General features: G+C 44.2%; 1 long non-coding RNA gene across 2 annotated transcripts; it reads right to left on the bottom strand.

Annotated features, from left to right (window-relative positions):
• Positions 1 to 22,032: 22,032 nt before the first annotated feature.
• LOC308485463 lies at positions 22,033 to 63,029 on the bottom strand. Of its 2 annotated transcripts, none has more exons than XR_013990530.1 (3): positions 62,891 to 63,029; positions 24,716 to 24,879; positions 22,033 to 24,551 (listed from the first exon to the last, which is right to left on the bottom strand). It is a non-coding gene; the product is annotated as an uncharacterized lncRNA (long non-coding RNA). The 2 variants fall into 2 exon arrangements; XR_013990531.1 differs by lacking the exon at positions 62,891 to 63,029 and adding an exon at positions 31,933 to 31,957.
• Positions 63,030 to 72,089: the final 9,060 nt, after the last annotated feature.

Raw genomic sequence — 72,089 nt, 5'->3', positions numbered from 1 at the left:
AAAACAATGCTCTGGGTGGCTTCCAACAAAGTATTAAAATACAGTGGTCTGTTAAACATTAAAAGCTTCCCTAAACAGGGCTGCCTTCAGATGTCTTCTCAAAATCTGGTAGTTGTTCTTCTCTTTGACATTTGGTGGGAGGGTGTTCCACAGGGCGGGCGCCAGTACTGAGAAGACCCTCTGCCTGGTTCCCTGTAACTTGACTTCTTGCAGCGAGGGAACCGCCAGAAGGCCCTCGGAGCTGGACCTCAGTGTCTGGTCAGAACGATGGGGGTGGAGACGCTCCTTCAGGTATACTGGACCGAGGCCAGTATAACAAGAAACAATAAATAAACCACATAAGAAAAAAAAATACACAACCAAATGGAAAGCAATTTTCACATAAATGAAAATCTATAACTAAGAATACAGCATTAATATCACAGTTTAAAATGACATAGGTAAAAAAAATAGCAGCAATTTAAACAAAAAACAAAAAACAAAATGGACCCCTTTCTGCCCAACAGCAGCAGTCCTTTATAAAGCCCATCAGGCCCTGCGCTAGGCCAGGTGGTGAGTGGCAGGACTGGGGCCCTCAGGCGCTGAGCAGGGGAGAGAGTGGTGGCATAAAGAGAGAAGGGGGAAAAGGGTGCCACTCTCACTTTTTTCTCTGGCCACACCTCCGCTGGCTGCAGTCCACCCAGCCGCCAAAGGCAGCACCCCACACATTATCCCCAATTGAATGCCTATGAATGATTCACCACTTCCAATTTAGGGTTTATCTTAGGACTGCTGCTATCTGCCACTTATATGTGGGTGGTTCCATTTTGGCTGTGTTTTTGAACAGGCCTGTAAAGATTTGATTTTGAAGTAGAAGAGATTTGATTTAACAGGTATCCACCATCTGTACTTTCTGGAAACAAATGAAGACACGCTTTTCCCAACAAGTTATTCCAGCTGGTATCTGACATGGATGCCTCCCTTTATTTCATCAATCTGCTGTTACTTTGTGTGCTTTTATTTTTTTTTAAAAAAGTATTTTATTGGGTTTTGTATAATATAAATGGTGCAATAAGGAGTAACCATAACAGTGAAGGAAATACAGGTCTCTCGTGATCGGTTCCATAAACTAATCCATCCAGAGCAAAGACAGAAAGAATGGAAATAAAACAAAGAGATATATTGTGTTTAAACAGAGTTTTATCTGTTTTTAGTATATTGTGCACATTGCCTTGAGACACAAATGTGGAAGGCAAAATAATAATAATAATAATAATAATAATAATAATAATAATAATATGCACTTTTGCATTGCAAAACCTGGTAAAGTGGGTAATCCGACTGGGAGTTCCGCTCTGAGCTGCAAGCAAATTCAGGAATGTCACCTCGCCTAATGACATAAATGGTCTGTGCACTTGAATTTTCAAATATGGTCAGATGGGGAGCTCACCGACTGGCCACTGTTTTTGTAATGATCATTTAAGTCTTCACTGAGATGCATTAGATAAGCCTTCACTATACTGACAAATCAGCCCCAGGGGATAGTGATTATGGGGCAATATCCCACTTCACAAGGTGGGCCTTTTCTAGCCCTTTTGAGGACACATCCTGATGTAGTGGAGAATAAATAGATGTATAACTTAAATGAAATGACAGGAGCGCCCATGAAAACATGCTATGAAGCTTAAGATGAAAGCAGTGATATAGGACTAACATCTGTAGCAAAGCAGCCCAACCTGGCTATATATGGAAAAATCTAATTTCCTGGCCCCTTTGGTCTGGCAGAAAAACAACCGTCCAGGTTAGATATCGAAAAGTGCAACTTTGGAAGCGTCTTTCTTTTTTTGGTACATGTAAATGTCAAGAAATATCAAGCTGCAAATTGAAATGAAAGCATTTCTCTCTCTTTCTCATCACATGTCTTATCAGTAATGAACAATATTCCCTTTGTTATCTGTTTAATTACACTCACAGGCATCTGCAGGATATTATGGAGAAGTTGGTGGTGGGGAGATGAGCACCACTGGTTGAGGGAGGGGTAGTAATAATGGTTCTTTACAAATTATGATGAATAAAACAGAAGATGAATATTTACAGATAGTGTATCAGCGTAATGGACTGCTCTCCAACAGCCATTTTTTTACCCGTGTTCAGTGCTCCATCTCACATGAAATTAAATTGCAAACTTGGGAAGGCAAACTCTTTTGCATAAGAATCATAGAATCATAGAGTTGGAAGAGACCACAAGGGCCATCGAGTCCAACCCCCTGCCAAGCAGGAAACACCATCAGAGCACTCCTGACATATGGTTGTCAAGCCTCTGCTTAAAGACCTCCAAAGAAGGAGACTCCACCACACTCCTTGGCAGCAAATTCCACTGTCGAACAGCTCTTACTGTCAGGAAGTTCTTCCTAATGTTGAGGTGGAATCTTCTTTCTTGTAGTTTGGATCCATTGCTCCGTGTCCGCTTCTCTGGAGCAGCAGAAAACAACCTTTCTCCCTCCTCTATGTGACATCCTTTTATATATTTGAACATGGCTATCATATCACCCCTTAACCTCCTCTTCTCCAGGCTAAACATGCCCAGCTCTCTTAGCCGTTCCTCATAAGGCATCGTTTCCAGGCCTTTAACCATTTTGGTTGCCCTCCTCTGGACACGTTCCAGTTTGTCAGTGTCCTTCTTGAACTGTGGTGCCCAGAACTGGACACAGTACTCCAGGTGAGGTCTGACCAGAGCAGAATACAGTGGCACTATTACTTCCCTTGATCTAGATGCTATACTCCTATTTATGCAGCCCAGAATTGCATTGGCTTTTTTAGCTGCCGCATCACACTGTTGGCTCATGTCAAGTTTGTGGTCAACCAAGACTCCTAGATCCTTTTCACATGTACTGCTCTCAAGCCAGGTGTCCCCCATCTTGTATTTGTGCCTCTCATTTTTTTTGCCCAAGTGCAATACTTTACATTTCTCCCTGTTAAAATTCATCTTGTTTGTTTTGGCCCAGTTCTCTAATCTGTCAAGGTCGTTTTGAAGTGTGATCCTGTCCTCTGGGGTGTTAGCCACCCCTCCCAATTTGGTGTCATCTGCAAATTTGATCAGGATGCCCTTGAGTCCATCATCCAAGTCGTTGATAAAGATGTTGAATAAGACCGGGCCCAAGACAGAACCCTGTGGCACCCCACTAGTCACTCTTCTCCAGGATGAAGAGGAACCATTGATGAGCACCCTTTGGGTTCGGTCAGTCAGCCAGTTACAAATCCACTGAGTGGTAGCATAGTCAAGACCACATTTTACCAGCTTCTTTACAAGAATATTATGAGGCACCTTGTCAAATGCCTTGCTGAAATCAAGGTAGGCTACATCCACTGCGTTCCCTTCATCTAGCAGGCTTGTAATTCTGTCAAAAAACGAGATCAGGTTAGTCTGACATGACTTATTTTTCAGAAATCCATGCTGACTATTGGTGATCACAGCATTCCTTTCTAGGTGCTCACAGACTGTTTGCTTAATGATCTGCTCCAGAATCTTCCCTGGTATTGATGTCAGACTGACTGGGCGGTAATTATTTGGGTCCTCTCTTTTCCCCTTTTTGAAAATAGGGACAATATTTGCCCTCCTCCAGTCTGCCGGGACTTTGCCTGTTCTCCAGGAATTCTCAAAGATGACTGCCAGTGGTTCTGAGATCACATCTGCCAGTTCTTTTAATACTCTTGGATGCAGTTCATCTGGCCCTGGAGACTTGAATACATCTAAACTAGCCAAGTATTCTTGTACTATCTCCTTAGTTATTCTGGGCTGTGTTTCCTTTGCTGAATCATTTGCTCCAAATTCTTCAGGTCGGACATTGTTTTCTTTATCAGAGAAGACTGAGGCAAAGAAGGCATTGAGGAGTTCAGCCCTTTCTGTGTCCCCTGTTTGCATTTCACCATCATCTCCTCTGAGTGACCCCACTGTTTCTTTGTTCTTCCTTTTGCTACGAACATACCCATAAAAGCCTTTTTTGTTGCTTTTAACCTCTCTAGCAAGCCTGAGTTCATTCTGTGCTTTAGCTTTTCTGACTTTGTGTCTACACGTGCTGGCTATTTGTTTGAATTCCTCTTTGGTGGTTTCCCCCCTTTTCCATTTTTTGTACACATCCTTTTTTAATCTTAACTCAGTTAAAAGTTCTTTAGATAGCCACCCTGGCTTCTTTAGGCACCTTCCATGTTTCCTTCTCATTTGTATTGCCTGACGTTGTGCTTTTAGTATCTCCCTCTTAACAAACTCCCAGCCATCATGAACTCCCTTTCCTTTTAGTATTACTGTCCATGGGATCTCACCCAGCACTTCCCTAAGTTTTATGAAGTCAGCTTTCTTAAAGTCAAGAAATTGAGTCCTAGTATGCTTGGCTGCTCCTTTCCGCTGTATAGTAAACTTCAGAAGAGCATGATCACTTGCGCCTAATGATCCTTCCACTTCTACCCCACTAACCAGGTCATCAACATTGGTTAGGACCAGATCTAAAATGGCTGTTCCTCTTGTTGCTTCTCCCACTTTCTGTTTTTTTTTTTTTAATATCATATTTATTAAAGTTTCCAGAAATATAGAAATACAAAGAAAAAGAAAAAGAAAAAAAAGATACTTGAAACCTTACTTTCATTACCTACTTTCTGGGACTCCCCCCCTCCCCCTCCCAATTGTATTCCCTTTTCATTAATTTGGTTCTACAAGCTCTCACTCCCAATTTGAAGCTTAATTTGTTTAACCCACTATCCAAATTGAATTGTACAAATCTTACCACCGTCCCACATCATTAACAAGAAAAGAAAAAAGATTTTCCCCAAGATCCACCCCAGTTCCTTCCACGAATTCCCTTTTTTAAACACGTCCAATCAAAATAAAATGACATACGTAAGTTATATAAAGAAATAGAAAATAAAAGATATAAAAAGATTCAAAAGATGATTACACAGCCTTTGGATTCCAAATCCCCCCCCCTTCCCCGGTTTGAATTCCCCATGTCCATCAGTCTATATGTTATCAGCCTGTAGGTCTCAAGTCATGGCCAAATTTCTCACCAATTCCATCTTGCCGGTTTTCTTTTAATTTATTAATTTTAATAATATTTAACTTCAAACGTCCAATCTAACAGAGGCCTTTAATTTCCTTGATCTTTACCACTCCTCCCATTGTTCTTTCCGTGTCGTAGTCAGTCCTTTGTTCTTCTTATTCCTCACTTTCTCAGGTTTCTTGTCCTGTGCAGCTGCTAAAACGTTCTAATTCAGAAATCTGGTATCTCTACAGAGGTTTGTTATTCAGGAACAAAAACTTACGTCCAGTCCCTTCCTTTCTTCAATAGAAAATTCTATTGTCTCCTTTAATGTAAATACCTCTGTAGACAAAATACTATTTCAGTTTTGCAGCTTTCCCAGCCTGTGCGAATCCCGGAGTATTTTTCCACTTACGACCGTTCTTGTAATGTCCCGAAACCCCTCTAGGGGGATTGTAATAACTTTGTATCCTCTAATCCAAAAGTCAAATTGTTGTTCCTTATTTTCCGACAGTTTATATCCATATTGCAGCAAATTGTAACAAAATTAACCAGCAAAGTCTTCATAACAAAGTCCTCTTTATATTCTCCAGCTTTGACAGCTACTTTGACAGCTGTCAAAGTCTCCGTCTCTCTTCACCAGGCTCTGTGAATCGCCCCGGTTCCCGGGGGGGGGTTGCATTTTCCTTCTCCCCCTCCACTCTTCTCCTCCAGCACAGTTCTTATAATTTCCCATCGTGGAATTAATGATTTTTATCAAGAGTATACTTCCCTTTCGACCTTGGTTACCCAGTCCTTGTTTTGGAATGTTTACAATAGGGGGGGGGATTGACTTCCTTTTTAGATCGCCCCCGCTCGTGCCTAATCCGAAAAAAAATTCCTTTTTTTTCTCCTTTTGAACCCGGTTTCCCAATTACTCACGGGTTGTTGTTAATAGTCCAAATTTCCAATGGAAGAAGTCAGCGCTCTCCGTCGAATGGCATGCGGCTGCGCTCGGCAGGGAAAGCAGAGGACACAAAGCACCACGCCGCTCCCCGGCACCCGATCCGAAGCCTTTAAAAAGGCTCCTTCACGAGTCGGGAGGGCGCTAATGGTGCCAGCCGAGTCACCCATGTCCACGGGCTCCGTGCCCGTGGTTTTTAAGGGTCCCCGCGTCGCCGGTGCGGTAGGACCCAGCCCCTGCCGAGCAGACTCCCTCCGGAGCTCGGAGGGAGTCCACCATTCGGCGATGGCGCCAACCCGGAAGTCCTTGCTTCTCCCACTTTCTGGACAATGAAGTTGTCTGCAAGGCCAGTGAGGAATCTGTTTGACCTGATGCTCTTGGCTGAGTTTGACATCCAACAAATATCCGGGTAATTGAAGTCCCCCATTACTACTATCTCCCTTCCTTTTGCATGCTTGGCCATCTGTTCCAGGAAGGCATCATCTATGTCCTCCGTTTGGCTTGGGGATCTATAGTAAACTCCCACAATGAGGTCCCTGTTATTCTTCTCTCCCTTAATTTTGACCCAAATGCTCTCACTTTGGCTTTGAGGTTCTAAATCTTGGATCTCTTCACAGGTATACACATCCCTGACATATAACGCCACTCCTCCTCCTTTCTTGTCTGGTCTGTTTCTCTGAAATAGATTGTATCCCCCCATTATTACATTCCAATCGTGGGACTTATCCCACCAGGTTTCAGTGATGCCTATTATGTCATATTTAGTTTGCTGTACCAAGAGCTCAAGCTCATCTTGTTTATTTCCCATGCTTTGCGCATTAGTGTACAGACACTGAAGTCCATTAATCATTTCCCCGTGACTCTTATTTAAGGATTTTTTCCTCCCACCACTAGGTCTGTGTGCTGTTTGCTCCATTTGGTCTATGACATTTGGATGATCATCTTCATCAATTGATAGACTCCTACCTTCAGGAGCACTGTCTCCCTCCCCCACATTAGTCAGTTTAAAGCCCTCCTGATGAGGTTTCTGAGATTTTTGGCAAAAACATTTCTCCCAACCGTTGTGAGGTGCAGCCCATCGCTTGCCAGAAGTCCATCTTCAAGAAACTGCAGTCTGTGATCTAAGAATCCAAACCGTTCCTGTTTACACCATTTGCGAAGCCAGTTGTTCACTTCCACTATTTTCCCCTCTCTCCCTGGGCCACGTCATTCAACTGGGAGGACAGATGAGATGACAATTTGTGCATTTAATTGCTTCAATTTCCTGCCCAGAGCCTCGTAGTCTCTTTTGATCTTCTGGAGGCTATTGCTTGCAGTGTCATTGGTTCCCACATGAACCAAGAGGAAGGGGTATTTGTCAGTGGGTTTTATGATTCCTTGCAGTCGTTCAGTTACATCTTGGATCTTAGCCCCGGGGAGACAGCACACTTCCCGAGACATCTTGTCAGGCCCACAGATCACTGCTTCTGTTCCCCTCAGTAGGGAATCCCCTATCACCACTACACACCTCCTCTTAGGTTTGGTCGGGGTTCTTCCATGAGCTGTCCGCTCCAAGGTCGCCTGCACATTCCCTGAGGACTGACTTTGCTGCTCGTCTTCATATACCTGATCGACTGTAATGAGGGAGAGATCCTCAAATGGAGTCTGCTCTTCGTCTTCCATGCTAGGGGAGAGGACCTCAAAGCGATTGTGTATTTCTAAACAATCAGAGCGAACCCTGGGCCTCCTACTTCTTTGAGTCACGTTTCTCCATATATCTGGCTCCTGTGTTGGTGTACTAGCGTCCTTCTCAGGGGAGTCCCCTGTCTCCTCCTTGGTGGAGACGGTGTGCTCTGTTGCTTCCAAGAAGAGCTCCAGCTCTCTAATTCTTTGGAGCGTAGCTACACGTTCCTCCAGTTGCTGGACTTTGTCTTTTAAGAGGGCAATCAACATGCAATTGCTGCAGGTAAAGCTGCCTGCAACCTTTGGCAAGATGGCAAACATTGCGCAGGAACCGCAGGCGACTGCAGCTGTTCCCTCCCCCTCCATCTTGAGAACGTGTCGTTGGGGGTGGCTACAGCGGTCCTCCATCATAAAAAGCGTGAAGACAGGAAAAATAACTCCCCCCACACAAAAAAACCTAGGTCTCCCCCAACAAACGTTTGAGACTAGCTCCCCTAAATCTAAAAGATGGATCAAACTGCGTGCGCCTCCGTCTTCAGCTGCTGCCCTGCAAGCTCTGATAAGCTCTTCCCACAGCTAATCACCTGCCCCAACAGAAACCCTGCCCCCTCTGACCTTTGCACAGGGAGAGCAGCCAATCAGCCACAAAGAAACACACACACACACACACAAGAAAACCCTTTTTGCTCCTTCTTCAACTGCTGCCCTGCAACCTCAATCTGGTTTAGGTTGTCAGGGTGTCTTACAAGCACCCACAAGCCTTAGCTTGCTTGGCTATTGGAGCTGTTGCTTCTGCCTCCCACAGATTAAATGCCATAGCTCAGCGGCTTTGCATGCAACACCCCCCCCCCAGAAAAAAACCACATTCAATCATCTCCAAGTACAGCTCAGAAATACTTCTGCACAAAATCCTGGAGAGACGCTGCCAGTCTGTGTTGATAATACCAAGCTCAATGGACCAATTGGCCTGACTCAGTATAAGGCAGCTTCCTTTGCTCCCAGGAGTGCAGAATGATGCATGCTATTACAATGTTGTTTCATGTAGAGATAGATGGAGCCTGAAATTGGTATGACCAGCCAGGAAAAAAACTAAGTTTGGGTCCCGGTTGATGGCTCACTGAAAGCAAGCAAAAGGAACGATATCATTCCTGGGAGTGTTTAGGAAAGGGTTAAGAAAACAAATTAAATGATAATGCCCTTTATGTCAGGCTTCATCCACTTGGAAGGAATGCCCAAAATTTGCATCCCATTCTGGCAGGGTTTTTTTAGACTGTTCTGTTTTATTCTGTTCTTTTAAAATATAATTTAAAGGTTCACTGTGTGGATCCTTTACCTGCAAATTTAACCATTCATGAAAAAGTGGAGGGAAGTTATAGTCATTTTTATACCCCCCCCCCCATTGTAGTCAATGAGGAGGAGAACAGAGTTAGAATTTAAGAGATTGGAGTTGGATGCAAATTGGAGTGACAAACCAAACTGGAGTGATTGGAACTGGACCCAAATTGGAGTGGGCAGTTTCCAAATGCTACATATACAGTGGTACTTCGGGTTAAGTACTTAATTCATTCCGGAGGTCCATTCTTAACGGACCTCCCACAATCAGGATCCAAGTAAGACTTGGGTGACTAGACAGATTCACGGATTAGACAGATTCATGGAGGACAAGGCTATCAATGACTACTAATCATGGCGGATATGTTCTGCCTCCACTGTCGGAGGCAGTATGCCTCTGAATACCAGCTCCTGGGAATGACAGGTTGGGAGAGGGCTGTTGTGCTGATGTTCTACTCATTGAGCTCCTGTAGCCTTCTGGTTGGCCACCATGAAAATGGAAGCCTGATGAGGAACAGTTGAAGGAGCTGGATATGTTTAGCTGGGAAAAGAGGATACTGAGAGGATATATAATAGCCACCTTCATATACAGTGGTACCTAGGGTTAAGAACTTAATTCGTTCTGGAGGTCTGTTCATAACCTGAAACTGTTCTTAACCTGAAGCACCACTTTAGCTAATGGGGCCTCCTGCTGCTGCTGCGCTGCCGCCACACGATTTCTGTTCTCATCCTGAAGCAAAGTTCTTACCCCGAGGTACTATTTCTGGGTTAGTGGAGTCTGTAACCTGAGGCGTATGTAACCTGAAGCGTATGTAACCCAAGGTACCACTGTACAAAGTGAATCTTGTGGTCTCTGCACACCCATAACACTTAATGGAATGAAATGGTCTTGATTGGCTGCATCAAGTCTTTCAGGACCCTGGACAGATCCCTGTAGCAGGTGGTTAACTGGAACTCATTATATCCTCAGCTGCATGCAGAAGAAGCCAGATGAAAGTGAGCTTGTCTGGCCTTTCTGCAAACTCTCCTAAAAGACTGTTCCTGTCACAGGGGTTGCCCTCTTAGGAATAAAAGGATGAATTAAAGTATTGGGTTGGTACACCTGCCAGTCACCGAAGCCGTTCCTTTGTATTTTACACTGAACCTTGCAATCTCCAAACTTGGATAAATAAAAGGATTAATGGTGGGAGCAGGGAGCAAACAGTTTGCAATCCCTTTACCCCCTTCCTTATGTTATTGATCAGTGGAAGCTTAACCTACAAGTACAGCAGAAGCCATTTCTAATGGGCTTATTTTGCGGAGGCTCGATGGTTCCAATATAAGCCTCAGCGGTTCACATTTCAAGAACTTCCGCTAAGGATATTCGGTGATGGTTAAGGCTGAACTGCCTGTGATGAGATGCATGGGGCTGCCGTGCAAAAGAGCATCCCTGTGCTGAACCTCTCGACATTCTGTAATCAAGACATTTTATTGCTTCAGATAAAGGACAGGCTGGTGCTTTCTCTCCTTTCCACATAGCCAACTGGAAGTGGGGCTGTCTATTGCATTTGTTCCAGGAATGGCAATTGGTGCAGAATGCTCCAGCACAATGACTGACAGGAATGAGATTGTGGATGCATCCCATGGTGGGGAATATTGTGTTAGTTTTCCTGGTTATGTGTGGCAGCACCTGCACTTTGGAACTCCCTGCCTCTTGATATCAAGGAAGTGCCTTCACTGTACTATTTTCAGTGCCTGCAGAAAGCATTCTTTATAATAATAATAATAATAATAATAATTAATAATAATAATAATAATAATAATAATAATAATAATAATAATTTATTTGTATCCTGCCCATCTGGCTGGGTTTCCCTAGCCACTCTGGGCAGCTTCCAATGAAGATTAAAAATACATTAAAATGTCACACATTAAAAACTTCCCTAAACAGGGCTGCCTTCAGATGTCTTCTAAATGTCAGGTAGTTGCTCTTCTCTTTGACATTTGGCGGGAGGGCGTTCCACAGGACGGGTGCCACTACCGAGAAGGCCCTCTGCCTGGTTGCCTGTAGCTTTGCTTCTCGCAGTGAGGGAACCGTCAGAAGGCCCTCAGCACTGGACCTCAGTGTCCGGGCAGAACGATGGGGGTGGAGACACTCCTTCAGGTATGTTTTAAAGACAAGCCTACCCATATACTTAGAAAGTTGAAATAATTTTAATCTGTTTCAGTATTTTAACTTGTATATTTTAAAATATGGTTGTAATTTTGTCTTGATTTTATTGTTTTATCTTTTTGTAAACTGCTTGGAGGGCTTTTTGGAAAATAAAGCAGGGTTGTTTTGTATTTTGATTTTATTCTGTGAACTGCCCTGAGACCTCCAGGTATATGGCAGTACATAAAACAAAATATTGAAATATAAATGAAATAAATAAATTATAATGCTAGTGCTTCTTCCATGTTTTCTAGCATTCCTTTCACACTGTAGTACCTGTTGCATTGTGGAACTGTGACTTTTTGACCGATATACCAGCATGTCATGCTAAATTCCATTAACATCAGATGTCGTTGGACAATGTCGCACAATGTCCACCACCCTTTCCACACATGCATGCTTCTCTTCCCCCATGATAACAGCAAGAAATAACTGTACTCTGGTATACCACCCCAAATTCCATCATTTTACTCCCACAATTTTCCAGCTTACCAGGGCTGCAAATGAGCGCTAAATATTAGTTTCCTGGAATTTGTTTTTCTTCACGTGAAAGCTCAGATATAATGCAGAAATTAAGAGTTATGAAAATGTTGAGGAAACTGAATAAACTGCTGTGTGAATGCATCCCATATGCATTCCAACATATAATGGTTCCCCCACTGGGTTTATAGGAGATCACTTGAATGCCATCGCAGTGGATGCTCACAGAGAGCAGGAACAGGATTCTGTGTGTTCCAGCGAAAGATGAGGCTGATATTCTTATTTCATGCTCCTCCCCAGTCAGGGCTGTGAGAGAAGTTGTTCACAAAGTATTTGCTTCCACTGGTGTGTGTGTGCGTTTAATCTGATAATATTGGGATAGCACAGAGGCGAATAAATTGAAGAGGCATTAGCTTCTGTAAAGGTAATAAAACCTTGTCTTCTGAAACCATCTCCTGCCATTAATAAGTTCTCAGGTGTTCATTCGGAGGAGATTACTTTCTTAAGGTCATCTAGAAACTGTGTGCGGGTAACCTGAAAGCAAAACTTGTCTGATTTTATCCTGCTACAGCCGAGCATTTCGTAGCCAATATTTGAATACAGGCCACAGTCTTCTGTCAGTTTCTAATACTGCATGCTGCGGGGTGCTTCAGTTAAGGAGGACGAACCAACGTACGGCCCACCAAGCTGGGTGTTGATTAACCAGCCACACAGGATGGTTTATGAAGGCTCAGTACATCTCCCTGTTATACTGCTATTGCTGCTTAAGGTTTGCCAGTCATCTTCCTCATAGAATTCGGAAGATTTGTATAGCACTTTCAAGTGAGGCAAGTCACCCCCCACATGCAATGCATTTAGTGTGTGACAGTTCTCACCACTTTGATTAACCATCTTCTCCTCTCTCTTTTTGTTTGCTGCCCATGACAACCATTTTGCGCTGGCAGCCACACCACTTCAATCAAGAAATGTGTACTGGCACCTCACTTTTTGCCAAAAAGAAAAAAACACTGCCCACTTCACAGAAGGGGGAAGGGGACTGAAACTGAGACACTGATTTTGTTTAGACCAGGCATGGCCAAACTTGGCCCTCCAGATGTTTTAGAACTACAACTCCCATCATCTCTAGCTAACAGGACCAGTGGCCAGGGATGATGGGAATTGTAGTCCCAAAACATCTGGAGGGCCAAGTTTGGCCATGCCTGGTTTAGACCAATTAGTCGGTTCAGGACAGAGGTGAGATTTGCACCAGAGGCATCCTGATTGCCAGCTCTGTCTCATTAGCCACCATGCTATACTCTCCCTCTCCCTCTTTTAACATGTGTTTTTGTGTGTGCAGTTGCTGACTTGTATGCATCCTCTTTCAAGAGTGCATGTACCTGTCTGGGTGTGCAAATGTGTCTGTATGCCTGCCTGCCTGCCTGCCTGCCTGCCTGCCTGCCTGCCTGCCTGCCTTTAAATCTCCTCCCACCTGCCTGCCTTCTTACTTACAACTGGTTCAGGGGAACTTCTGGAGGAAGGACATTGGTGGACTGAAGGTCTTTTATTGGCAATAGCTACATGGCTGTCCTAGCTCCTAGTTGCTGAAGAACAAATAATTGAGAAAGGATTCTTTTCAAAGACATTAATGTTTAGATTACAGCAGTACATATGCAAATCGCTGATTTAGGACACTTCAGGCAATATGTGTGGTTAATTCTGAATACTGCTACAAACGTGGCAGATGCTCTAACTGTCAAAGCTTTAGACATTGATTCAACACTGCCACACCCCTTTGCTATCCTATATATAGGAATCAGGTGGGCTCATCTTAGGGCACAAACCATTTCTGCAGTCTCTGACTACACCCAGTAGGAGCAACCCTCTGTTCCCTTCTTTTTGGACTCTTCTGGACCTAAATGACGGAGGAGAAATCTCTGAAACCTGAGAGGTGGCCAGGACTGGTGAAACATTCCCTTCTGGGTGAACAGAGCTACTCCCAGTAACTGACAGTGCAGGGCTAGGCAGTACAACAAGCATGGTGGAAGTGCCAGAGAGAGGCTCTGACAACCCTGGAGATGGAGGGAGTGATGGAGATGGCTCTCCTCACAGGGATGGAGGGAGCTCTCACCCCCAATGCCAGGATCTTCAGTAGCAGAATTCTCCACTCCTGACAGAGGCCCCCACATCCCACTGGAGCCCTCCCCTAGGTCCTCGGCCAATCCTCCATCTGCACTGTGCTGAACTCAGCCAACCCATGACATCAGCAAAATCTCCCAAATTGCAAAATGGTGTTGTTGTTGCTGTTGTTTTAAGGAAGTGTGGTCTATACATATTAAAATAATAAATAAATAATATTTTTTAAATTTAATCTTAAGGGGGGGGGGGAGTTTTCCATAATTGCATTCCAGCATCTACATCCATCAAGTAGCATTGCAACTTCATTGGCTGACAAGTGCTTTGCCAAGTGACTGTTCTGCCTTCCACCAACTGCAGATTGAAAGCCTGGCTGCTTGTTCACCCCTTGCTTCCAGATGGGAACTGAAAAGAGCACTGCCGGATTGCGGCTGCCAGCACAAGGCACTCCAACCCAGAAATACATTTTTTATGTTCAAAGCAAATATGGCACCCTTCCATCCCTCCCTGTAATGCCTGATGCACCATCTATTGGGGACCAATTTGCTGCTCCGTATGCAAGACAATGAAGATGTAGAGCAGCATCAGAGAATGGCAATTCTGTGAGTCAACCACTGCATTCTAGGGATATAAACTCTTGGCATGCTGGGAACAATGCAGCCAACACATGATACCCTGTTTACAAAGATTGACATGTGGGTTGAGAATGTTAAATATCCTGGATCTCACAGTACTCCTGGAAGAAAGAAGCAGGGCAGGGGGAGTGACAAAGGTGGGGAGATTGTTCCTTAGAATTCACTGGCGGCTAGAAAGACCTGAATGCAGTTCTTCTGTATCACAGATTCTGTAATGCATTTTCTTCCTGCTTGCTTCAGCCACCCACTCTGCTGAGGTGAGTATGAAGCCATCCCCAACCCCCCCCCCCCCATTTCCAAACACATTTTTTAAAGTATGTAATTCCACTATGAATCACTTGCCATAAAATATCTCCAAGCAATTCCATGGTAAAGCCATCAATAAACAACAATTAGAAACAGTTCCAAATATAAATACAATCCAAAATGATTCCAAACATAAATACAATTCCATATGCAAAAACCATCTCAGATCCAAGACAGATGCTTCCTTCGATAAAGATCTCCACTTAAACAGCTTGTTGGAAAAGGAAGGTCTTCAACAAACACTGAAAAAAACAGCGTGGGCAGAACCTGTCTGATATGCAGTGAGAGGACGTTTCACATGGCTATACGATAAAGATGGTAGACCCACCTCTGTGGAGATGGAGTTCCACAATTTAGGGCTACCATAGAGAAAGCCCTCTCCCAGGCCATGATTCGCTTCACTTCTGAGGGTGGTGGGACTACCAAGATAACCTGCCCTCCCAGTCATAGGATCATAGAATCTTAAGAGTTGAAAGAGACCCCAAAGGTCATCTAGTTCAACTCCCTGCAATGCAGGAATTTCAGCTATAGCATCCATGACAGATGGCCACCCAACCTCTGCTTTAAAACTTCCAATGAATGAGAGTCCACAACCTCCCAAGGGAGACTTTTCCACTGTCAAACAGTTCTTACTGTCAGAATGTTTTTCCGTATGCCTAATCAGAATCTCTTTTCCTATAACTTGAAGCCATTGATTTGGGTCCTACTTTCCAGAGCAGGAGGAAAAAAGATTGCTCCATCCTCCATGTGACAGCCCTTCAGATACAGTGGTACCTCGGGTTACAGATGCTTCAGGTTACAGACTCCGCTAACCCAGAAATAGTACCTCGGGGTAAGAACTTTGCTTCAGGATGAGAACAGAAATTGCGCAGCAGCAGCGCAGCAGCAGTGAGAGGCCCCATTAGCTAAAGTGGTGCTTCAGGTTAAGAACAGTTTCAGGTTATGAACAGACCTCCAGAATGAATTAAATTCTTAACCCTAGGTACCACTGTATATGAAGGTGGCTATTATATCTCCTCTCAGTATCCTCTTTTCCCAGCTAAACATACCCAGCTCCTTCAACTGTTCCTCATCAGGTTTCCATTTTCATGGTGGCCAACCAGAAGGCTACAGGAGCTCAATGAGTAGAACATCAGCACAACAGTCCTCTCCCAACCTGTCATTCCCAGGAGCTGGTATTCAGAGGCATACTGCCTCCGACAGTGGAGGCAGAACATATCCGCCATGATTAGTAGCCATTGATAGCCTTGTCCTCCATGAATCTGTCTAATCCATGAATCTGTCTAGTCACCCAAGTCTTACTTGGATCCTGATTGTGGGGTTTCCCGCAGGCATCAGGTTGACTACTGTGATAACAAGATGTTGGACTAGCTGGGCCATTTACCTGATCCAAGAGGTTCTTCTTATACTGTTCTGTGATGTTCAAGTTGGACACAAGGCAGGGTAGGACAAGGTTCAGGCTGCATACAAGGCTCTGGGAAACACACAGCTCAAAGGTTGCTCCAGGAGTGAACTAGCTGAAACTGAGCCCTTTTATAGAAGTGTCACCAGGTGCAGCCTAATTATTAACAGATGCTGCTCTACTTACAGAGGTCCAGCCTTCTCTAGGAGCAGAGGATGTTCAGGGCTGCCCAGGCAGTCCTCAGAGTCAGAGGATGGTTGTGCCACATTCTTGGGCTGGAGAGGCACTGGCTACACAGGTTTATCTGGTAGCAGCACCTCTGGGAGTTTTATGCCTTGCCCCTTCAATTTTGCAGTGCTCACCTCCTTTACCTGATGAACAAAAATCTGACTCTTGTTCCCAGATTCAAGTACTTGCTGGAAATTTAGTTGTACACAATGAAAAATTAATTGAAGAGCTCTGTCACCCTAGCAACAAACTCAGTTTTTTTAAAAAAATAAAGATATAGATGGTTTTTTATAGTTATGAATTTGATGAGAAAAGGGTATTGAAAAGCGTTGATGAATGAGAAGGCTTGTATGCACCCGGCAAGCAAATCAGGATAAATAGTAATGGTTGTATAACTGCCCCATAAACACATCAGAATGAATGCTCAATAAAGGCCAGGCATCATAAGTTTTGTACAAGTGAGTCACAAGGAATGCTTGGAGAACAGGTCATCTGGAGGAACTCTCAGAGCAGAACCAAGCAGATGTCCAACAGTGAAGCAGAAGATGGACCAGCCTCTGATCCCTCACGTCAAATTAATTTCACCCACATCATGCAAATAGTTTGATGAAGGCATTGAAATGTTAGCCAGCTTCTTGCACCTTCCAACCCCAGTCTTTATGGCATATTAATTTCTTTTCACCAGCATGGGTTGCCAAGGAAAGCTGGACCAACAATATTGCCCTAAGTATTGTGTGGACATCTGTAGGCTGGGTTAGGAACGTGTGAATGATGCTCTAGGAATATCATTGATATGGAATTGTCACTAAACCCCACATGCAGTTGAAACTTACCTTGCAGTTCATAAGGATATGCAGAATTAAACAGTACAGCCCACCACAGAGATTTCACGATGGTATTTCAAAATGGCTCGCTTGAGTTGTTGCCTTTTATGTTTGAGCAAAGCCTTGTAATTATTATTAATTTGGAGACGTTTGATCTGCAGCTCTATATTTGATCTAATTAAGGGAAAGCTTTTACAGCATTTAATTTTAAATTTGTAAATGGCATGAAAACACGATTTAGCTGCCCTCATGGGTATGATGATAAATTATAAAATCAAATGACTTTATCATGAAAATGATGATAAGAATGATAATTGTAATAATCTAATTGATGAAGATGAGCAAGCCATTTATCCAGCAGCAAAGCTTCTTGAATATCTATTCCATCATTTTTCTAAAATTTCTTTTGCAAAGTTCACAATAAGATAAAGACAATTTCTGTATAAGAATAATAATAAATAGCATTGATAATTGATATTCTGCTTATCTTAATAAAGCAAATACTCTAAATGTTTGAACATTGAGTGCAGAGAGAAGAAATGTCATGGTGCATCTGCAGCAGCACAACTGGACACCTTCATCTGCTCCAGCTGCAACAAAACATGTCTCTCCATGTCTTTATAGCCACAGAAGGGTGCTGCAACCATCCAACAGCTGGACCTCACTTCCAAAAGCTCTCTACTCCATTGTCTCCTGAGACAGACAGATGCCAATAATCTCCTGACATTCGTCACTTCAGAACATTGCAAAAAGTGAGCATCTTTTTCATATTCAGGTATTTGATATGTTTTGTGATATGCCAACTTTACTGTGGCACATGTTTTCTCAAACTATTCATAAGAACATAAGAAGAACTTTCTGGATCAAGCCCATCAAATCCAGAACTTGTTCTCACAATGCCAGGCCAGATGCCTATGGGGACGTGCAAACAGGACCACAGCACAAAAACACTCTCTCCTCCTGTGCCTTCCACACAGCTGGAATTCAGAAGTGTTATTGACTCCAACCTAGAGGGTCGTGGTGTCTGCTGGAGCAAAAGCACCATTCCCTTTCCAACCCCTAGCAAGACCCATTATTGAACTTGTTCATACATTTGCTATTATTTCTAGACCTCCACCTAATGCTACATGTTTGTGGTAGAATACAAGCAATATTTTTGGTGCTAAATATAATATATAACCAGTGGTGGCTGGGGGCCACCAAGACTGGTGGGACAGGAGGCAGAGAATCCACGCAGTAGGAGACAGGATTAACATTAGTTAATAAAGTGAAATATTTAGGGGTTCATATGACTGCTAAAAATGTGAATTTGTTTAAAGATAGTTATGAAAAATGTTGGTTAGAAGTAAAGAAGGATTTGGAAATATGGTCAAAATTGAAGCTATCATTGTTGGGCCGAATTGCTGCGATAAAGATGAATGTATTGCCTAGGATGTTGTTTCTGTTTCAAACATTACAGATTCTGGACAAAATGGACTGTTTCAAGAAATGGCAGAGAGATATTTCGAGATTTGTATGGCAGGGCAAAAAGCCAAGAATAAAATTTAAGATTTTAACTGATGCTAAAGAAAGAGGTGGATTTGCCCTGCCAGACCTTAAACTTTATTATGAATCAGCCGCATTTTGCTGGCTGAAAGATTGGCTGCTTCTTGAAAACACGGACATTTTGGACTTAGAAGGTTTTGATAATGTTTTTGGATGGCATGCATACTTATGGTATGACAAGGTTAAAGCGCATAAGGCCTTCAAGAACCATATTGTCAGGAAAGCACTGTTTAATGTTTGGGTGAGATATAAGGATTTGTTGGAAAGCAAAACACCAAGGTGGCTGTCACCAATGGAGGCTAAGGCTTTGAAAAAAACTAATATGGAGACAAACTGGCCAAAATACTGTGAAATTTTAGAACAAGTTGGAGATAAACTAAAGTTGCAGAGTTTCGACAAACTAAAAACTAAAGTTCGAGACTGGCTTCATTATTATCAAATAAGGGAGGCTTTTAACTCAGATAAAAAGATTGGTTTCCAGGAGGAAAAATCCAAATTGGAAACTGAATTGTTAGATCCTAAAACTAAGAATTTGTCAAGAATGTATAATTTGTTGCTGAAATGGAATACACAGGATGAAACGGTTAAATCTGTTATGATTAAATGGGCACAAGATTTTGGACATAATATTATCTTTGCTGACTGGGAACGGTTATGGACCACAGGTTTGAAATTTACGGCTTGTAATGCCTTAAGAGAAAATAGAATGAAAATGATCTACAGGTGGTACTTAACTCCAGTCAAGCTAGCAAAAATCTATCATTTGCCCGATAATAAATGTTGGAAATGTAAAGAAAATGAAGATACATTTTTTCACCTTTGGTGGACGTGCCCAAAGATCAAGGCCTTCTGGGAAATGATATATAATGAATTTAAAAAGGTATTGAAATATACTTTTCTGAAGAAACCAGAGGCCTTCCTCTTGGGCATGGTCGGCCAATTGGTGCGAAGGGAAGATAGAACTTTTTTCATGTATGCGACAGCAGCAGCAAGAATACTCATTGGGAAGTACTGGAAGACACAAGAATTGCCTACCCGAGAAGAATGGCAGATGAAAGTGATGGACTATATGGAATTGGCTGAGATGACCGGCAGAATTCGAGACCAGGGAGAAGGGTCGATGGAAGAAGACTGGAAAATTTTTTAAATATATCTTCAAAAATATTGCAACATAAAAGAATGTTAGAAAGAGGTTGGAAAAAGAATATTAGGTCGTTTTGGCAGATATGATATAATGGATTAAGTAAAAATGAAGTATAGAAATTGATGAAATAGAGGAGGATTAATTATGTTATTGAACGTTAAAATAAGTAAATGAAAAGAAGGTTAGAAGGATCTGCTGGAAATACGATTTGAACTAGAATACAAAGCTGGGAGGTGAGAGGAGGTCACGGAAATAAGTAAAGGGAAAAAAAGGTTAGGTAAAGGTTTAATTTGTTTTTTGCTTTATCTTAATGTAATGCATCTTTATATTTTTTGTTAAGTTTTTCTTATTGTCTGTTTTTTTGTTATATGCTTATTTTTTCTTTTGTATGGTTTTCTTTTTCTTTTTTGTAATCTTAAACTTGGAATAAATATCATTTAAAAAAAAAAAAAAGAGAGAGAATCCACGCAGTAGGCGGGGTGGGAGCCAATAACACAGAGAGCTGGTTTGGTCCACATCCTCTTCTCTGCAGAGGTCTACAAGGACAACTGTGATGGCCTGGGAGTCTGATTCAGAAGCTGAACCTGAGGAGTCCCAGCCTGCACACGAGTTCCCGCCTCCAGGGCCGGCTGAGCCGGGGCAGGGGCTTGAATCTGAAGGGCCTGCACCTGTGCCGGATCCTCAGGAGCAGACACCAGATGTATCCACTCTGGCTCCGGAGGTGATTGAGGACCCATTGCCTGCCGGTCCACCTCTCCCAGCCCTGTCAGGGGAAGGTGAAGCTGCTCCTGGGTCCAGGAGCCTCTCCTGAGCTGCAGAGGCTCAGGGCAGAGAGGCGGAGGGAACTGGTTTCTCCCAGGAGGAGTGCTTGCCTTAAGGCCAGGAGAGGCGGGTCACCTGTGGGCCAGGACAGCCCCTGGCCTCAGAGGAGATAAAGGCCAGTCAGCCCAGTCCCAGGTTGCGGGAGCAACGTCGTTGGAAACCTGTTTCTGCGAGCACCCAAACCTGTTCTTCCGGAGTTCCCGACCAAGCCCGGCTTCTCGCTTCGGACGCCGCTTCGTCCTTTGTGGACAGTCTCCAGACCCTTGACCCAGGACCGGACTCTGACCACGCCTCACGGTAACCTCCCCCCGGGACCAGCACAACAACACCGAGACTAAGGAGGAAACTGACGGGAAGAGCCACCCCTGGAACACTTATAAGGAAGGAGAAAGGAAGAGAGGGGCTGAGTGAGTTCAGTGGGGCAGTGCCCCATTCAACTTAGTGGATCAGCCTCCAATGCATTTACGATCTTTTTTTTTTTGTAAGGTGGGGTGTTGCTTCCTCCACATCTAACTTTTTGCATGTAACCCAAAACATTAGTCATTCCTTTTCAGTGAAAAGTGTTTTCTCTTGAAACTCTACCTTGTATAATTATCTGACTTAGTAAGCGCAGAGAAAGCCATGGGTGGTGGGGATGGAAGATTCACAATTTATTCTACCATTCCTCCTTTCCCTGGTTTTGTAGAGTTCTTTGCCTTGATCCAGAATTACACTCCAGGCTAAAAAGCCAGCCAGATTCTGCTCATTAGCACCATTCATCTCTTTAGGTGGCAGGCATGGGGAGAGAAAGGCTAGGCTAAGACCCCTCCTGATTCCATTATCAAGGATTGGTGCTATTGAGGAAACTCTCTCTGGGGCTGTGAATTGAAGGCTAATGTCCCCCAGAAAGGCCCAAATCAACCTAAATAAAGATATAAATTTGTGTACCAAATCACTTCGTTTCTCCAGCCATGTTGTAAAGGGGGGTTTCAACATGAACAATATATCCCTACTGTGCAATTTGTTATTATTACTTTTATTCAATACCTGCCCTTCACCAGCGGGTCCCAGGGCAATTGACAACATCAAAAGCCATTTAAAACAACTTACAATCACAAAGATAGAGTGGTTCCTAAAAAATAAACATCTCACGTGTCAAAGGCCAGGGTAAAAAGGTGGATCTTCCACATTCACTATACCCAAAAAGGTATAGTGAAGTTGCGAAATGTAACCCTGAGAGGAGGGGTTACAACTTATGAGCTGCCACAGAGAACCAGATATCCTCTAGATTAGAATATCTAGTTGGCCACTGTGATAACAAGTTGCTGGATTTAATGGGCCTTTGCTCTTGTTCAGCACCAAGGAGAGCTCCAAGTGAGCAACTTGCTCCAACTAGGGGTGGATGAGAACTGAAGCCTTTTAAAGCCTCTGCATTCAGTCTATGTCTCCTATGCCCCACATCCTACTGGAGAACTAAAACATCTTAAAAAGCCAACCCTCTGGCCTGAAGACAGCACTTCTACTGCCCTCCATGGCTTCCTACCCAGTACACTCTTTCCCCTGTTGAACTGGCAAGGAACTGAGGGAGGCATTCAGTTCCTAAGGCCAGAGGAAGGCACCCAGAAGCATCTTGGCTCCAGTTCCAATACCCTGGTGTTGTGAGATCTGGTTCAGTGGAATCCTGCCTGCCAGTCTCATCTTCACTAGTTCTGTGATCATCCTCATCAGGATCAGAGCCAGGAACCCAGTTTGGCTTCTCAGCTGGTGGCATTTCACTGTCCAGTTATGGGCATTGCTGTACTCTAGGATCATGACATCAGTGATTGTCTTTGCAAATCTGCAAATCTGCAAACATTAGTCTCTAATACCCCCTTTGGGGTACAGCACTTGAGAGGATAGGTGCTCAATGCAGAGACGAGCTTTTTCACCAGCTCTGTGGAACACCCTCTCTTCTGCAATATGAGAGTTTACATCAGTATTGGGATACCGCTGACTCCTGAACATGCACATGTTTAGGTAAGCATTCCCCTGTATTTGAACTTCTGATTTTGTTGTTCTGTTTGTTTTTAACAATTTTAATTGTCATGCTTTTTAGCTGGCTTTGTATTGAATATTTTACTTAAGAATGTTTTGATGTCCTAATCAGATTGTTAATTGTGTATTTAAATTATGTCCGCATTTTATAATTGATTTTTTAATACCTTTAAGCTGCTTGGAAGCCAGCTTGGTGTATAAGCGGTATATAAATTAAATAGCAATACAAGTGAAGAGTTTATTATGCTGCCTGGCAGGTACAAAACATGCTCATCCAGATTCACAGCAAGCTGCTCTGAAGTCTCAAGACATGAATCTTGCAGGAGACTATCTGAAGAAATCTCTGCAAACAAGGAGCCTAGGGATAAAGGCTGAAATGAAACTAATTAAGAAAAAGCAGAGAGTGATTTCAGTTAAAGGATTCCTTCAGGGCTTGGTGTAGAACTGGCTAGCAGTGGACACAGACAATTGGTCTACAGCAGCTTTTTATGTAAGAAAGCATCAGTCAAGAGCATTGGCTTGTTCTGTTCTTTTGTCTGCATTCACCATAATTTATATGGCTGTCATGGCAAGGAAAAACAGGAAAATAGGAAGCTGCTTTCTATCAAGACAGACCACTGGTCACTCTCAGCTCAGTACTACCTGCACCAACAGGACGTGGTTTTCCCATATTTGAGGCTGGGGATTGAGCATGGGACCTTCTGCCTGCAATGAAGGTGCTCTTCTGCTGAGCTATGGCCTTTCCCCAGAGGAAGAGGCTCTACGCTGGGGGATCTTTGCCTCTTCATATCATATAATCACAGAATTGTAGAGTTGGGATCCCAAGGGTCATCAAGTCCAACCCCTTTCAATGCAGGAATCTCAGCTAAAACACCCATGACACATGGCCATCCAACCTTTGCTTAAAAACCTCCATAGAAGGAGACCGCCACACCATTGTCAAACAGCTCTTACTGTCAGAATGTTCATCCTGATGTTTAGTCAGAGTCTCCTTTCTTGTCACTTGAAGTCATCGGTTTGAGTCCTACCCTCCAGAGCAGGAGAAAACAAGCTTGTTCCCTCTTCCATGTGACAGCCTTTGAGATATTTGAAGATGACTATCATATCTCCCCTGGGCAAAGGGCTGGGTAACAGGATGCAACCAGAGCTACACATAGCATCCTCTTGCGAGGTCTCCAGCTCATTGTGAGAGGTATCAGTATCTTCGATATGTGGATGATTCACAGGTCTACACCCTCCATACCATCTGAACCACAAGTAGCCAGTGCTGAACTTGTGTCTGGAGGCTATAATGGGTTGGGTAAGGGCCAATAAACTGAATCCGAACAAGTTGGAGGCACTATTGATGGGTGGTAATGTGCTCCGCATAGGGTTGTCCTTGATGGCCCTGCTACAGCAGCAATTGTAGTGTAGGATGCAGCAACCAAAGGGCTGCTGGAGGCACCTGTCATTTAAGACCTACACTGAGATTTTGTATTGGCTGCCTCTGTATTACAGGGCTCAATTAGAAAATATTAATGTTAGGTATAAAGCACTGAACGACTTTGGACCCATCCAAGTACTTGATGGAACCCCCCCCCCCCAATACCTGGTCCTGTGATGAGCTTGGTGGTGGCTTTTCATTGTCCCACCAGTGACGGTAGCTCACTGTGTAATGATGCAAGATAAGACCTTCTTTGTAGACCACTTGATTCAACTTTGTCTTCATCCAGTGAGCCAATCATTTCTCCTTCTCTTTCAGCTTCCTAGTCACTGACAAATAGGCTTCATAGATGTTCCCCTACAGTTGTATCTGCAGTGATCAGGCAGATGTGATGTGGGTGGTGTTTAGGGGGCAACCTGAGCTCCACTTCAAAAAATGTCACACGGTTGGTCGAGGAAGTGTTTCCTTGCTTCCGTGTTCCTGTGATAGACAGAGAGAGAGAGAGAGAGAGAGAGAGAGAGAGAGAGAGAGAGATTTGTCTACATAATCGTAGATCATCTATGATTCTTGGCATGTGGTTTGGAGTCTCTTCCATGATAATGACTAGAGGAAAATCTGTTGGAAGATTTAATAAGTGCACTCACTTCTATAACAGCTTTTATATACGCTCAAGCTGCTCTGTCCCGACATAGAAATGCAGGGCTCGTTCGGCAGTCTTTGTGCATCTCTTATAATGACTTCATTAATCAAATCAGGTAGGGGGAAGGAGGGGCTGGGTGGGTGTTTTCTTTCAAGTCCTTTTCAATAGCTGTGGGATAAGAAGAGAATATCGGTTTAGCTGATCCTTGTAGGAGGTTATTGTGCTGTAGACACAAAGTCGATCAATCAAGCATGAATATTTTCTCCCTCCTCTTTCCCCTCTTATAGTTTTCATAAAATCTTTTTTGTTTAAAGGACTGTATAACACAGTTAACTCCCCCCCCCCCTCGTTAACTGTTTGAACATCCTAAGCTGGTGTATTGATCCATCTTGACCAATGCCATCTACACTTGTGGATAGTGCTTCTCTGGGGTCTCTTCCATCACCCGCTGCCTCTTTTAAGAGAAGATGCTAGGGATCAAACCTCAAATGTAGTGCTTGGGAAGCAAATGTCTTGGCAATGAACTATGGGTCCTCTCCATCTTTTTTAAAAATGTAGGGTTTTAGGGGTTTTTTTGCAGCTGAGGTATGCTGCCAGAGTGTGCAATTCTGTGCAGATTAGTCAAACAGTGGCAACTGAAATCTATCCAGGTGAAGAGAGCCTACACAAGGGTCTGTGCATGGAGCAGAATAATGAAAGCAAAGGCTTAGGGAGCACAGGAGCTAAAGGTGTTCACCCTCAAAAAATCAGTAGTAAAGCTTGCTTTTGATCCAGAAACACACCCAACCCCTGCTAATTGCCACCCCCTGTAATTTAGAAAAATTCATTGTAATTCTAGATTATTTCTGGACTACCACCACCACCACCCTTTACTATTGAGCATAATCTAGAATCCAGCCATTTTGTGAAGAAAAGGATGCACTCCAATGTGTCCATGTGTCCTGCTTTACAGAGGACTGTGCTTCATTTGAAGGGCACAGTCCTCTGTTTGGAGGGCTGTCCAATCGAAACCAAGATTAAATATTAAGAACCACAGGAAAGGAGAGGTTGGGGGGCCTTGGAAGTTGCTCATCAGCACTCAACTCCTGGACAGCAGACTGAGCAGCCACACAGGTCACTGTGCTCCACAACAATTATTTTTGTATATCTATCTATCATCTATCTATATCTATCTATCTATCTATCTATCATCTAAATCAACATGCGCAATGATTTGGAAATCTGTACCCTCTTCTTTTGGTGATGCCATCCCCTCTCACTGATTTGGCAAAGTGTAAATGACCACCCTAATGCCCTCCCATCTTTCATGGGGTGGCCTGGCCAACATAAATGCCAAGCATTGATAAGGACTGATGGCATCATCAACTTATATTGGCATGCCAAGCTTCATAGCAGGGCATCAGTACAAGGAAGGGATTTCCAGGCTTGCTTCTATCCATAAAGCCCCCTTATACAGTGGTACCTCAGTTTTCAAACGTAATCCATTCCGGAAGACTGTTCACATTCTGAAACGTTCGAAAACTGAAACTCAATAGCCGACAGCTAGGCTTTAGGGTTTTGCACTCAGTGGCAGTCGCATTTCCTGTTTGACTTCTGAGGCATGTTCCAGGTTTACAACGTTTGAATTCTGAAATGTTCAGAAAGGAGGCATTCAAAAACCAAGGTACCACTGTATCTGTATATTTTCATTGGGGGGTGGAATGTTATACGTCTCTGAGTTACTGTCTCCTCTCCACTTGGATATGCATTTCAGGTTCCAAGCCACTCTATAAAATGAAGATCTGCCTTCCCTCATTCACTATAATGGGTAATTTAAAAAAAATAAATCTGTAACTCCCCCCCCCCCCCATTTTGGCCAAAGTGCATGAAATTTATCGGCACAGAAGCCCTTCCAGAGTGGATTAAGCATGCCATTTTTTAATTTTTATAAGAGAAGGCTTTTGGTGGGGGAAGTAAAGGGATTTCATGTTCCTCCGTAATCCTTTATGGAAAGGGAATGTGAGTTTCATCTCTTTCTTACCTTAAAATAATTAAGAGGTGGCCAAGTGGTGTGAATTCTCATTTGTACATTTAAAAAAGAAAATGTTGCAGCTTCACAGTGGGAGTGTTTGTGTGTTCCATAGTCTTGCAGGCATTCCAGTATGTCTTTACAGGTCTCTGCCAGGCCTCACAACATCCTGAAATGCTCCCTGTGGAGTTCTAAAGAATCATAGAATCATAGGTGGAAGGTACCCCAAGGGTTATCTAGTCCAACCTCCTGCAATGCAGGAATCACAGCTAAATAATCCCTGACAGATAGCCACCTGACCTCTGTTTTAAAAGCTCCCATGATGCAGAATCCACCACTTTCCAAGCTAGACCTTTCCAATGTCAAACAGCTCTTACTGCTAGGAAGTTCTTCCCAATGTTTAGTCAGAATCTCCTTTCTTGTAATTTGAATCCACTGCTTCAGGTCCTACCCTCTGAAGAAGCAGAAAACAAGCTTGCTCCATCATCCATGTGACAGCCCTGGGTTGGGCTGTTTTTTTGTTATTAAATCAGAGCAAAATCAGATTGTTTCATCTGGGTTTTTTAAAAACTTAACTTAAGCTCTTAACTTTTTTTCAAAGAAACTCCTCCACTGCTGTGCTGTAATGAAAACAATCCAGAGCTCTTCAGTTTTCTACAGCGACAACTTTGACTCTTGCAAGTATATATACAGGGAGATAGAGAAGGAGAAAGAGAGAGGTGCCAGGACGATGTTTTCTAGTCTAGCCTCCTCCCTGATGTATGAGTGTCACAACCGAACGATGCTAACAGCACTGAGTAGGTGTAGACAAACAGAAAAGTGTTCAGACGTCTTTTGCGTGGGATTCACTGACAATTAGCCAAGGTTAGCAATGGAACATTTATTTGTCTGAGGAACAATTCAATCAAATGCACACGAAACTGAAGTCTGAGGCAAATATCATGAGCACTTGTCATCTCCTGACCTCATTCCCATCCTGCTAATTTCTTCTGCCTTCCACCTTCTTCCAACTAGATTTCTAGGCGTAACTTTGTGGTGTGTGTGTGTGTGTGTGTGTGTGTGTGTGTGTGTGTTCAAGTGTCCATAGAGGAATGCTCAGGCATACAGTCCTTCAAGAAGTGGCACTGTGGAGGAACAGTTTTGCTGTGGGTTGTAGCCAACGAGAATGTTAGAGAACAAGAGAGAGCTCTGGTCAAATAAGGAAGCAGCAAAGAGAACTGTCACACCAGATAATAAAGTATGTTGGCACCAATAGGCTAGAACAGGGATAACCTATTCCCTCTAGTGTGGTTCCCTCTAGATGTTTTCTCTCATCTGCCCCACATGCATGACCAGGGGTGATGGGAGTTGTAGTCTGACAACACCTTGAGAGCACCTCATTGGGTATCTTGAGCTACAACATGCTAATCTCCACAAATTTCCCATTTCCAATCACAAGAACATAAGAAGAGATATTGCTTCTGCTACTACACCTCTCAGGACAAGCAACAGGAAAACAATCCATGTTAGCATTCAAAGTGCAGACTTAACCTAGGGATCAAGGGATGCTCTTAATTGGTACATCTTAATTGGTGCAGCTGGTATAGCTTTCTGAGCTGAAGTAAACTGAGTGTACAGGAATATGCTTCTGACATTCACAAATGATCAGAGGCCGGAGTTCAGAGTCCTTGCATTTTTTTAAGCTGTTTGTCACCTCTGAAGACACAAAGCGCATTTACTTTCATCTTAAGCGCTTGCTTTCCAAAAAGGTTCCTCTAACATCTCCCTATCTTCCCACTCTGTATGTAATTCTTCCTCATAGGGCATCATTCAATAAAAAAGGTAGTGGAGATGGGCATTCTGCTTTGGTTCAAGTCTTATGCTATTATTTCTTGTGAGCATTAAAATTTCTGGCAATCTCACAGGTTCTAAATATTAAATGATGATAATGATGGTGATGCATTATCTATAAAGTAACAACCATCTATGAAGCTCCATCTAGTATTTGCTGTACTGTGGTACCTCAGGTTACATACGCTTCAGGTTGCATATGCTTCAGGTTACAGACTCCGCTAACCCAGAAATAGTGCTTCAGGTTAAGAACTTTGCTTCAAGAGGAGAACAGAAATCGTGTGGTGGCGGCACAGCGGCAGCAGGAGGCCCCATTAGCTATGAAGGAATGGGTTTCCCAAAACCCAAAACTGATTGTGCAGGCAATTTGAAACTGCACCAAAATCCCTCTTTTTCCTTAGCTAAAATCCATTAACTTGAGCTCTGAGTCAATGTATAAACAAAACCCCGGCTGTGCTCAAAGCTCTCTCCCTTATCAGTCAGTGATGGCAATGAGTGACCTTGCCAAGTTCCACTAGAGCAGGGATGATGCGTCTGTACCTTATCTTATGTCCTGACCACAAACACAAAGACCACAGACCCAGTCCGGGAACAATGCCAAAAGCGTGTTCTCGGAGATGATGACCTCTTCCTCCAAGATAAGAGTAGGAAGAGGAAGATCCTTTTATGGTCAGAAGTACAGGAAGGAATTCCCTTTTATGGTTAAGAATACCAGAGCAAGAACATATGTGATGTCAACCTGCATACATAGGCTGACATGGTTGGATTTATATGGGAAGGAGGGAGAGGGTGCCTGGAGGATATATATACTGCATGAAACTTGTCATTTCTTTGGACTTGCTGTGGACTTGATCACGCAAGTGCCTTCTGCTATCCGGAGAGCAGAATAAACTCTTTCTTTGAATCAACCTCGGTGTCATTTGACTTCCTTCCTCCTGTCCCGGAGCAACGCAGACCCAATCAGTGAACTCCAATAAGGCTACAGCTAAAGTGGTGCTTCAGGTGAAGAATAGTTTCAGGTTAAGAACGGACCTCCGGAACGAATTAAGTCCTTAACCTGAGGTACCACTGTACTGTGATAAGCTATTAAGCCTGACATCCTATACATGTAAAAGCTCCTTCAGTGGAGGTTTTTAAGAAGAAGTTGCATGGCCATGGATGCCTTGGTTGAGATTCCTGAATTACAGGGGGTTGAACTCAGAGTCCCTCAGGGCCATTCAACCTCGGCTTAAAAACCTCCAAGAAAAGAGAGTCCACATCTTTCTGAGGGAGACCGTTCCACTGTCAAATAGCTCTTACTGTCAGAATGTTCATCCTGATGTTTAGTCAGAATCTCCTTTCTTGTCACTTGAAGCCATCGGTTTGAGTCCTACCCACAAAAGCAGGAAAAAAACAAGCTTGCTCCATCTTCCATGTGGCAGCCCTTGAGATATTTGAAGATGGTTATCATATCTCCCCTGGGTATAGGGCTGGGTAACAGGATGCAACCAGAACTCCACCTAGTATCCTCTTGCAAGGTCTCCAGCTCATTGTGAGAGGTATCCATATCTTCAATATGTGGATGACACACAGGACTACGCCCTCCATACCATCTGAATCACAAGTAGCCATTTCAGCGCTGAACTTGTGTCTGGAGGCTGTAATGGGTTGAATGTGGGCCAATAAACTGATTCCAAAGAGGTTGGAGGCATTATTGATGGGTAGTAATGTGCTCTGCATAGGGTTGTTCTTGATGCCCTGCTACAGTAGCAATTGTACTGTAGGATGCAGCAGCCAAAGGGCTGCTTGAGGCACCTGTCATTTAAGACCTACACTGAGATTTTGTGCTGGCTGCCTCTATATTACAGGGCTCAATTAAAACATATTGATGTTAGGTATAAAACCTTGAATGACTTTGAACCCACCCAAGTGCTTGTTGGAACTCCTCTCCCCACCCCATACCAGGGTCTATGATGAGCTTGGGGATGGCTTTCATTGTTCCACCAGTGATGGCAGCTCACCGTGTAATGATGTAGGATAGGATCTTCTTTGTAGGCGACTTGCTTCAGTTTTGTCTTCATCCAGTGAACCAATCACTTCTTCTCTTTCAGCTTCCTAGTCACCGACAAATAGGCTTCATAGATGTTCCCCTACAGTTGTATCTGCAATAATCAGGCAGATGTGATGTACATGCTATTTAGGGGACAAGAACAATCTAGAGGACCACACACAGATGTGGCTGACCAGGGGGCATGGGGCTGCTATACTGTGATCCCAGCAGGTGGGTCGCTGTTTAGTTCCAGGATGGGTGATACTGCAGGGAAATGAGCACAATGCAAACACAAGAGCACCGGAATTTCTCTGCTGATTTGTTTGCATCAAGCCAACCTCTCTATCACCTCTTGAAGTGGAAAAGCTGCAAAACCCTTTATTTCTGAGTCCAGCTTCAGGTATCCGACTGGTCATGTTGTGCGGATACTTGATTATCGTCTTCCAAAGCAAAGACTCTATTCTGAACTTAAAAATGGAAAGCATAATGCTAGTGGTCAACAAAAGAGGCTTAAAGACTCCCTCAAGGCAAATCTTAAAAATTGTAGTATAAACACAAACAACTGGGAAACATTGGCTTGAGAGAGCTCCAATTGGAGAACAGCCTTTACCAAAGGTGTTATGGGCTTTGAAGACTCTTGAACTCAGGACGAAAGAACCCTCACCATGATCAACTCCCACCTGGAAACCTATGTCTCCACTGTGGAAGGGCGTGTGGATCCAGAATTGGCCTCCACAGTCACTTACGGACTCACTGTTAAGACCGTGTTCATGGAAGATAGTCTTACTTGGCTACGGGGAATCACCAAAGAAGAAGAAATTGGAGCCTTAATGCTGATTGTCAGAGTGAAAAACAATTCCAGATAAGTTGCAAGGAGGGCCCTGCACTTAACACAAAGAACTTGGGTTCAATAAGTGTTTTCAATGACTGGAGTGGCAGAAGGTTGAGAACAAACAGCTAATAACAGGTTTTACTGTTGTTATTCTGTCTCTCACAGCTACAATAAACCTACCATTAAAATTATGGACTGGTCATTTCTTCGTCAGAGGGCAAATGGGCGAATTTAGCAGGGGATCAAATACTTTTCCCCCTCACTGTATATATATTTGTGTGGGTGTGGGTGTATACATACACATATATATATATATATATATATATATATATATATATGTATGTATGTATAGCTAAAATATATAATATATAGCTAATATATTGCCTATATAGGGATTGTGCTATCTCACAGACTCTTTTGGACTCTATTCAGTAATGCATTGCTGAATAAAGTCTAACTGATTGGAAATCTGGTTTGAGCCTCCATATTGAACCCACAAAGGGAATTTTCTCCCTCACTCACCCTTTTTCTTTCTGGCAAACATCAGCGCCCCACCTGTCAGCAAGCCAGTGTAGCAACTTTGCCCCACTCATCAAGTTGCTTTGGGCCATGGGTTCCCCACGTCTGCAGCACATGATGGGCAAAACGGCAATGAGAGGGGCACAAATGCATGCTTCTCCGGCACAAACCTGCAGCCCCGACCCGGAAAGTCTACGAACCAGGCCAGAGGAAGAGAACAAAAGAGTTAATGAATCATTTCTGTTGCCTGACTTTGCTGTAATGTGTGGACGTCTTAATGACAAGATGGCTGTACAAAGAACATAATCCCTTCCCATTGAAGCTCTCAAAAGAATGCTGCATACTCAGAGAAGAACAAAAGCCACGGAGGTTGAGGCACTGAGGCGTGAGGTTATCGTTGCCATGCTTGTAACTTTGTGCTGTCAGGAGCTCCTTTGTGTTCCTCTATCGTGTGTCTTTGGGGAGCAAGGATATATTAAGTTGTGCAGCAGACTTGTGGCACGTGCTGCTACAAGTGTAATAATAATGGTAATTGCTAGATGATCTGGCAGATAGTTCCTCACACAAGCTTCCAGAATCTCTTTTTCAACTTAATGGGCAATGGTTACCTTTATGCATACCTTTATTTATTAACATGTGAAAAGAGAGAGAAAACAAAGGAGGGGGTAAGTGCAATGTTTATTGCTTACTTGTCTTTCTGGCTCATGTAAAACAGGAGTGGGGAGCATTCGGCCCATTTCAAGGTCTCCCACGGAGCCCTGCCTCCTCCCTCTTTCCCCTTCTCCCTACACTGCGATGACTAATCCTTCCATTTTTTGAAGAACCCATCTTATTTCTATGGTTGCAAGTTGTTTTAGACTGTTTCCAACATTGTGCTTTACTTGTCCCGTCCCCCCCAAGTCTAATTGCTGAAAGGAGGACTATGGGGAGTTGGGCACAGCAGGGAAGGAAAAGGTTAATACTCCCTGCATGCTACTCTGTAAAGAAGTAGAGGCAGGGGATTAGAGCAATGGGTGCATGAAGGTGTTGGGTGAAGAGCTCTGTCCTTGCTTGTTTGCCCTGCTTTTCATCGGACATCATAGTGGTCGCAAGTGATTGACAGGCCTGCCTACCTATCAGACTTGATCCACAGCAGAGTGAGATAGGTTTCTGAGCTACAGGCTGTACGCCCCTTGCTGTACAGTCTGGGATTTTGCCTAAGCAAAAATTGTCTTCCTGGTTCTGGTCTTTGGCTTGGCTTCTGGCTTTATCCCTCAGATCCGACACCCCCACCCAAAGTGCCACAACTTGTGGTTCCCAGCTCCATTTTGACAATTGCCAATGGGTCAACCCATGACAATGGGATAGCTAAGAAAATGAACAGCTCTTGTCCCATTTAACTTGGGTCTCTCTCTCTCTCTCTCTCTCTCTCTCTCTCTCTCTCTCACACACACACACACACACACACACACCTATCTATCTGGGATTCTTATTCACCCCTTCCAGCTAGCCCTGCATAAGTGAATGGTTAATCTGTTAAAGATGATCACTATATCCTACTGCATGTCTGAACATCATGGCTCAGGGTGTGGTCATATTTATTCAGTATATAATGATAATATAACTGCCAACATGTAACTAACAGGTCTCAATGGAAGCCACCCTATAGGTCCCCTCTGCTATTATCATTGGCCTTACTGGTTGTTCCACCACCCTCGGAACCTTGGCAGGATGGGGGTGGGTAACCCAGGAGAAGGAATTCTCTGTGGCAGACCCTAAGTTATGAAACTCCCACTCCATATCTGGCAACAGAACCCATCTTATTTCTATGACTGCAAGTTGTTTTAGAGACTGTTTCCAACATTGTGCTTTACTTGTGGTAACCTGCACTGGGACCTTAGGGTGAAGGGCAGATATAATAATAATAATAATAATAATAATAATAATAATAATAATAGGTTCCATCTGCTCTGCTTTGCCAGCACACTGTGTTCTCTTCTCCCAGCCATACTGACATATCACATCCCTCATAGAGTCTGGACTTTAGTCCAAGAATTCTGTGGCTGTATGCCATTGCCCTAGATTTTGGACCATCTCTGGCAGTTCTTCTGTCCTTTTGTATCTAGCCTTCTTCCCTTTCTGAGACATGTTCTTAATTACTCTTCATGCAACAGAGCACCATAACTGTTTCTCCACTGGCCTCCTTTCATCTGTTTCTCTTTCTTTCACAGGGATATCACTCCTTTAAATCTGTTAACACTGCAATCAATAAGCCAAGCATACAAGGACGTTTAGCATTTGCAGCGTCTGGACCGATGATTTTCTGTTTTTGATCTGAGCATAATTCCCCAGCCAAGCATTCAATTAAAATAAACAAGGGAGCACCTTGGAATGATCAAATGCCTAGCTGGGCGAGGGATTCGTTCAGAGTGAAAATGTTAAAATATTGAAAGTTCTGCGTGCACCGGAAGAGCAGACGACGCAATCCAAACTACTTAGAAATCGTGCCAAGTAACTTTAAAGGTATGCAAATAAAAGGAAACCAGATGCTTCCAAGACATGAATGGCAACCTGTAACTAACAGGTCTCCATGGAGACATGGCCCAATTAATTGACTGACAGTCTCCAGGCCTACACTGAAGATTTAATAGACCAGTTTAATAGTTGTCCCAAGTTCCCCAGGAAATCCTGGAAAGCTTACATATTTTATATTAAAAAAATAAAGAACCCCATGGGCAACATTCTAGGCAGCCTTGCCATGTAAGGCATATTAGAGATGTGAAAAGGCCTAGGCCTGTAAGGCGTATCAGAGGACACAGAAAAGAGACAAGCTCTTATGCTTTTGGTAATCAGCTGTTTATTAAGCTGGATGAGATTTGGGAAAGGCTCATTTGCTGGGAGCTGTATCAGCTGTTCAATCTCTCAACTCCCAACAAAAGATGGATTTGATAGGTCCAAGCATTAACAGATTCTTTTTGAAGCATCCCTCCAGTTAACTCCTGTCTAGGGTTGATGCTCCCATGCAGACTTGCAAGGCTGGTGCAGCTTTTTCAGCTTCTAGGAATGATTTAGGTGCTACAGCGAGCAGGAAAACACAGAGCTTCATTTTGCACAGAAGAGCTCGGCACCCAAGACACAGAGCGAAACAGAGAGCACACAGCAAGCAGATCAGAATTGTAAAATATGTGATTTGTAATACAGATGTCTTAAAAAGCAGAGACATCACCTTGCTAACAAAGGTCCGTATAGTTAAAGCTATGGTTTTCTCAGTAGTGATGTATGGAAGGGAGAGCTGGACCATAAAGAAGGCTGATCGCCGAAGAATTGATGCCTTTGAATTATGGAGCTGGAGGAGACTCTTGAGAGTCCCGTGGACTGCAAGAAGATCAAACCTCTCCATTCTTAAGGAAATCAGCCCTGAGTGCTCACTGGAAGGACAGATCCTGAAGCTGAGGCTCCAATACTTTGGCCACCTCATGAGAAGATAAGTCTCCCTGGAAAAGACCCTGATGTTGGGAAAGATGGAGGGTACAAGGAGAAGGGGACGACAGAGGACAAGATGGTTGAATAGTGTTCTCGAAGCTATCAGCATGAGTTTGACCAAACTGTGGGAGGCAGTGGAAGACAAGAGTGCCTGGCGTGCTCTGGTCCATGGGGTCACGAAGAGTCGGACACGACTAAATGACTAAACAACAACAATACAGATGTGAGACAAATCTTGGGGCTCTCACACACCCCTAATTAAAAGAGAAGTAGACACAACTGAGCTTTAATTAGGGGTGCACACAGATCTCAAGATTTGCCTTAAACTGGGAAAGTTTGCACCGATCGATTTATCTCTTTGAGCTTCCTCGGAATATTTAGGAAGATTTTTATTAAGACCAACTCAGGTTAGATTTCAAAGTACTGCCACAAAGTCAAGGGAGAAATGGGCAATCTGCTTAATTCTGGCCTCTTTTCCTTATGAAGAAATTATGCATTTTTATTGGATTTTCCGCCTAGTAGTAATTGCTGCCTCCTATATTAAACATTAATTATGAATCACTAATGAAACAATGGGGATTCCAAAATAATTCTAGACTTTCAAGGTCACTCACGTGGGAGGCATGGCAATATTGAGAACCTAGGAAGAGCCCTCCTGGATCAGGCCAAAGACCCATGCTGCTCAGATTCCTGTTTCCAACAACAGACAAAAAGGTAGGAAGGCAGGACTACTGTCTATATATGCATCACTGTTTGGGCTAGGCAGCATCACCTGGAAACTGGCCAGTGATCACACCATTGCAGGAGTCCAGTGTCAACCCCTGAGACATCCTGGCCCTGCTCCTCTTCCATCTTGCTGTGACAACTAATTCACTTGAGAAAAGCATCCATTGCTTGGCAGATGAAGGTGATGGACTACATGGAATTGGCGGAAATGACTGGCAGAATCCGAGACCAGGGTGAAGAGTCGGTGGAAGAAGATTGGAAGAAATTTAAAGACTATTTACAGAAAAATTGTAAAATTAATGAATGTTAGAATGATGTCAGAATGAAATTAAGTGGTTCTAGCAGCAATGTCATAAAGGTGTATGAAAAAATGGCTGGTTAATAGGTGAGAATTTAAAGCTATAATATATTAAGTTAAAGGACTAAGACAAAAACAAAGAGGGAAAGGAATTGCTGAATTAACCAATTGAACCAGAATACAAAAAAGGGAGGTGAGAGGAGGTCAGGAAAGCAAGGAAATGAAATGTAAGATACGAAAGGATAAATTTGTTTCTAAGTGTTCTTTCTATATTTTTTTATACTTGGCATTTTGTATGTTTTTTCTCTTTTTTCCTATATTTTTCATTGTCTTTTATGTAATTTTTTGTTTTTGAAATCTCAATAAATATCATTTTTTAAAAAAGAGAGAAGCATCCATTGCTTTCATTACTGTCTCCACTGGCGAAGGAAGAGGAGTGCGGGGGAAGCAGTGCGATTCCCAGGGTGAGTCCCAAAGTGAAGAGGAAGTGGAGACACTCAGAGAGGGCCTCCGTAGTGTGTGTCTTGCCCCAGTGTGCTTTAAAAGATGAAGCCATCACTGCATGAAGGTATCAGCTCTCTTTCCTTGTTCGTTCCCCAGAAACTAGAGGTTCGCTGCCTTGAAATATTGAGGTTCTACTTAACTAGCTTAGCTTCGGAGTGGAGCACGGGAAGCTGCCTTGAGCTGAATCAGACCATTGAACCATGCAGCTCCGTATTTTCTCCAGCTGTTTTTGAACTGCAATTCGCATCATCCCTGACAACTGGTCCTGCTAGCTAGGGATGATGGGAGTTGTAGTCCAAAAACAGCTGGAGACCCAAGATTGGGGAACCCTGGTCTACACTGATTGGTGGCAGCAATCCAGAGTTTCAGACAGGAGTTTCCCTGAATCTAGGACCTTCTGAATGCAAAGCAGATGCTCTACCATGGAGTGACAGCTCGTCCCCTAATCGTAGACCACTCTTTCACAAAATTGTTCCGATCCCTTTTCAAAGCCATTTGCATTGGTGATCATCGCCATGACTTGCAGCAGCAAATTTCATAATTGCACACTTTGTAAAGGAGCACTGAAATTGTGGCGGTGTATCCAGCAATTCATATACTACCTGTGGCAAGTGCAACATATGAGAGAATCAGCTTTCTGCTTTGTCCTTGCCTTCCTTTCCTTCCTCTTTCCACTCGGCACCAGTCAAATGAGTGAGCAATCTAAGGCTCTTTAAGTAAAAAAAAAAAGGTGAATATAGATTTTGCAGAGCTAATGCCGGTCCACTTAGAGCACTGGTAGGTCCTGTACACAAATGCTCTTTTAAGCTAAAGAACCCAGCAGATTTAACAGCCTTGCGTTCCCTCCGTGCCGCATAGAGACTGTCACCTACCTTAACCTCAACATAATGCAGCCTTCTGCCCATTAAGCATGAGTCAGCTCCCTCTAAGCAAAGAGAGACTGCAATCTCCCAGGTTATTAAGATAGCAGAGGACAGTATTTTCCCATGGCAAACTTAAGAATAAGTGTTCCAGTCAGCAGAACATGGACATTTCTTTCCTCGCCTGGAATCGCAAGCACAGATTCAGACAGCCTTTAGGAGGGAGGGAGAGGAGACACAGCCTGCAGAACACAATGCTACAAAACCAGCAAGATGTCCTAGCTAATTATGTGTACTTGTTCAACATTCAGATAGCTGTCTTGAACCAATATGAGGAATTTGGGGTTTCCCATCTTTCCAAACTTTGCCCCCCCCCCGCAACAGCACTGTTTCCTGGCTCAATATTGAGAAACTCCGCCCCATCTCTGTCCAGACTTAACTAGTTTCATCTGTGCTTAGCAATCCATAACTGCCCATTCCAACTTCTTCAGTCAGAATGTTTATGCATATTCCATTGTTAAGTATAATTGGTTTAATTGACATAGAAATGGAAAATGTTGGTGTATTAATGAAGGTTCAACACTGGTTTTTCCCCACAGTAGTTTTCTAAGAGACTCTCAGCTTCTTAATGAGTTGATCTTTATCTAATTGTTGTTTTCTGCCAGCTAACATGTGAGTGTTGTAACCTTAGATCAGGTGACAAAGGTATTGAATAGCAGGTTGCCATTTTGAAGGGAGTTGCCTGTTCAGTCTTTCTCTGAATGCCACAGAGAACAAAAGGATATGATAATGGGTCTCCAAGAAGCTGCATAGCCTTAGGCTGGGATGGAGGAGAGAGACACTGTTTCGATTTTTGGAGTTATCTTTTATTTCCAAGATGCTGAGCCTGTGCTGGACAGGATAAGACATTGTGCGGATGTTTTGGAATCATCATTTGATGTATTATGTTATAGTTTGGAAGAGTTCTGCAAGTAAACTTTGAATAATATTTTTATGGGTCTGGACAATGATTTAGTCCAAAAGGAGTCAGTTCTTATGCTTCCAGTTTCTTCAAGCTTTGCAATGTTAATATCTGCAACATACATGACCACATAGGAACTTGCCTTATACTGAGTCTGACCATTGGTTCATTTTTTAGCTCAATATTATCCTGGCAGCAGCTTTCTGGGGTTTTAGGCAAGAACTTTTGCCAATTCTATCTGGGGACACTAGGGATTCAACCTAGGAGGCAGATTATCTTCCACTAAGCTATATGGTCCTCCCCACAGAAGCTGTCCCCATTGTGAGAACTTCAATGAACACAAGTGATGGGGAATGGCAAGTTCATGAGGCAGAGAATTGTGGGAGGAAGGGATTATAATCACCGGGAGAAAAGTTGCTGTACTTCTTCCAACTAACTTTGTGTTACTGTCTTCTCCTTTAACCTCCCTACCTTCCTTGTGCCGGGGAAAAACTGATGGGATACACAAACCTTGATAATAAACTCACTGAGGCAAGGGCCCATTTCTATTTTTATTGTTTATGCAGTATTTTGCACAAATGAGGCCTTGGTCTATGATTTGGGGTTTTAAGCACTCCCCTGTAGCCAACTATTAATTATCGGCTTAACATTCATTTTATTGCACATCTGTTTCAAAACAGCAGCTCCAATCATAGAAGGAGGCCCTATAATGGGTAGGGGTAACAAACTTAAAAAACAGCAGCTATTCCATGCAAAAGTATGTTCCATGAAATGAGAAAAAGTAAGGCACAACGCAAATGCAAAAGGAACTGCAGGCATCCCGTGACTGGATGAGTTGGTGCAATACAGTGAGATTGTGTGAAGCATAATGAGAGATAGTGTGGTGGACTGGCTAAGAACCTGAGCTATAAGTCAGGAAGTCCTTTGTGTGAATCTCACATCTTTACTGTATTTCTTGGGCCGAGGGTCACAAATGTAGCACCCAGAGGTGCCTGTGTGCTTCTCATCACCTCTGATGGCAAATATCTCTTTAAAAATCTACAGTGGATTAGAGATTTCTGCTCTTCCTGTGGAGTTCCTGTTTGCACTGACTCAACCTCTACTGCATCGAATGCAGCTTCTTCAATATCCACCATGTATATTGGATTAGCCATTGGATGTCTACCCTCCTATCTGTTCTGAATGGAGGAGAGGAGCCACTCTCTGTGAACAAGCGTAGTGCAGGTGATGTCCATGCCCTTTCCTCCACTGATGGAGCAACAGATGGAAGCAGGGGTGCCAACTTAAATAAAATAGTGGGGGGGGGCATGTAAGCCCCACCCTGCATGCACATGACATGGTGCATGCACACCATTTGAAGGGCAACGCACATCAACTTTTGGGGGGTGGCTCCCTCAAATATTTTATGGGGGGCAAAAGGGAGCTCGGCCCCTAGAAGTTGGCTCCTGTTGGTGGAGGAGTATGCCTGCATCATTTAGTGGGCAAAGCAACTTGATATCATTTAGTGGTCCTGTCTCTCACACCCTCCAACACTTTGAAGCCAAAATCCAGGACGTCATCTTCCCGGATCCCATCTTTCCGTTTATCGTAAGAGCATGGCAGCCATTTGAGTTTCTGTAACTGTGTGGGATTTCACAACATGGTTTCCCTGCCCCCCAAAAAGAACACTTTTTGGGTACTGCAACCCAAAACATGTGTTTTGGGGCACCACACGATATTGCAGCCCCCAAAGTGCTTTCATCAGGGAGAAATCATGCTACGAAATCATGTGAGACCACAGCAACCAAAATGGCCACCACTCTCTTATGATAATAAACGGGATGTCCCAGTTTTTCTGAGACACTTGTGGGATATGGTCTCTTTTCCTGCTGCCTTTGTCCCTTGTCCATTGGCTGGAATGGGACTGGTCGTGCTCAGCTCTCTCACAGTTTACTCATGGGATTCTGCAGGGTTCCAGCTTATCCTTCTTTGGCCTATCTAACATCTACATGAAAGCACTAGGAGACATTATCTGATATTTAGGACTGGATACCATAAATCAGCTGAACACATCTAGCTTTATCTTTCCTGGATGAGATAACTTGATCCAAGATGTACCAACACTGGTGCCTTCTGGGAGAAAAATAATGGAGGACGCTGGCCAGTAGTTGGCTATTCCAATGAGCTTTCTCTCCCACTGAGGGAGGGAGGGGAGGAGGAGAGGGAGAGACTGAATTAGGCCACATTCACAACATACATAAAAAGCACTATGATCACACTTTAAACATTCTTGGCTTCCCCCAAAACATTCCGGGAGGTGTGGTTTGCTACAGATGCAGAGAGTTGTTACGAAATCTCCCTTCATTTCCCAGAGGTACAATTCCCAGAGTTGCTTTTGAAAAGGGTTTGACTGTTAAACCACTCTGGAAATTGTATCTCTGAGAGGGAAACAGGGATTTCATAACAACTCTCAGCACCCTTAAAAAACTACAGCTCCCAGAATTCTTTAGAGGACTGTTTAAAGTGTGATCATAGAGTGAATGGAGAGAGGGGGTGAATGGGAGACAGAGAGTTTTTTCATGCCTTCCAACATTTCTATGATGAAAATGGGGATGCCCCATTCCATAATGTTAATTTTACTATATATACCCCAAACATCTTACTGGGTTGCCCCAGCCACTCTGAGAGGCTTCCAACATATATAAAAACATAATAAAGCATTAAACATTAAAAAAATAACTTCCCTATACAGGATTGCCTTCAGACGGCTATGGGGACAGATGACTCCATATCCTCCAACTTTTCTCCAATGAAAATTGGGACATCCTAAGGAAAAGCAGGACATTCTGGGATCAAATCAGAAACCAGGATGGCTTCTCTAAATCAGGGACATCCCTGGAAAATAGGGACACTTGGAGAGTCTGTTTCTTTAAAGTGACAAGGTAAAGATAAGCTATCCAGAAACATTTCAGGACAGTTCTCCAAACAGCTGATATCACCCCATTCCTCTGCCTCCTAACAGAGGGGCAAAACTTGGTGGGCTATTTTGATGCATCCTTCAGAAAGAGAAATAGAGGTGTCTGCTCTGCAAAGCAGAAGTGAACGTAGAAGGCGCTTTGAGCCAGCTTCGCCAGCTCTTTTGCCTTCGCAATCAAGGGCAATGAAGGCAATTCTCCAGTATGCATTAAGTTGCCCGCTTGAAACAGACAGCTCTGCACTTTGTCGTTAACCTGCTTCAACTTAGCAGATGTTTTATAAGCAGAAGGGGCCTGCGTTGACCTCTGCTTTATTGCAAGAGCAGCTGGAGAGGCCGCAAGTGGCAAAAGACTTTTTAAAAAAACAAAAAACAAAACCTTTAAATGTTCAAACCCTGCTTTATGATCAAGCAACGTGCCCTTAGTCACTGCGGCACTTAAGCGAGCCTTCTGTCGTTGCTAATGCAAGTCCATGGCTTCATCCAAGCCACTTTTCAGTGCCAACATCAAAACCTGTGGAGGAGCTCAACCATACATTTCCACTGGCTAGGCTTGCTTTGGAAGGACATCTCTCCCCCCCCCCCCCACTCCACCTCCAAGTGAAATGCCTTGAAACAGGGACAGGGAAACCTGTGGATTAGTAGGGTTGTCACCTGTGCTGTATAATACAGGGTTGTCCCATGTTTCATTGTAAAATGCTGCATCCTGTATTGATAAACATTTTGTCCTGTACTTCAGGTCCTCTCTTTCTCATTCTCTTTCTTTCTCTTTCTGCGAAGTTTGGGGTCCTCTCATAATTTCTGTGTTTGAAAGGGTGTGTGAAAGGTCATGTATTTAAGCTCAGGGGAGCAGTGGCATAGGTAGCCAGGCTGAGACCCTACCTGCCCGTGGACTGTCTCACCAGAGTGGTGCATGCTCTAGTTATCTCTCGCTTGGACTACTGCAATGCACTCTGTGTGGGGCTACCTTTGAAGGTGACCCGGAAACTACAACTAATCCAGAATGCGGCAGCTAGACTGGTGATTGGGACAGCCGCCAAGACCATATAACACCGGTCTTGAAAGACCTACACTGGGTCCCAGTATGTTTCTGAACACAATTCAAAGTGTTGGTGCTGACCTTTAAAGCCCTAAACGGCCTCGGTCCAACATACCTGAAGGAGCGTCTCCACCCCCATCGTTATACCTGGACACTGAGGTCCAGTGCCGAGGGCCTTCTGGCGGTTCCCTCACTGAGAGAAGCCAAGTTACAGGGAACCAGGCAGAGGGCCTTCTCGGTAGTGGCACCAGCCCTGTGGAACACCCTCCCACCAGATGCCAAAGAGAAAAACAACTACCAGACTTTTAGGAGACATCTGAAGGCAGCCCTGTTTAGGGAAGCTTTTAATGTTTAGCAGGTTATTGTATTTTAATATTCTGTTGGAAGCCACCCAGAGTGGCTGGAGAAACCCAGCCAGATGGGTGGGGTATAAATAATAAATTATTATTATTATTATATAGCCAACCAGGGAAAAGCACCAATGCATGCAAGGCAAGCATCAGTAAGTAACAGACATAGTGCAAACAAAGCTGTAAAGCAAAGGAACCGGCCAGTCAATTGAATGAAAGCCAGCAGGGAAGACAAGCAAGAAAGACAATTTTGTCTCCTTCTTCCATCGCTTGCGGTGGAACTGTCCCTTTTCTGCCTTATTGTCTCGTTATTTAGGGTACCTGTTTGGCAATGAATATTCTCAGTGTTCTTGTAGGAGCTGCTGCTGTGAAAGTTATTTTGTCTTATTCCCCTTTTCTTTTCTTTTTTTTTTACTCTTTGTCAAAGCTCTGACTAATGTGCCAGCAGAGAGGGAGAGGGAGAGACTTTGGCTGCAGTTCAGGCATAATCAGACACTGATTTGAGATGGGGAGGGAAACAAAGTTATTCTGGGGGCAGGCGATTGTTCTGTTGTCATACTTGTTGGTTCTGGTTGCCTTTGGCGGTTACTTTGACAGTGTTCCTTCCCTGTGAACTCCTTCCAGCAAACATCTGAAATGCCTCCATAAGCCTGCTGTGTTGGTCTCAATCTGCACTCCGCAAATTGGCCTAATTGCTGAGGAAGCAGAAGCAGATCACAGCATTCTTGTAGTCCCTTGCAAATCTGGCTTCTTCCCTTAACTATTCAAAAAGCAGCGACTATGCCAGGCAACAGGTGATGGCCTTGCATGTTTAAATGAGCTGTCGCAGATTAAACACTGCATTGGAAACTGTCCTGAGACTTCAGCATACAGCAGAATAAAACAGGCAGTCATAGCAACAGTGGGGATAAAGACTGAGCTGAAATGGCTCACTGGTTTTTTGTGAACATTTTCAACCACTTTTTGCCATCCTTTGCAAAAGTATTGGCCTGCAAGTTTCATTTGCCCTCACTGTCCAATGCCGTCACTTGTCTTAAGTGATGGCCGCTTACAGCTACATCTTATTGGTTGTGTAGCATGATGACAGGCATACAATCGGGGTAATATTTCAGAGGTAAAGCACCTTGCATGTAGAAAGTCTAAAATTCAACCCAGTATCTCCATTTAACACCTGCACCCCTGGTATTATCAGCACCATGAAGCGTCTGAAGAGCTACAGGCTAGACTACATGAACAGTCTGAATACATGTAGAGTTGCTATGAGTCAGTGTGCACCAGAGATGGGGAACTCCAGATACTGGACTCCAACTCCCATCAGCCCCGACCTTCATGGCCAATGATCAGGGATGATGGAAGCTCCAGAACTCTTCAATTCAGTCTGGATCATGTGGCTTGAGGTACCAATAGGAGCCTGGCTGGCTAGATATAACCCCTGCTCTAAGTTGTGTTGCATGGACTTATCTGATACAACAACAGCAAATGATGCCTTGCTTTGCCATCTTTGACTATGTTCCTGTCTCTGGCACTTGATCTGGAAACACAGAAACATAGGAAGACGCCTTATACTTAGCTCAGTAGCCTTTCTCAAACTTGGTTCCCCAGAAGTTGTTGGACTACAACTCCAATAATCTCTGATCCTGGTAGCTAAGGATGATGGGAGTTGTAGTCCAAGTACATCAAGAGACCAAAGTTTGAGAAAGGTTGACCTACACTGGCTGGTAGCAGTTCTTCTCGAGCTGGAGATGCAGGGGACAGAGCCTGCTCTACCCACTGAGCTCAAGGACACATGCCAGGAAGGCAAAAACACACAAGGAAGGGTGCAGAGCAGGGGAGGGGAGGGGCATGGTTCAGGAGAGTGTCTCACCTTCAGGGAGCCACAAAGATAATATTGAGAGGCATAGGAAGGGAAGGGCGGTCATCCATTCCCTGCCCTTAGGTTATTCATCTCTACAATAGGAGCTTGATACCGTAACATTACAGCTGGAAAGGAACTGTCGTGCAAAGTAAGTTTTAAAACATAGCAATAAAGTTACATTTTAAAAAAAATACTCTGCCAAGTTTGGAGCCATCTATATCCCCCAAAAAATTTTTTAGAGGAATTTTAGACCTCACCTCCCATTATTTATGGTGTCTGGGCAAATAAAATATATTCAGCATTAATCCCATCTGGAAATGCAGGGCCTTCCTATGCTTGACACTTCTTAAAGCTTATAATACAAACTGGAACTGCAGAGAAATATACAAAGAAACATAAATATGGCCTCTGATGCATCTCTGCAGCATCTGTGTGTCTATAAATTTGTATTATAGCTCTACTGCCATCCAGTGATAGAATGATTTTATTTTTAAAAAAATTACTGAAAATGTGGCAAGTAACCACAACAAAAATCTAAAGAGGCTCTATTTAAAAATTAAAATGCACAAAGTTCTTCTCCATCACTCTCATTTGAATTTCAGGATGGGGAACCCGTGGCTTTCATATGTTTCTGGACTACATCTCCCATCATTGCTGACCATTGGCCATGGTGGATGAAGATGATGGGATCTGGAGTCCAACCACATTTGGAGGGTCACTGGTTCTCTATCCCTGATTTAAATGTCTGTATGATCCACTTATGGGGGCATAGATTATTGAGGAGTCCAAAGGCCCCTTCACCCCTAGGAGTTGGTGTGCCTGCTGCCAAGGAACAAAGGTCAGATATGAAATGTTACAAATCCATAGTTTTGGTGAGAAAAATAGGAGGTGAGTTTGGATGGGGACTCACATTTAAGGATGCAAGAAGTGCCGTGGTGAATCCAGGTGTGAGGGCTGTGGAGGCTTGGGGTGTAAGGATGAGGATCAAGGAAGCAGGATGTAGTCACGTGGAGCCTAGAGACATGAGTTGTTAATGTACTTCTGTCAGGAAAGCATATGATGGGCTAAAGGCAGCTGGACTTCACTCGCTGAATAAATGAATGAAAATGCAACCCTTTGATGGAGGACCCTAATATGCAACAAACCTGCAATTGCTAGGACATGTCTTCTTTGAACACAGATAAGTTAATGCAAAGCCTCTGGAATGCCTCTGCATAAGAGACCATAATTTCAGCAGCTCTTGCATGGTCCAAGGAAAGTCACAGAATAAAGCTACAGGGGAATTGTAAAACAAGAAAGGATATTATATCTAAAGAGCAAAATCTGCCATACGAAAACACTCCCGGTGGATCTGACAGAACGAAAGGAAAATAATTATGATGCTTCATCAGAGCTGGGAATGCAAAACGTGGAAGAGAGCATAAAGGCCTAATATATGCGGAGTTAAAGGTGATATGCAGCAGTACAATTTAAAATATGTCTTTGATCTTAAAACGTTCTTAAAATTCACCTAAAAGTTGATCTAATGCGAATCCAAACAACTTGTGACTCATCAAACTGTGGGATAAACAGCCTCATATAACCAGTATGCTTAAATTTAATTAATGCATGAAGGGGTTAAGACCATAGAGTAAGCTGTCCTGCCAGACTTAGTTCACATTGGGAGAGACTAGGTAATCAAGGCTTCGTTTCCTTTCAATCTTCCTGAGAAGTTCAGCATGTGAAGAGGCAAAGCCACATGGCTCTCGCAAGCCACTTTTGAGTTCCTATACCAATAATTTAGGAAATTTCACTACTGTAACTAAGCCAGCTTTTACTGCCCGTGCAACCTTTCTGATTGATGTAAGTAAAAGCACATGAACCTGATCTTTGAAGAGTTTGTAAGTAAACCATTTTTAGCTTGTCAAATGTGTGGTCTTTTTCTATGTTACGGGAAGAGGGAAACGTTTGGAGCTCACAAGGGCATATTTTAACAGTCTATCAGCCTATATTTCTATGCTTTAATTTGCTGCATATTTTGTGATTTTAAATCTCTGCAGAGGTTCTCTCACAAGAACCTGGATGCCCCAAACCTGGATCTTGGGATCCAGGGAATTCTCCTTTTATACCTACTTTTTCCTTGCAGCAACACAAACCAAATATGATGGCCCAGCAGGGGCTTAATAATTCTTTAGCTTTGCTGCAAGCTAGGTGAGGAGGATTATCAAGCACCTCCTTTGAAGACAATGTTTTTTGTGCTGAAGGACTGATCCCTCAGTCTTAGATCACTGACAGGCACCCTGTGCTAGATTCATCTGCAACCTTACCACACAATTCTATGTATGTTTCCTCAGAGGTCATTTTAGATAGCCTGGACGCAGTCTACACTGCTCCTTGACCTCCTAGTTTTCCATGTGCAAGGAATTTTTGCATGGAGAAACACTTAACCATGTGAGTTTCCACAAGCAGTATGAAGTGGTTTACAGAGCTTTACATTTCAATCAGAACATAAGAAGAGCCCTGCTGGATCAGAGAAAATATGTTATCTAGTCTCACATTCTGTTCCCAAGGAGACCCAAAGGATGCAGGGGAATATCTCTAGCTCTGCCAGGGACCGTGCTGAGGAGGGCAGCATTGAGGAAGAATGGTCCTGATCCTGAATCTTCCCATGAGCAGGAGGACAGTATTTGGAACAGTGGTTTGTAGAGGAACATAGTTCAAAAGACAAAAGCTGGGAAATACTGGATGAAGAAGAAAAACTGGGAGAGAGTTAACAGACTCACAGTCGCTGGATAGCCCAAGGTCAAGAAAAGCAGATAAGAGCACAGAAAGCTCAGGTTACAGGATGCTGTAGTGACATGGATGACTAGGAAGGAAGTGGGTGGAACCCTTAATTGGGAGCACCTTCATTCCTAGGAAATTGATTCTTTGTTCTCTCGCTGTGATCATTAAAGTTTCTAACTGGGAAGAAGACCCATTTTCCTTTGTTCTGCTTATCTATGGCCAAAGGGGGGGGGAGCCAATTTCCTGAAGCCTGACAAGCTCACTGGCAGAGCTTCTGCATCACAAGCTCCCAGGTTCAATCCCCAGCATCTCCAGGTAGGGCAGGTAAAGGTAGAGGACCTCTGGACGGTTAAGTCCAGTCAAAGGTAACTATGGGGTTGTGGCGCTCATCTCACTTTCAGGCCAAGGGAGCTGCCGTTTGTCCACAGACAGCTTTCCGGGTCATGTGGCCAGCATGACTAAATCACTTCTGACACAATGGGACACCGTGATGAGTGCCAGAGCGCACAGAAATTCTGTTTACCTTCCTGCCGCAGTGGTACCCATTTGAACCGTCAACCTTCTGATTGGCAAGCCCAAGAGGCTCAGTGGTTTAGACCACAGCACCACTTACGTCCCTGTCTAATTCCCTGTTTGAAACACTAGAGAGTGCTATCAATCTATATAGACAATACTGAACTAGACATACCAATGGTCTGGCTCAGAATAAGACAGCTTCATATATTCTTAATCTGATGAAGTAAACCTCACAATTCAATGGGCTTTACTCTAAGGAAAGTGTGCATAGGATTGCACCTTTATTGCCATATTGCAACCATTGAAGATGCAAAAAAAAAAGCCCATGTTGGCTCAGATCAGAACTATTTTCATAAGGTTGGCAGGCTCAATAAATCCACTACATTTGGATAGTAAGATTTAAAAGCAAAACAAACCATATAAATTCTAATGAAGCAAAGAACAAATATTTGATCTGCAGTATTGGGAAAGAAACTGTAGCTTTGTTGAAAGAGACATTTACATGTTAGGGGTCAGCACTGGAGTGTTCTCGCCTCCTGGCAGTGGTGGTGCCAACAAACAGCTACTGTGGGGTACTGTGGGGCCCGGTGCCTACCTATGGCAGCCTTTGCCAACCTGGTGCCCTCCAGATGTTTTGGACTGCAACAGCTGTGCTGGATGTGATTGGTGGGGCATGTAGTCTGAAACTTGGTAGATGTCAACCTAAGGTGTCAGTAGCAGATATGCAGTGACCATGGGCCAATCCAGAAGCTGATAAGGAGAATGGGAGAAGCTGGCAGGTGGGAATGAAAAAAGGAGATGTTTTTGCTAAGCCATTAAATTTCAAGAAGAAGGAAGAAGAGGAGGGAAGAAATAACAGGGCTGGAGGAGAGGGAGAGGGAAAGGGGAGTCCTGGTGATAGATGGGAATGGATGGCAGCAAAGCAAACTTCAAGGCTGACAGTGATAGCAGGAAAGACAGATGAAGGAAATCAGTAAGAAAGACAGAAGCAGGAGAGACAGAGAAGGAAACTACAGGTCCTAAATGGACAGGCAGAAGGATCCAGATCACAATTTAGGAAGGATGTTGACAAGCTGGAACATGTGCAGAGGAAGGCAGCTAAGATGATCAAGGGTCTAGAAGCCAAGCCTTATGAGGAATGGTTGAAGGAGCTGTGTATGTTTAGCCTGGAAAAGAGGAGACTGGGAGGGGATAGGATAGCTGCACTCAATGAAAACTAGTCAATAAATGAGAAATTTACGTTGAGACTTCAAGACAACAGGGAGTGGCCAGTTTTCCTGGCCCATAAACACACACAGGAGTATAAGATGGCTAGCAGGGATACTCCGTTTTCCATCCTGAGATGCAGAAGAATTATACAGGGCAGTGTTTGATTGGTTTTGTTCCTGAGCATTATGAACTGGGCAGATTCATTCCTGAAACAGGTAGTTTTGACAACTCACAGCTAGCACTATTCATGGCACATCAGAAAACAACAGAATCAAACAGATCTAGCTGAACAGCATTGTTTTTTCCCCATCACCTTTCATCTGAGACGCCCAGTATTACTGAATGTTGCTTAATCCTGCTGAGATTGTTGGCTTGCCTGAAATGACAAAGAGGTCTAATAATAGCCAAAAGATGAGAGCAAATGTCACGCTCCCTCTCCAGCCCCCAAGTGCCTCAATCAAGAGCCATGAAATCAGGATGCTTTGATTTCCTGCCGCATTGTATATAGGTGGATCAATCTGGCTTTGCAAAAATTGCCGCCTAGGCATTGCACCAATTGCCTGGATAATCAGAAGACGCCCAATGGAAAGATACCTTAACCAAGAAGAACAGACTCAAAAGCTGTTAGGAAGGCAATAAAAGAAGAAGAAGATGCATCCCTCCTCCCCCAGTGAAGTCAATACTCAATTTGTGTTGGTGTTCAGTATAAGGTATGTTACAAATGGGGAGGGGGTAGGATTTGCTATCTCCGAAAGAGCCATGGCCCAGCAAAGCTGTTGGCTTTATAACCGAGCTAAGCTGGACATCTCATCCATCAGGTCAAGATGGGGCTGTCAGTCTGAGATGCTTCCTTTCCTGACTCTGAGCTATTAATCTTAGAGGTTGTGCAGTGCACACACATCAGCCACAATCCAATACTGAGATGTCTCTCTCTCACACACACCCTCCTATATCCACTGCTGTTGTGTTGTCAACTTTGAAACAGGACAGAGCTAAGAGCCCTCCTGATGCCCGGACTGTTCCAGGGCAAAGCATGAGGCACTGGAGAGAAATATGGGGTGAGGGGTAGACCCTGGCACCTCAAAAGTTCAGCAACACCAAAATAAGCCCCCCTCCGCTTCTCACCTTCAATTGGATGTCATAGTTGCAGCGTCTGCTGCAGCACCCCAGAAGACCTGCACCCAGCATCAGCACTCCCCTAGATCCAAATTTGATGGGGCTGAGGGTTCTTCCACACAGGGGCGTCTTAAGTATATCCGGCGCCGTGGTGCAAAGATCCCTCCAGCGCCACCCGCCCCGCCTCCCATTTCCCAGAGTTGCCGACCTTTTTATGGAGTTGCCGGCAGCTTTGCAGGGCTGGAGGAGGCAGACAGTGGCTGGAGCGGAGGGTCCGGGCGCGGTGCTGCTTCAGTGAGGCGGGTGAGAGGGGCGAGATAATGCCAGGAGGTGCTGCGCCGTGCTTCACCCAGCCTCTGCCTCTTCCCTGGCACCCATGCTGCAGTGGCCATGGCAGACAGAGGCTCCAGGCATGGCGGAGGCGGGCGAGGGCAGCGAGCTGATGCTGGGAGGCACCACGTCCAGCCTCCACCTCTTCCCTGGCGCCCTCCAGAACTTGGGGCCCTGGTGCCCTGCACCACTTGCCTCTATGGGCAAGGTGCCCCTGCTTCCGTCGGAACTCCGTTCGACCGAGCTGCTCCTCTGGTTGATCCTTTGGAATCTCCTCCGAAGGTGATTAACAACCTAAGCCTTTGATGAGGCTCCAGACATGTTCCCATTACGCAGAGTATACATACAGCAGCAGAAGAAAGAGAAATATATGAGCTACATTGCTACGTTTATTTCTAACTACTCAGGACTATACATCTGCTCTCTGTGAAGACAGAGAACCAACTGGCACAAAGAAACAGGAAACCAGTAGCAACAACTTCCGTCTCCCGTCTCCCGTGAGACTTCCAACAGTCTGGAATGTAAACAGAGTCTTGTGACTCCAAAAACTGCACAGTGGCACAAACAGAAACCTAACAGCTTCCACATGGAAGCCTATTGTGGACTTGGAGGTGCTCATCCATTCAAGTTTCTTTCCCCCCAGCATACACATTATTTATCAACTTCCACACACATAGTTCAACAAGAGGTGCAGAACACGATAAAAACAACTGGGGGAAAATAGTCTTTAAAACTCTGCTCTGTCTCCACACTTGAAGGCAGCAACCTTCTAAATACCAGTGCTCATGTGGTCGGGTCCTGCTTGTGAGTTTCCCCACAAGCATCTGGCTGGCCACTGTGAGGATGCTGGACTAGATGAGCCATTGGCCTGATCCAGCACACTCTTCATATGTTATTAACACAGAGAATGACAGCAAGTGATTAAAATAATAATACAGACACCCATGGCAGAGGCCTATTCATGCAGCTGGGAAAGCCTTAGCAACAAAAATTTATTAAATTGTTTCTGGAAAGTGCAAATAGTGGACAGCTGTCATATATTGATAGGAATGCTGTTCCACAGAACAGGAGCAGCCACAGCGAAAGCCCTGCCTTAAGTTACTATGGCTCAGGCTTATGAGATCCTTGGAACTTGATGGAGAAACTGCCTTGCAGACCACAGCGACCTAATGGGTGTGCAGGCGATAAGGTGGCCTCTCAAGTAACATTATGTCATCCTCATCAAAATGCCATCTCACCGCCACCATTGTTTAACCCAGATTTACCATTCCCATGGACTCAGGGGCATAGGAAGTGGGGTGTGGGGGTGTGTGGTTCGCCCCAGGTATCATCCCTGAGGGTGTGACAAAATGGCACACCGCAGGGGGCAGCACTTACCACGGGGCCTGGCCTGCAGCGCGCCTGAACCACATGTCTCTCCTAGGAGTAATGCGGTGGCTTGGGGCCCCACACTGCCCAAAACAGCAGCGTGGGGCTTGTGTCTGCCAGTTGGACTCTGTGGACAGATCCCCATGGCACCCTTGTGGGCAAATCACCCCACCCCCCGGTGGGTGGCTCGCCCCACCCCCACCGCTCCGGGTGCCGGAGCAGCTAGCTGCGCTGCTTCATGGACTCTGGAAGAAGCTGTTCTGCCGGGAGCAGGAAATCTCTGAAGACTCTGCTGGGGCACTGCATACTCTGCTGGAGCATCACACTGGCTGAGGTGTGGTGACTTCCAGCTGACTAGCTGACTTCCACAAGTCAACAATAGACCAGAGGTGGGGAACCTCAGGTCCAGTAGACCACATGTAGCCCTTCAAGCTTCTCTATTTGGCCCTCAGCACTCTTCCAAGGATACAATCCCTCAACAGTGGCACACATCCCCCAGGCCACAACCCTCCTGATACCCTCTCTGAGTGTTTTTGCCTGGCTGGAATGTGTCTTTTGACTCTCATAGTGCCACTTGGTTGTCCAGATGGTAGACAGAGAGGGCTGTGGTGGGGTATGCAGAAACTAGCCTACTCTACAAAGGCAAAATTTGCATGTATTGTTCCACAAACATTTACCTGTGGCCCTGCCCATTTCTGGCATGTGGCCCTTGGAATGTTTTCCAGAAGGGAATGTGGCCCTCGCTCTGGAAAAGACCTTCCAACCCAGGACTAGATGGGTCCTAGATCTAGTCTAGTGAAACCTCACCCTTTCTTAGGGGTTCTCCTTATGATCTTCAACAGCTGCTCCTTTTATGCAGTCGACCACTGGAGCTGTTGACGGTTTCTTCTCCAGAGGGTTTTATCAGAGCAAGACAGGCTTTCTTGTGATCCCCAGCCAAGAGAAGTGGTCAATCTGGAAGCAGGTGAAAACAATGAGGTTTTGCTGTCTCTTTAAGCCATCATGAAGAGGCCATCTTGGCATTTATTTATTTATTTTCTTCCTGAGCTGCTGCTGCTGCTGCCTGCCAGGCATGGTTTCGAAGCGAAGTCTGCAAATGTCAAAGCCATTACCAGTCACAAAGAGAGAGGCACATAATGAAGGCCGCTGTGAAAGTGGCTCTTTCCTTCTTCCTCTAAGGCTTCTTGCACTCAGAAGAAAAGGCTGCCATGATGTCAACACAGAAGTGTCCCCTTTTAAAAGCCTTGGCCTTCGGTGACACAATACAAGAAACTGTTTGGAAGATGGGATTGAGCTTTTGGATCGTTATTCTCACACAAACCAGCTTCCCAGTGCAGTTTCATACAAGATCTTACCTTTTCTCCCCCCCCCCCATGTGTCACCAGCAAATCCAAATGATGCCGCAGAAGGAGGAGGAGGAGCTGCTGTATTCCTGGTATTGTGTGCTATAGTGTCGTATCCAGGCATCCCATACGACATCATGACATCAAAAGTGATGCCCAGATGATCATTGTGGGTGCTCTGCCCAGTAACAAATATTGGGAGGGCTCAAAGGGGGGTTCAGCCCAGAGGAGTCATTACCCCTGCATGGGACTATCCAGTTGAAAGGAACACTACGTAGCAGCTAGTGAAAACAATGCTTCCGAAAGTTCTCAGCTGGGGTGTGCTAGTCCCATGACAGTGACTTTAATTGGTGGTGAAGCTCCACTATTACTCTCTCACTTAGCATAAAACATAAAGCAGGTATTAGACACTGTCATATGCCAAGTCCTTCTTCCTCTTCTTTTCTTTGGCGGCTGAATAAGATTGTCTTCCATGAACACGGTCTTAACAGCGAGTCTGTAAGTGACTCTGGAGGCCAATTCTGGATCCACACATCCTTCCACAGTGGGGACATAGGTTTCCAGGCGGGAGTTGATCATGGTGAGGGTTCGCCAAGTGTACTTTCCTCACGTTTCTCTCTTTCGTCCTGAGTTCGAGGGTCTTCAAAGCCCACAACACCTTTGGTAAATGCTGTTCTCCAATTGGATTGCTCACAGGCCAGTGTTGTCGGTGTTTATACTACATTTTTAAAGATTTGCTTAAAAGGGTATTTAAACCTCTTTTGTTGACCACCAGCATTACGCTTTCCATTTTTAAGTTTGGAATAGAGCAGTTGCTTTGGAAGATGATCATCAGGCATCTGCACAACATGACCAGTCCAACTAAGTTGATGTTGAAGTATCATTGCTTCGACACTGGTGATCTTTGCTTCTTCCAGTACACTGGCATTAGTCCACCTGTCTTCCCAAGTGATGTGTAAAAATTTTTGGAGACACCCAGCATTGTCTACACAGACTGACAGTGGCTCTCCAAGGATTTAGGCAGACGTCTTCTGTGGAAGATGATCTGGAGAAGGACTCTTGGACCTTCTGCAACCAAAACATGTGTTGTACTGCTGAGATGCAAGATTTGCACATAGGATTCCCACTTAAACTGCTGGTGAGGCTCCACTATTACTGTCTCACCTAGCATAAAACAGAAAGTGGATATAATAGTGGAGCCTCACCAGTTTAGGTGGGAATTCTAACTACACATATACATTTATGCCCGATAAAAAGAAGCCCACTGCCCTTATTACTGTCCTCTCTCATGCTGCGGTCTTGCCAAAAGCCTTTTCTCATGACATGATACATTCCTACACGTGATTGATTCCTGAAAGGGTGCAGCCTAGAAGGATCCAAACATTAGCTAAGCCATTTCAGGTCTGCATTCAGGATCTTCTCAAAACATGTACATGTCCGTTCACCTCTCGGTTGTGGTGGATGGATATCCTGCCCCTCCTCTGAGTTAGGGCATCTGACTTCTCTGAGGTGAGTTGCATCTGTGGTGATGTGCAATGACAGCCCTGAAGGGTCAAAATGGAGCCGGCAAATGAGTAAATTTCTCCTTTGCTGGCATGTTTCACCTTATTTCCTGTCACTGCCATCCCTCCGGCATCCATTTCATCGTGGATATGACAGGGGCAAGAGCTGAGAACACATCTCCTTCCCGGGTGGGTCTGATATGAAATCAGAGTAATTGAAGCAATTGCTGTATCCCATGTCCATCATTCATCTCCTTTGTTGTATGGCTTCACTTGCTTTTGCTGGAAAATCAATTAGGTCACGTTTGACTCTAGGAGTCCTCCGTGCCATTGTCAGATGTCCAGAACTTGAAAAAGGAGATCAGAGATCAGCTGACTTGACATCATGATTGTGGCTTCTCTCTCTCTCTCTCTCTCTCTCTCAACTATCTATCTATCTATCTATATCTATCTATCTATCTATCTATCATCTATCATCTATCATCTATCATCTATCTATCATCTATCTATCTATCTATATCTATCATCTATCATCTATCATCTATCATCTATCATCTATCTATCATCTATCTATCATCATCTATCATCTATCATCTATCAACATCTATCTATCTCTATCTATCGATCTATCGATCGATCGATCGATCTATCATCATCTATCTATCTATCTTTCCGGTGTCAGCTCTAGCATAGAGTTCCTCCGATTTATTCCCCACAAGCAGATCCTGTAATTAATGGAGGGTATGCCACTGGCCCACTTCCTGCGCACATATAAACCTCAATGTCGAAAGGAGCCTCTGGCTGGTTGTCGCAGTGATCACTTCTGACAGCTGCTATAGAAAGATGGAAAGCCCTGTTCTCTCTCTTTCTTCCCTTTCAGTCCACTAGGGGTTATTCACGCAAGATGGGGGAAGAATAGGAAAGTCACTGCGATATGGATTTCTCCCTGCCAGAAATACTGAATTTTGCACTCTCGCAACATGGCTGCAGAAATACAGACTGGGACAGAGTGGAATCCAAAGCTCCTTTCTGCTGGGCTGGGGGCGGGATTGGGTGGAGGTGTCTGTCTGCACACACTTCCCCACATTCGCCTGAGGAGTGGTGCCTGCTCCCCCTTCCACCTGCCCAAAGTGGGACAGTTGAAGTGGTCTCATCAGAATCTCCAACACTGGCAGTGACCAAAAATGCCCTGAAACAGGATGATAATGATAATGATAATTTATTAGTTATAGCTCGCCCATCTGGCTGAGTTTCCCCAGCCACTCTGGGCAGCTCCCAATAGCATATTAAAAACATGATAAATACATTAAAAACTTCCCTAAACAGGGCTGCTTTCAAGTGTCTTCTAAAAGTCGGATAGTTGTTTCTTTCCTTGACATCTGATGGGAGGGCATTCCACAGGGCGGGCACCACTACTGAGAATGCCCTCTGCCTGGTTCCCTGTAACCTCACTTCTTGCAATGAGGGAACCGCTAGAAGGCCCTTGGAGCTGAACGATAGGGGTGGAGACGCTCCTTCAGGTATACTGTGCTGAGGCTGTTTAGCGCTTTAACGGTCAGTGCCAACACTTTGAATTGTGCCTGGAAATGTACTGGGAGCCAATGTAGGTCTTTCAGGACCAGTGTTATGTGGTCTCGGCGGCCATTCCCAGTCACCAGTCTAGCTGCCGCATTCTGGATTAGTTGTAGTTTCTGCGTCACCTTCAAAGGTAGTTCTGGTGGCATTGGGCTTGAGCTGGACCCCATTGCAGCATCCCCTCCCGGCTGCTGCAGTGATTTATTTGCTCACCTTCCACTACTAACAATGTGTTGAGCAAGGCTGCAGATGCAGCAGTGGCCCCACTGGTCCATTAAGTCCTACTGAGCAGCATCTGAAGTTTGGATGCTACCCACATTTAGGAAAAGTACATTAAAATTAAGACACTTTTACAGGATTTTTTTTCCCCACCTCCAGTTGAGCTGGCTCCAGTTGAGCTTGCTGAGGCCCGTCTGAGCTGGGATAGAGGATTTATGCCTCTCACAATCTGGTCATCTACTGGAAAGCTAGATCCAGGAGTTTCTGCAAATTGTGGTACTGATTATTATAATTTGGGAAGGGAGGGATATATTTCTTTGACTTTTTCAAGATAGGCAAAAAGAAGGTTATTTGCTCAAAAAAAAACACCACAATGATGCAATGATGTAACAAATAACAGCATGAGCATATGTCATGATTTATAAATATGAAATCAACTATTTCGCCCGTTCTTCCATAGACTTGTCACACTAAAGGCTTGGGGTTGCGTCCAACGTAAGTCCTACTTAGAGTAAAACCATCAAAATGAATGAATTTGAATAAATAAAAGTTACTACCTTAGGCCCATTGCTTTCAGTGGGTCTTTTCTGAGTCGCACTCATCCTTGGTCTTCAGTAAACCAAAAATCAGTGGTGTGTGCAGGGAAACCAAAAGTTCTCCATCAGAAGATCTCCATGACTGAGGTGGAGCATAAGCAAACAGTCTGTGAGCACCTAGAAAGGAATGCTGTGATCACCAATAGTCAGCATGGATTTCTGAAAAATAAGTCATGTCAGACTAACCTGATCTCGTTTTTTGACAGAATTACAACCCTGGTAGATGAAGGGAACGCAGTGGATGTAGCCTACCTTGATTTCAGCAAGGCATTTGACAAGGTGCCCCATGATATTCTTGTAAAGAAGCTGGTAAAATGCGGTCTTGACTATGCTACCACTCAGTGGATTTGTAACTGGCTGACTGACCGAACCCAAAGGGTGCTCATCAATGGTTCCTCTTCATCCTGGAGAAGAGTGACTAGTGGGGTGCCACAGGGTTCTGTCTTGGGCCCGGTCTTATTCAACATCTTTATCAACGACTTGGATGATGGACTCAAGGGCATCCTGATCAAATTTGCAGATGACACCAAACTGGGAGGGGTGGCTAACACCCCAGAGGACAGGATCACACTTCAAAACGACCTTGACAGATTAGAGAACTGGGCCAAAACAAACAAGATGAATTTTAACAGGGAGAAATGTAAAGTATTGCACTTGGGCAAAAAAAATGAGAGGCACAAATACAAGATGGGTGACACCTGGCTTGAGAGCAGTACATGTGAAAAGGATCTAGGAGTCTTGGTTGACCACAAACTTGACATGAGCCAACAGTGTGACGCGGCAGCTAAAAAAGCCAATGCAATTCTGGGCTGCATCAATAGGAGTATAGCATCTAGATCAAGGGAAGTAATAGTGCCACTGTATTCTGCTCTGGTCAGACCTCACCTGGAGTACTGTGTCCAGTTCTGGGCACCACAGTTCAAGAAGGACACTGACAAACTGGAACGTGTCCAGAGGAGGGCAACCAAAATGGTCAAAGGCCTGGAAACGATGCCTTATGAGGAACGGCTAAGGGAGCTGGGCATGTTTAGCCTGGAGAAGAGGAGGTTAAGGGGTGATATGATAGCCATGTTCAAATATATAAAAGGATGTCACATAGAGGAGGGAGAAAGGTTGTTTTCTGCTGCTCCAGAGAAGCGGACACGGAGCAATGGATCCAAAGTACAAGAAAGAAGATTCCACCTAAACATTAGGAAGAACTTCCTGACAGTAAGAGCTGTTTGACAGTGGAATTTGCTGCCAAGGAGTGTGGTGGAGTCTCCTTCTTTGGAGGTCTTTAAGCAGAGGCTTGACAACCATATGTCAGGAGTGCTCTGATGGTGTTTCCTGCTTGGCAGGGGGTTGGACTCGATGGCCCTTGTGGTCTCTTCCAACTCTATGATTCTATGATTCTATGAATCAGGCACACCTTAATGCTGAATTATGAATTAACAAAAGATCCTTGAACCTGGCCTTTTAGTAAATCAGCAACCAGTGCAGCTCTTTCCACAACGTAGTAACATTTTGCCAATAACCTACAGTAGTTGCCAACAAACTACAGTGTGGTGTAGTGGTTAAGAGCGGTAGTCTCGTAATCTGGGGAACTGGGTTCGCGTCTCCGCTCCTCCACATGCAGCTGCTGGGTGACCTTGGGCCAGTCACACTTCTTTGAAGTCTCTCAGCCCCATTCACCTCACAGAGTGTTTGTTGTGGGGGAGGAAGGGAAAGGAGAATGTTAGCCGCTTTGAGACTCCTTAAAGGGAGTGAAAGGCGGGATATCAAATCCAAACTCTTCTTCTTCTTCTTATAGCTTTTGGACCAGGTACAAGGGCAGCCTCAGGTACAGTGCATTACAGTAGTCAAGTCTCAAGGTTTCCTAATAGACTGCTTATTTTCCAACAAAATTAAGGATGGGAGTTGGAGGAAACAGCAACCCAAAAACTCATGTCTTTGAAAACTATTATCCCATAATAGCAATGAAGTCCTCCGACCAAACCATTTCCTGGGAAATTAATGACCATCTTGCTTAACAGCCCGGAGCTCTGCTTCAGGCCATCAACTCCCCCAGCCAATCATCAATCCCCAGGAAATCCCAAGGCCTTGAATATTATCGCTTCAATTTTTTCTTTTTAAAAAAGCTAATATGCTACTTTGCAATGTCACTCTCAGGATGGGGTGACACGTTCACATTTGGCAATTGCTCTTTTTTGTCACGACAAGGCTGTCAGAAATTAAAAGCCGTTGCAATCCCCACTCCACCAGATCATTTGCCGGAGAGTCTTGTCACATGGACTGAGAAGAAGGCGAAGGAAGGTTTCACGTTTCAATAAACTCCCCATGACATGTAAGAGATTTGCTGCTGCTGTAGCAGGCAGCCAAGCTAAATGTTCAAAGAAATTGCTTGGTGGAGTCCTGTGCTTGTAAAAGAAATAACCTCTCTGAATGGGGACAATTAGCAGCTCAAGGAGAAAGTTTGCAGCAGCAGCATCCCCCTGAGGTGCTATTTTTCTGCATCACAATGATGGTGGTGATGATTATTTCAGGTGGGAGAAAAGGCAGCCTGCCACTGAAGTGATGCTCTCTAGGTGGGATTCTACCACGATGACTTTTCAAATGCATTGATCAATTCTTCAGGTACGTAGTTACATTTTGGTACAAAGCCATCACTGGAGGGATTTTGTTCTTCTTAGAAAGACAAAAACAAGCATCAACAGGACCAACTGTGTAGGTAAAAGGGGGATATTTCATATCCAAAGTATTTCAAACAATTGTCTTCTGAAAGGGGTTGGACTAGATGGTGCTTTGGGTCCCTTCCAACTCTACAATTCTATTATTCTATGGTTCTTCACAAATCCACACACACTAACATTTTAAAAAAATATTTTATTAAACATCAACATTTTTAGCATATGAAATCAAAATACAATTATGTCTTTTTTTCTTATCGTTGTTGACTTCCCACCCTGTTTTCCATGGAGTTTTTGTTTCTCCCCTTCTGCCGCACCCTATATTCTATCTATTAAATCATAACCACAGTATTATAATCTAAGCACACCAACATGTCATACATACACAAAACAGAAATCACAGTGCATTTGCAACATCCCTGTTTGTTTGCAAACCTAAGGTCTCTGGCCAAGATCTTCTGCTAAGGCCTCTATTCCATCTTCTCTAAACTAATGTTCTCAAGCAATAACCTGCCCTGTTTTGAAATCCAAGAGTGTGGCTACTCTTTAAATATATTATAGTGCATCACAGATCGTAGAATTGGAAGGGACCACAAGGGGCATCTAGTTTAACCCCCTGCAGTGCAGCAAACAATGTAGGGCTTGAACCCACAACCTTGAGATTAAGAGTCTCATGATCTACTAACTGAACTAATTTTATGATATACTAGAAGCGGGATAGGTGACCCAAGGGCCACATTACTTTCTGGGCAATCTCCAGGCAAGGCCAGAGGCAAAAGCAATGCATGTAAAGTTTACATCTGGACAGCAGGAGAGCTTCTACACATGAGCACCTCTATCTTCACCCCAGCAACCAAGAGGCATCATTGGAGTTCAGGGAGACATTTCAGACAGGGGAAAGTAAAGTACGAAGTAGGGCTGGTGAAGGAGGGTGGCCCAGGGGAGGGGTGTGGCCTGAGGAGAGTCTCAAGAGTCCTAGAGATGGATGCATCTGGCTCCTGGTTCCCCATCCCTGGTATAGAATATCATTATATACTAGAGTACAGATAAGCAACCTGAGGTCCCCAGACTAATTTCAAAAGCCCGCTGCAAATGATCTGTTCAGACCTCTGGCAAGAGCAATTTGTTCCTTCACTCCTGCAGCTCTGGGTAGGAAGGGAGAAAGGAGACCCATTTCGAATGGGAAAGATCTACAACATAATGCATCTTCTAGGATGAGATTCATGGAGTACTGGGTGCAAGTGGCCCAAATGGAACATTATATGGGAAGTAGCTGGTCTCTAAACTGAGCCAACAGAGAGGTCCTGGAATCCCTCTCCTCTCCCTTCTCCTATAGACTGAACATCCATCCCCACTTTTTTTCCTGCTGGAAGATGCCTGGATATTTGAAACTCAAATTCAGATTTTAATACTCATGTTTTGAAAAAAACCAAATTCGAACTTCTGTAAGTTTTTCAATGTTTCTTGGGTTGGTAGGGGGATTGTTTGTGAATCTTTGCAGTTAGCAACAAAAATCTTGGTAAGATTCTTAAAATGATTCTCACAGGATCACTTTTCAGGTGGGGAAGAGAAAGTGCTTTCCTTATAGTATATACATTATGGGAAAAGTTATATGTTGGCTGTAAAGGCATTTTATTACCCTACATAGCATAGGAAACACAGAACAGATTCTCGGACAGAGTGATTCACATGCAGTGGCCAAATTCCCACCTGCTACCCTGGTAAGCTTCTCCTTGATGGAAATAAAAATTGGAAAGTTTGGAGACACTAAATCTGCCCTTGCTTTAAGAAGAATAAAATGGTTGTACCTAATCTAATGAACAACCTGACAGCACCTCTTTGGGGACCTGATTTATGGCACCATAGCTGCCTTGTTACAATTGTATTTGAAATTGTGGCTCCTTTGTGGCTATTTCTTTCTTGTCATGAGTATGAATTATTATTTCTGGTTCCCTGTAAAAGGATTGCCCAGAGGAACGGTTATTTTGCAACTTGGCCAGGTGAATTAAAAGAAAACGAGCATGGCGTGCATTGCTTCATAACTTTGTACACCCAGTCCAAAGCCCAACTACATGTTACACTCACTTCCTTAAAAGCAGCCAAATGTAAGCAAAGTTCTGACCAAGGAGAATTCTGAAGGTCCCTCTGTAGAGCAGCAGAGGAAGCTGGAGAGGATCACTGGCAAGCTCCTAGCCAAGGAGCAGACCCCAAATGCCTATCTCTGTCCATTGTCCAACTCTTATGAGATCTTTCATTCAGGATAGGGGTTTGGAACCTAAGAACCTAAGAAGAGCCTGCTGGATCAGGCCAATGACCCACATAGTCTCATTTTTCCAATCTTATATTTTATTCTTCCTCCATATTTCTGCAGCAATAGGCTCTCTCCCTCCCTCCCTCCCTCCCTCCCTCTCTCCATATATTTAATATGGAGACCAAATTTGGAGATATGGGAAACTGGAAGAACCAAAACTGACTGATCCATTCATCTCTAATCATGATTGGGCAGAAAGTAGCACTGATCCACTATATCAGCTATTGCATGGTGGTGATATTCACAGGAGAGGAAAACAAAATTTAAACACACACACAACTGGAGGGAGGAGAGACGTATGGCTGCGCTAAGGTCCAGCTACCTGCTCCCTCTGCTTTTTAGGGTTTCAGTGCCAATCTGACCCCGACACACGTTTGTTGCTGCCAAATCACGTTTGTCCCCAAATGAGACTTTATATAAAGCAATGGGATGACTATACCTGGGAGCTGCTCCAAAGGAATGCATTATGGTAATGTCAACAGATATCCAGTGGTGAAAAGCCGATTGCTCACGGCACGGTCGGCGTCTTCTGCAAGCCCTTTTCAACATGCCTTACAGTGTGCAAATCGGTGTTTGCTGGCCCCAGTTCCCTGCTGTGTGATCTATTAAGCTCAGTGTACCTTGCCCCAGCTATGGCATGGTGTATTACATTCGCCCGCACTATCATTCCCAAACACTCTGTGTACATAAAGCCTCATTCTCTCTGCCAGACATTTTTTTAAAGAGACCTCCTTTCCGTGTGTGTGTGTGTGTGTGTGTGTGTGTGTGTGTTTCTGTAGTGATATTCTCCATTGGGCTTTGACAAAACAAAATGGCTGAACTGTCCAGCTGAATATTTCAGCAGATGAACAAAATGTTCAAAGTATGATTGGCTGACCACTGTCACATGATATGGCCATGTCACCCTACCTCATTTCAATACTACCCATATGCACAAAGTGCTTTTAACAGCTATGGGTTACCCCGAAAGAACCATAGTTTACCCCTCACAGAACTACAGTTCCCAGAACCTTTGACAAACCACAGTTCCTATGATTCTCCATGACTGTTAGAGATATGAAAGGGCTTTAAATGTATGGTGCAAATCATAGGAGCCAACTCCTAGGGGCTGAGGTCCCCTTGTCCCCACCCCATAAAATATTTAAGGGGGCCTGGTCTCCCCAAAGTTGATGGACACTGCCATTCAAATGATGTGTTTGTGCTGTGTCATATGATCAATTTTGCTTGGCGGAGCTTACCTGCCCCCCAAAAAAATATTTTATTCAAGTTGGCACTCCTGATGCAAATGTGATTGAAGAACAGGCACCCAGGAAGGCTGCAGAGTGCAAGCCACAGGTGAGATGTTTTGCAGCATGAAAGAAAGGACATTTATGAATACCCTTCAGCCACCTCAAAAGTAAGGTAATCACAGCTGAAATCACTGTACCCAACCCATGTGAATTTTAGTGTGTGTTTTTTCCTCCCCTTTGATAATTTTCAAATGCAATTTCTTTTCTCATTAATTGATGGAGAGCGGCCAAAAATAATAATAATATGCAGGATATATGTTCAACACAGTGCTAATCTTTTCTTTGAGGGACTCCTGATAAGCTTCTGAGGAACTTCTGAGGCAATGCAGAACATTCAATAGGAGCAGACCATGAGAATGAACTGGATGAAAGTTTCGCCTTTCCAGCAGAAACATGAGTGACTGGTTGGGACTACAGCTCCTTCTCTGCCGTGCATTTTTCAGCCTAAGGGCCACTTTCCCTCATGTGGAACATTCTGGGGGCCACATTCTGGTGGTGAGAGAAACCAGATACAAAAGTGGATGGAGCAATGGTCCCATTGTGTATCTGTGTCTGTGCAGAGAGACCTCAGGACAGTGTATGGCTGGAATGTAGCCTACCATTCAACGGCCATGTAGAATCTAAGGTTTCTATGCACAGATATAGATACACATAGAAACACAGTCACACATCTCTCCATCCTCCTAAAGTCGCAAGTATCTACACACATTCACAAATTCTCCATCTGTTCTCCATCTGGGCAAATAAAAGGCACTATAGAATCATAGAATTGTAGCATTGGAAGGGACCCCAAGGGTCATCTAGTCCAACCCCCTGCAATGCAGGAACCTCAGCTAAAGCATCAATGGCATATGGCCATCCAACCTCTTCCGAGGCAGGAGAGTCCACAACCTCCCAAGGGAAACCATTCCACTGCTGAATAGCTCTGTCAAAAAGTTTTTCCTGATGTTTAGTTGGGATCTCCTTTCTTGTAACATGAAGCCATTAGTTCGGGTCCTATCCTCAAAAATACTTCCCAGCCAACCAAAAGCACTCAAGGAGGATGTGGTTCAGGACCAGTGAGAGCTATGGCCTGGGGAGGGGATGTGACCTTGGTAGAGTCTCTAGGGCCAGATACAGAGGCGTGGGGAAGCCATGATTGGCCCCCAGGCCTGACGTTCCCCACCCCTGAAATACACAGTAGAGTGTCCCCAAAACATATCATGAAAACTACAGGCCTAGAATGTTTCTGCCTTATGCCAGATGCTGTCAGGAGTAGCGTGCAGAAGCCGGGCCCTGTGACCAGTGGGGCTTCACAGGACTGGGGCCTTCCTAAGTTTGTTCTGGAGAGGCAAGGCGTGGCCACACAGGTGAGGCCACTTGGTAACTCAGTGCACCTGGTGGCTAGAGCCAGGAAGGGATATAAGGTCAGCATTTCCCTTCGGTTCTTTGCCACAGCAACACGTTCCCTGCCTTGCTGTGTCTGGCTTCTTGACTCCTTGCTTCCCGACCCTTGGACCCTTGACTTTGTGACTCCTTGCTTCTCGACCCTCAGACCCTTGACTTCGTGCCTCCTTGTTTCTTGACCCTTGGACCCTTGACTTTGTGGCTCCCTGCTTCCTGACCCTCGGACCCCTGGCTTCTGGACTCCTGTTCCTGCTTCCACCCCGCCCTCTTGCACCCGGTCCCGACGTCCTCAGCCAGGACTTTGATCGCCCATAGACCGGACCGTGATAGATGCCCTGAAGGTACATTTTCCGTGTCTCATTGAGCTTGCTCCAAGATGGCCAGACATCGATGTGTGAATTCATGCCAATATTTTGCTCATAACTGTTATTGCGAGAAGCAAGCTTTGGGCGCGGCTCCCTTATCGGACTTTGGCAACATTTTCAAACAATTGTCCCAGATCTGTTGCCCACTGGTACCCATTACAAGCGTCATTTCCCCATGACAAACAGAGACTGTTTGGGGAAGTAAATCTAGGAGTCTTCATAACCCTGCACCATTGACAGCAATAAATATGATATGAGGCCAGACTCTCGCTGTCCCTCCCTTCTTGGAATTACTGATTGAGTAGCCCCGGTTTTGAAGCCAGCTCTGAAGTATGGATTTTTTCCTTTCATCACCATCTCTCATCCAGCAGCATCAGTCATTAAGCTGTCCTAAAGATCTGTTGCCCAGGTCTGACTGCTAGGTATATATCAGAACCTAGGGTGAGTTGTGCTGGAGCATAAATTGGCGGTGCAGGCCATGCCTTTGGAAGCCAAATGAATGGACAGTGGCTGTTATTGGCTACAGCCACGCAAACATAAATAGGCCAGATCAGAGCTTGCTTAAATCTGTTGCGGAAAGAAATATTCCCTTTAAATGGAGTGTCAGGGACTGGGCAAAGGAAGAAGAATGGTGGAGACCGCCTCCCCATCCTGACCCTTCCAGGGAGAAGGAAGAGGAAGACAGTATAGATTCACAACAGTGGTTTGCAGGAGCTCACAGCTCAGAGGCAGATGAGGGGGAAAGTTGGGAAATAATGGGAGAAGAGGAGCAGGCAGAACCAGAGCAGCAGCTGGCTGACCCGTTGTCATCAGAAAGCATTCCAGACCCACCATCTCCCAGAACCTGGTGAGTCTTAAAAGTAGGAGAGCAAAGAGCTCAAAGACAGAGGGCATGTCGCAGCACCTGTAGCGGAGGTGGTGATGATGATGACGAATGAGGAGAGAAGGGGGGTGGGGTGGAAATTCACTCGAGAAAATGCCATTTTCCAAGAGGCTGGGTTCTATAACCTCTCTCTGTAAAGTCTGAAATAAAAAAGACTGTAAGAAACTTCTCCTTGTCTTTATACTTTCTTGGGCAACCAACCACAAGCCGCTGATGACATCCTGACATGGAGAGAGGTACACAAAGCAAACAAAAAGTTTCTATTTTATGAAAAATAAATATTCTGTTGTAAATGCCATTTAGGCAGGGACCCAAGACCCAGTGGCCGATAGCCCATCTAGACTAGAATTCTATTCTCGCTGTGACCAACCGTGTTCCTGAGAGAAGCCTGCAAGCTAGACCTGAGCACAAGAGGCCTCTCCCCTCCTGTGGTTTCTACAGTGGTACCTCTGGTTAAGAACTTAATTCATTCCGGAGGTCCGTTCTTAACCTGAAACTGTTCTTAACCTGAGGTACCACTTTAGCTAATGGGGCCTCCCGCTGCCGCCACACCACTGCCGTACGATTTCTGTTCTTTTATTTCCCATTCTAGCAGAATACTATATGTGTCCAATACTCTTTTAAAGCCATCCACGTTGGTGGCGATCACTGTCTCCTGAGGGGGCCAAGCTCCAGCGTTTATACACCACATGGATAAATACTTTTATCTTTTCTGAATCTTCCAACGTTCAGGTTCACTGAATGCTCATCAGTTACGAGAGAATGAGAGAATCTTTTCTCTATCCACTTTATCCATGCCATGAATATTTGTATCAACTTTTATCATGTCACTTCTTCCTTGCCTTCTTCACTGAGGGACTGAAATTTTGCTTTTCTCTGGGTGGGGCAGTGACCAGCAGTTCCCGGTGCTTCACTGGGAAGTTGCAGTTATGCACTTACTGCCATGAGGCAGTTCCTGACATCAAAAGCTATGCATTGTTGGTATGCAGGTGTCCCTCATTTTAATGTCCCAGGCTGGCAGTTGAACGAGGAGAACTATCAAGCCCCTGTCTTGCTGCCGTTCGTGGGCACTTTTCCTAGCTATCTTCCTTCCCTGCAGCTTCTGCAAGTGATCACAACCAATCAGGGATCATGTAATGGCAAATCCAATTCAGAGTGAGGGCAGGAAGTCCTTTATCCCTGATAGGTATTAGTGAGGAAATATTTTCGCCCCTGTTTTCAGCTCTGTCTCCCAAACACCGCTGAAATGGAAAGGAGTGATTTATTCTTTTAATTCAGAGGAAATGTTTGCATTTGTTTCAGCTCAACTGCAAAGTGACATAATCTATGGTATTTGGTAATGCAATGACATCACTTGGATTAACTAAGGGTAATTTGGAATGACAGTAATTTAAAATGAATGAGCAAACATTTCTGCAAGGACTGCTGAGGGGAGGTGTTTTTCAGCATCGCCGAGAACATTTGCAGAAAAACAATGGGATTTTTTTTCTTTTTCTTTTTTTGCTCAGCTCTAATTTTTATACATCCTTTAAAACTTCTGATCATTAAACAGCAGATACAGATTATTTTTAACCTAATGAGCAGGCTCATTATGTTGATGACAAAGAAATAATACGAAAATGTAGAATAATGATAAATACGTTTGACTCAATTGATAAGATCTTTCTGTGGGATGGGTGAGTGGGTCTCTGCAGGCATCCACATGTAATGGAATTCCCGGAGGAAGAACCTTGTCAGCTCAAAATGTGTTAGAGGATACTGCCTGGCTAATTGTTATGAAAGACTTTCTTCCAGCCACCTTTAGGATAACTCTTTCTGTTCTCTGATGCTAAAGGTTTTAGAGAAGAATGTCAGGAGGTATCAGTGCTAGGGGCAGAAAATGTTACGTTTTCATTGGGTGGTACAGTTGGGAAAGTACCCATGGCTATGATATTTTCTCTTTCAGCTACTGCACATGGGATGGCTTGGTTGGAAGAGCATGACAGCATTCATCTCAGGGTCTTGGGTTCCAGCCCTACATTGGGGGAAATATTTGACTAGATGACCCTCGGGTCCCTTCCAACTCTACAATTCTATGATTCTATGAAGTCCCAAACAACTCAGGACCAGGTTATCTGAAAGACCGCCTGCCCATGTATAAACCTATAAGCACACTAAGATGATCTGGGGGCAGAAGCAGTGTTACATTACAGCCATGCCAAAGTCAGAGATTCATAAGTCAGAGATTCACCCCACTACCCTCCTGGGACACAGGTGGCACTGTGGTCCCACTGAGCCTCTTGGGCTTGCCAATTGAATCCGCGTGACGGGTTGAGCTCCTGTTGCTCTTTTCCAGCTTCTGCCCACCTAGCAGTTTGAAAGCACACCACTGCAAGTAGATAAATAGGTACCGCTGTGGCAGGAAAGTAAATGGCATTTCCGTGTGCTCTGGCTTCCGTCACAGTGTTCTCTTGTGCCATAAGTGGTTTAGTCATGCTGGCTACATGACCAGGAAAGCTGTCTGTGGACAAACACCGGCTCCCTCGGCCTGAAAGCAAGATAAGCGCCGCAACCCCATAATCTTTGACTGGACTTAATCGTCCAGGTGTCCTTTACCTTTTACTGCCCTCTTTACAGACAAGGAAAGAGACATTCTTATGTATCTAGTTACTTCCTGGGTCAGGGGAAAGTACTTGAAGATGGAACGTCCTGTAGAAGTGAGCGGGAGGAGGAAGCCAATATGGAAACCTTGGCATAAGCAGGACTCCCTGTCTGCCATACTTAAAGAAAGCTGTCCATGGTGGATGTTAACTGATGTGCCCAGAGTCTAAGTAAGTCAGCCCTGCTGGGCAACAACACAATTATCACAAGTTCAGGAACACATTCCAGAAAGACAAAAGCACCAAGGAGGTTGTGGCCTGAGGCTGGGTGTACTTGGAATGAGTCCTGAGGGCCAAAATAGAAAGGCCTTGACGGCCACACTTGCCCCTTGGGCCTGATGTCCCCCACCCCTGCTCTGCAGTGAAGGACCATTTGCATACCCCCCCCCCAACATTTCTCCAATGAAAATAGGGACATCCTATTCCATCATCAAAAACACAACCATCTTATTATTATTTATACCCCACCCATATGATTGGGTTGCCCCAGCCACTCTGGGAGACTTCCAATATATATAAAAACATAATTAAACACTTTAAAAAAGCCTTCCCTATATAGGGCTGCCTTCAGCTGTCTTCTAAAGGTTGCATGGTTACTTATCTCCTTGCCTCGGGGGTCACATAACTCTATACCTTCCAGCATTTCTCCAATGAAAATAGGAATATCTTAAGGAAAAGGGGGACATTCCGGGATCATGCCACTCCCCCCTCCCCCCTTTTCTTTTTCTTTTACTTTTTTCCCCATTCTTCTTCCTAATTGTTTAAACCATTTCATAAACCAAGAACTTATACATTGACCACTAATAATGAAACATATGCTGTAGATATTTTTCCACATTTACTATGCTATTTTTGTGATATACAAATGACACGAGAAAACTTGGTTTGTATAACATTATTCTTGTTTATAAAACTCAATTAAAAATAAATAAATCAGAAACCGGGACGGCTTCTGTAAATCTAGGACTGTTCCTGGAAAGTAGGGACACTTGGAGGGTCTGCGTTTATGGCAAAAGGAAAGCTCATTCACTGCTCTGAAAATGGAAGACGTCTGTATTTAAAACTGGTCAGCTTTCTTCTCCCCGCCAGGCTACGTTGAAACTTATCCCCGGCTTCTAAATGAGTTCACAAATTCCACATGAGACCCTTTCACCCCTTTCCTTTTTGTATTTCCGTAATGTTAATTCCTACAGCGCATCGCTCATTGGGTCACTAACGGCTTTCCTCCTTCGCTTCTTCCATTGCCACCTCTGAGTTTCTTCCTGAAGTGGGTCATGAGGTGCTGCCTTGATCTTCTTCTTCCCCCCTCCCATTCCCTTTCTCCCCAATTCATTCAAGACACAGAAGAAGGAGAAGTGGTGCAGATGAAGCTAATGAGGCAGACGCACGGAACTGTCTTAGATGCTGACCCCAAGGGACAAGAGTGAAGATGGTGAGAAAAGTGAGAGAGAGGGAATCTTCATTCAGGGGAGTTAATGATTGTGTTGCTTGTTGAACTCTGGATGGGGCAGGTGCCAAAAGCTTCAGAAGTTTTAATCTTGAACTCCTAACTTTTTGTCTCCTGGCATGTGGCAGAGCATGGAAAGTGGAAGCAAGGGGGGGAGTATGAAAATGCTGCTTGAATCAGCACCTTTGGAGTTTATCCAAAGTGGCGGTAATTGATTTCAAGTCAGTGCTTAATAAGGGAGCAAACACCATGTCACGGCCACCTGAGAGACAACCTTGGAGTCTGCATAAAGTTGAAAGGAGAAAGACCAGGCGACTTTGCTTATTTCCCAGCCCTGGAGGATAATAATAATTATGACCCAGGAGCAAACACCATGGAAAGAAAAACGATGGTTCCTTTTATTTACATATTTTATCATTTTACAGATTTATAAACAGCCAAAGCTATTGAAGCAGTGTACACCAAGATAAGATAAAATACAAAAGATACAGATTCTTTAAAAAAAAAAAAAAAAAAACTTTTAAAAAGGCATTACTGCAATTGTACAGTAAATATTCCATCAGATGTCTGGGACACACTTCAAGGAAACACTAATGTTCAAAGCAGGGATGGGGAGAATTTTGTTTGATCTGCATTTTTAAGTAAACTCACCTAATTTGCACCTCCCAGACTAATGCACAGCTTGGAACATAATTATCCTTCTGATTTTTACTTCTCTGAATTTTGCAACATAGTTCTCAGTTCAAATAATATGTGAAAGGCAAATTGCAGAAATTTGTGATTTGTCTAGTAAGGAGAATTTTAGCTCTTGTAGCTTTCCTCAGCCGTGGCTTTGCATTCATTCATGCCCATAACATGTCGGCCCACACAGCATCAGAGAAAAATGCCATGCAAGCTCAGCAGTGGAAGTGGGGAAAGTGTGAAACCTCTAGGGAAGATGTTCTAGCAGCTGGAGATATATTACGAAGAGGCTTCATCTCCCCTAGAAGTCTAGGCCATGTGGGAATCCAAGAGAACACCCAAGGCATCTTATGGCTGTGGAGAAAAAACACAAGCCAGAGAAAAAAGAAACAGTGTGGAGCAGGACAGGGAGTAGGAGGACAAATGCAACTTCTCCACATGCCCTCAAGTGTGGTGGTGGATGCTGTCCCATTGCTGTTGTTGTTTAGTCGTTTAGTCATGTCCAACTCTTCGTGACCCCATGGACCAGAGCACGCCAGGCACTTCTGTCTTCCACTGCCTCCCGCAGTTTGGTCAAACTCATGCTGGTAGCTTCAAGAACACTATCCAACCATTTCGTCCTCTGTCGTCCCCTTCTCCTTGTGCCCTCCATCTTTCCCAACATCAGGGTCTTTTCCAGGGAGTCTTCTCTTCTCATGAGGTGGCCAAAGTACTGGAGCCTCAGCTTCAGGATCTGTCCTTCCAGTGAGCACTCAGGGCTGATTTCCTTAAGAATGGATCGGTTTGATCTTCTTGCAGTCCATGGGACTCTCAAGAGTCTCCTCCAGCACCATAATTCAAAAGCATCAATTCTTCAAAATAAAAAAAAAAATCCTTCCAGTAGCACCTTTAAGACCAACTAAGTTAGTTCTTGGTATGAGCTTTCGTGTGCAAGCACACTTCTTCAGA

This window comes from Podarcis pityusensis, assembly GCF_964106645.2.
Source record: "Podarcis pityusensis genome assembly, chromosome: 9".
Classification (NCBI taxonomy): Eukaryota; Metazoa; Chordata; class Lepidosauria; order Squamata; family Lacertidae; genus Podarcis; species Podarcis pityusensis.
This window is presented reverse-complemented; position numbering and strand designations above follow the sequence as displayed.